The sequence below is a fragment of the Primulina huaijiensis genome, chromosome 1 (genome assembly GCF_012295235.1).
Source record: "Primulina huaijiensis isolate GDHJ02 chromosome 1, ASM1229523v2, whole genome shotgun sequence".
NCBI classification, from domain to species: Eukaryota; Viridiplantae; Streptophyta; class Magnoliopsida; order Lamiales; family Gesneriaceae; genus Primulina; species Primulina huaijiensis.
In genome coordinates, this window is record NC_133306.1 from 20,158,021 (window position 1) to 20,230,109 (window position 72,089).

The window sequence follows — 72,089 nt, forward strand, 5'->3', positions numbered from 1 at the left end:
AACCCTATGCCCCTTCGTCCCCAGCCTTCAACCAACCTGTCCAGCCCCTATGCCACCATCCTAGGACCATACTCAAGCCACTAACAAGCTACTGGACCAAGCCTACAGCCCATTCATGAGGACATCCCTTAACCCGTGACCTAAGCCTTGCGCGTCCCCTCAACTAACGTCCCATGCCCTAGCCCTTGCATCAGCCATCCCTTAGCTTATCTAGGACCATGGCTAGACCCCCTTAGGGCCCTTGAACACACCCGAAACATCAACTAGCAGCCGCTCCCTCCTAGGATCAAAAACGCAAACCCTAGTTCATTACACCCAAATTTTCGTTCAACATGTTACCCCTTCTTGTCCAGCCCTTAAACATGCATCTATGGACCCTTAAACTTGGTGAAAAATGTCTCTTCCCATAGCCCTATCATGGCATCCCCTTTGTATATCATAAACATGAATTTAAAAACATAAAATGAATTTTAAATGATTTCATTATTTAATTAACTTGAAATATATCATAATTAACATGAAAAAACTTTATAAACATTGAAATAATTGATTTGAAGTTTATGATTTTGCTTCTTTAAAACTACAAAAACACATTTAAATATATTTGAATCCAAATACCAGGTTAACAAACTTTTAGCGTGAACTATAAAATATTTTGATAATTAGATTTATATTTTGTAGGGATGGTGTCGAATTGGTAAAATGGGCAAAGATTTATATTTCACGGCAAATAATTAGTGGGGCGAAAAAAAAATAATAAAACAGTCAGAGGGGTAAAATAGTGATATTTAGAGGGTCTTCTGCTGACCAGCTTCCTCATTCGTCTTCTGCGGTTCTATTCTACACACAGAATCATTCATCTCAATTCTCAGAATCGAACAATGTCGTCTTCGATTTCTCAGATTTCATGTTTCTCATCTATTATTGGCAATCGCCGGTGTAAACTCGACAACGGACCTTACCACAGCCCCGCCAATTTCGGCGACGCAAAGGTACAGTTTGTGTTATTTTCCACCCTAAATTTCCTTAGATTCGGTGTTTTTGTGACTATGATATTAGTGCGAAATTTTTAAGGTTTCGGCGACTGTGATGTTGATTCTGTTGCTCTGTCGAGAATTTTGGGGGACTCAGTAAATGTTCTGTTTAGCTGCACTAAATGTCATTTCGAATTCAAGACTTCATTTTTTAATCTACGGGAATTCGGGGTTTCTAGAAAATGTAGGAATTGAAGGGAGAAGTTCCGATTGCGCTCTGTTTTTTGTTGGTTTGGTATATTAGGCATAGAACTGTGATGATGACTGTGTTTGCGAGTAGCTTCCGAAGTTAGTCAGGAGGATGCATGGTGGTGTCTTTTGGTTTTACTTACAGGTGTTATAGAGTCTGGGGATTCAAGCATACTTGTTTCGAGGAAATTCTTCTTGATCCTGTCGAAATTTTCCTTGATCCCCCATGATTTGTTCTCACCATTGGTAGCAATTTAAAGCCCAACAACATTCTTTCACTTTCAATCCCTTACACGTTATGAACTGATGCATCTTGTATTCCTCCATAAGTAAGGTTCATTCATATGATTTGGTTATATTTTCCTGTAAAGTGTTTGTCTTAAACCTGCAACGTGGTGGTTTTCTTCTTAACACAAATTATTGTTTGTTCAAATTCTGTTGAAGATAATTTAGGTGAAGATAAAAATGCCTTTGACATGTATAGGTGTGTGTCTTCACATTGAATTTTCATTATTTGGTAATGATAGTAGTTTTTCTCTTTGGGGAATGGAAAAGGAATAAATTGTTTCATTTTTGGATAGATTGTCCATTTATTGAATGTAATATGAAAAGGAATGAGCTTTGAATAGGAATGCCATACCAATTCAAGTGTGTTAATTGTGGGATATTTCTTTTTCCATTGGATTATTCAATATACCCCACCGTTGAGTTGAGCATTTGGAATTTCGGATTATGATATAATCACACTTGGGAAAGATTATTATGATTTCTTTTGGCAAAAAGAGTAACTATCCATGTAACACCTTTACCCAAGTCACTACTAAACATATTAATAAGAAAGCATAATTAAACTTGATAACAACAATTAAATTATGAAAATCAAATAACTTAATCATCTTATAATCCAAACGAAAACAGAACTAATATCTTAGTCTTAATGTTAATATAACCATATCGAATTCATAATCCTGCACGAGAATAAGAGAAACCAAATAAAAACATTCACTAGATCATCACCTAAAACCCAACTGCTCTAGTCACTACCCTGGCCGTCCGAACTGTCTCACGTAAGACCTGCCCTGTCGAATGAGGTGTCCAAGATGAAAATAAGGACGTGAGCGACAATCGCCCAATACGAGAATGTATGAGTATACAAACTGATATGATGCATGTGAATGCAATGTGCTCGGATATCAAGGATCAAGTCAAGAATTTCATGCTTAGTCTAGAGGGGCCTGATTGTATAGTCTCTGATCTGCTATAGGCATGTTTTGGGGGGTTTTTTTAAAATTAATTTAAAAAAAAATTAATTTAAAAAATAAGGTAGATAATGAGGTTTTGCAAAATTAAAGCAAAACGCCACCATCAATGGTTGCAGCGTCCGCCACTAGTAGCAACAGACCTGCAAAAAATTGCAGCGTCCAAGCTGCCAAAGGCACCGAACATTGTTTTTTACATTATTATTATTTTTTTATTGAATTTGGACACATATCTTATTAGTAAAATATGAAGATTACATGCAAAAAATGAGAGTTGAAACTCAAGTTCAATAATTTGAAAACTAAAGTTCAATAATTTGAAAAATAAAAAATAAGTGTATCAACATACATACACAACTTCTTTTAATTTTTTTTGAAAACTAAATCAACATATATTTAAATAAATAAAAGATTTTGTTTAAAAAAATAAAAAGAGCACAAATTCAAAAATTTTGCGTACAAAAGTTTGAGAATTTTCATATTCCAACTATTATTGTTATTTTTAATTAATCATATTCTAGTAATAATGAAATAAAAAATAATTTAATGGATACACATATAGTCTTCCTATTTTACTAATAAGATTTGTGTCCAAACTATGTTTCACATCTACTTTTCAATAAGTAAATGGATGCACACCTATTTTTCAAATTATTGAATTTGAGTTTCAACCCTCATTTTTGCATATAGTCTTCCTATTTTAATAATAAGATATGTGTCCAAATTCAATAAAAAATATTAATAATAATAAACATAAAATAAAAGCAGTGTCCCTGCACATGGAAACTTGGACGCTGTTATTAGTGGTGGACATTTTGCAGCGTCCGTTATTGATGGTGGCGTTTTGCCTTAATTTTACAATACCCACCATCTTCTTTATTTTTGAAATTACTTTTTAAAAAACCCGCATGTTTTGGCTCTTACACTCGTCATCAATACATGAACCTACAATTTTCATGGTCATCAGAGCCCGCATGTCCCATCGGACACTGTAGCTCTTGATAGTTAACCATCCACAATACAGGATATGGCTGAGCAGCCCACAAACGAGGTATATATCTCAAAAGATATCAAACCCAACGTAATATGTCATGCATAATACGTCAAAACAGTAAAACAGGTATTATGCAACAGATAAATATGCATAATATAAGTGTCTATACTACGTTTGGATATCTCGGTCATTACATTACGTACCTCACTAAAACTATCTGACATAAAATCTATTCGTCTGAAATTAGACAATACCAACATATTGAAATCACTATAAAACCAGATCCAGAATTATTAAAAATGCTTCAAAGTTATTCCTAATGATCATTAAATCATTATTTAAAGATTTAGGATTATACCTGTATTCGTTGTTAGCCCACTAATGACGTCTCGATCTGCGTGTCCCGGGTCACCAACCCCTCATTGAGCTGATACTAGTTCCGAAGCTTCCTGACTCTAAACTGCCCTAGAAACTTGTTAAATCCTAAGATATATGGTTAGAATTCGAGAGAGAAGTTGATGGACAAATGAAATCAGCTTGGGTGAGTAGCCTTACCGATATTAGAGCGTCTATATTTATAGGCTGCGTCTATAGGCTGCATCCGAACTAGTTCAGAAGATTCGAACCCAATCTTATCTGCCACGTGTCATAAACTCATTCGTCTAGTTGGATTTCTCGGGATAATGTAATATGAAGTAGATTAAGTTGTCCATTTTAAATTTGGTGGATCTCAACATGTTGATTATCAATTAATCAATTCTTTAATTAACAACTCTTTAATCATGTTTTAATTAGTACTTCATTCAAATAAGGATTCGGGCATTACAATCCAAGTGTTTTTTTTCATAACCTTGATGTTTGAAACATGGTTCAAGAATTTTTTTCGATTAATTTCATAGAAGGTAAAATGCAGATTCTTCAGGACACGTCTGGTGATGCATTAGAATCATCGTACATTTTTATAAAGAAATGAGTTCTTTGACATGGTAGTAATGACATGTTAACTACATCTGTAAAGCCTGTTCATGTTGATCCGCACTTAATTTTCATTCTAAAGAAAAATGCGAGGAGAGGTTTAAATCTGTTGAAAATCCACTGAATACCTGCTTAAGATCTTCCGGGATTGTAGATTGTTTTCGTAATTTTTTGGTATATCGTTCTATTTAAGATCTCTTGTTAATGATAACTAATTTGATTATACTCTTCTACGAACATGATGTTTTCTCTGTTTGAGAACAAAGCATAAGACATGTTGCTTTCTTTATTCGGTCATAAAATATGTGATGTATATTCGATGCCTAAATATGGAGGTGGCTAAAAAAATGATGAGGTGTCTGCTTTTTGCTCGAATTTCATGTTGAGTCCCAATGTCTTTATTTTCAGATTCCGACAATCAGTGAGATACATGGCACAAAAATATCCAGCTTGGGGAATGAAACTACACCAAGTTACCTAGAAGACACATCAACATCACATGAAAGAAACTCTTTAGATTCATATTCTGTTAAAAAGGATTTTCGGCTGAAGAAGTGACAAATGGGCACATACAAAATCAAGACGCCAGCGAACCAAAGACGGCAGCCAAGATTCACGACTTTTGTCTTGGAATTCCCTTCGGTAAGTATTTTTTCAATTTAAGGTTTTGTTTCTAGCAGTCAAATTTCTTCTTCTTTGACAAAAATTACTATGCACATTTCTATAATATAAAAATCATTAAAAATGGTTGCTGTTAATTTCCCAAAACAATTTTAATTCCCCAAAATAAAATCAAGTATCATCCCCTCATTTTCAATGCTTTTCCCAAAACACATTTCTATCAATTCAACCCTTTCCAATATAATCTTAAATTTGATTCAACTTTTCACCAATTCTCAGAAATTCTCTATTATTATACAGTATTTTAAGAAAATATATTATATTTTCATATCACTCTGAATATCATCCCATAATCAGCAATTGATACATAATTTAATAATATGTGCCCAACAAAATCTGCGCAAATTGATATGCACAATAAAAATTGTCTCTGGTCCACAGAAAATGATACTAAATGTACCTATTTATCTCCTAAAACTAGTTATCAAAAAAAATTTCCCTAACATTTACCCAAAACATAAAAATTAAAACCAAACATTGCAGTTGATATTGGAGTCGTGAAAATTTGTTTCAGTTTGGTAATTAGAATCTCTTAACCTCAGGCGGGTTGTTCTAAGCGGGGGACTTATAGGCTTTATTTTCACAAGAAACTCTGTTAATTTAAGCACCGGCGTGCTCTTTGGAGGTGCTCTACTGGCCCTCAGCATTTATAGTTTGAAGGTTTGGAGACAAGGAAAATCAAGCTTGCCATTTATACTCGGACAATCAGGTGATCACCATTTTCCTTTGTAAGGAATTATTATCATGATTTTCCCATGTTCGATGCAATTGTATTATATGTCTTCTTATTAATGGTTCGTTGATTACGATCCATCTGGTTACTAGTACAATGTGACCGGCATCTAAAGCATTTTCCACAATCTAACGTGGGATGCATGTGAACTAGGGTGTGCAAACAATTGGTTTGAGTTCAAGCTCATCAAACCTAAAATAAAGGAGTCAAGCTCTTTTTCGTGGATTTTCCAGTTTGTACTCTCGTTTCATAAATATGTTCACGAGCTCATATCACAAATTTGACTCATGGCTTTGGCCTCATAAATGTATTTATGAGCTTTATATGTAAAATAATTAATAATACTATTTTGGTATTATGATATGATTAAGTATATGTTAATAGTAACATTGATTTTTATACTATGAAAATATTAGAAACACTGAAATATTAGTTTTAGGACTTATAAGTTATGACTAACTCACAAGCTTTTGAGTTACTGAAGTTGAGCTCACACTCAACAACCTCAATCTCGCAAGCTCTAGCTTGAGCTTTAAAAAACTCAATCTTGATTGACTTCGTGTTAATCTAACTTGAATCAACATGCAACACTGATATTGTGTTTGGAATGTTTTTCGGTTCGGGAATGCACATTTGAGATGGAATGTGTAACAAAAAGTTAATAAGTTTTTTTTGGGTATTCTTATGTATTAATTTATCTTCCCTCTTTATCATTCTGCAGTACTCTTTATGGCTCTTTTTTGGAAGATTTTTCAGACATATGCATTGGTAATTCATTAGACTTTACATTATCATTTGTACTATGATTTCTATTACATTCCACAATTATCTTATAAATGTTGATTTTTGCAGACTCAAAAACTATTTCCAACGTGCTTGAATACTGTCATCAGGTACAACATGGTCTTATGATCGATCTTTTTCCACTTTTTATGTAATAATAATAAACTATTTTGTTTCTTTAACTCGCACTAGTGCTGCAATGCCGTGCTTCTATTTGTATGTGGTGATATCTGGAGGTAATCCTCCACCAAAGAAGCTCGAATCTTTGACTGCTGTTGAATCATCATAAACCATCAGTAGGTGTGCCATGACTCTGTTTTACTTGGAAAATTTTCTATTAATGCCTGAATAAAATCGATATTTGTTATTTCTAAAAATTTTTGTAGTTTGAATCTCAACTGAATTACATGTACAAGCAACTGAACTTTGACATTCAATGCTGTGCGTTCTTGTATAAACTAATTTATTAACTTGAGTTTTGGATTGTATACGTGAGAATTTAGTAACTGTTGTACCAAGTCACATGATGCAAATGTAATCAAGGTTCACATAGAATTTTACACATTCGGGTGTGACACACCCGTATCAGTTAGAACTCAATTAAGTATTCGTGATTGTCATACATATTAAAAACACACAAGAAAGGCATATAGACACAAGATTCAGGGAAGCTTTGCATTGCATCTACAAACAATTTAAGCTGGAGCCTCTGACGGATGTGCCTTATCGACAAAGCCCCAACCTTGGTGCACTTTTAGAAGCTCAAAGCATCTTTTAAGCACACTTTAAATGTAGGGATAGTAAATCCAAGATGGTTGACGGAATTATGATGAAAATCAAGGCTTGTTTTGGAAGAGAACCTGACGATCTCGTAGATGGTATGAGGCTCATTAAAGAGAATCTCACAATCTTTTAACACTAGACTTTTAAGAAAATTTATGTTTAACTATTTTTTTCAATGCACACTTATAAATACATAGAATCTTTCTCTGTATCAGCTACTAAAAGATCAAGATAAATTTTCCTATTAACTATTAAAGATAAACTCAAATTGTAACATAAATAGAAGATCGCTCTATCTATGGAATGATCTGATTATTCAAAAGAAGATAAGATAAAAATAAATCATATTTCTAAATAAAAGATCATAGCATAATAATTTATTGGGTTTTAACTTTCCATCTTGTTGTAGGCCCGTGACATTACTCCCCCTTGGCGATCATGGTTGTCCTCGACCATGAGGGAAGGGTACTGAAAATTTGTTCTGCTCTTATGTATTCGCTTATCCCAAAAAGCTTGGGGCAGTGGTTGAAAATCTTCAGGTGGTAGAGGTGGGAGTTGTAGACTGCAATCAATATTTCCTTTGACCTTTTTTAACCAAGAGAAATGAAACGTGGTGTGAATTTTTTAATTTTCCGGTAGTTCGAGCTTGTCTGCAATTTTACCCTCCCATTCAATGACCAATTCACCTTCCTGCACATTATTTATTAATTGTTGCAATCCTGTGGAGGTGGAAATCTAAGATTTTACTGCTTCTGAGAAACCCAATTGTGGCATGGTGGCATGGGGATTGTGTGCACGAAACATGCTTCCTCGTCATGCCGGTGGTCACTAATGTCCTCACCAATATTAGTGTGCATGTTTGATAGATAATTGCAATATTAGTGTGCATGTTTGATAGATAATTGAGCATATCCTCCAGATGATTAATTAGAGCTTGCTGTCTTTTTCAGTAGTTGTCATGTCCTCCCGATACAGCTTCATGAAAGCTTCAAATTGATGTTGTCGTGCCTGGAATTCCCCCATGATGACTGGCTCTGATACTTAATTTGTTATGATGGAATTGTGATAAAAATTGAAGCTCGTTTTGGGAGAGAACCTCATGATCTCCCATATGGTTTGAGGCTCGTTAAAGAGAACTTCACAATCTTTTAGGCGTTAGTTTTTAAAAAAATTTATGTTTAACCATTTATTTCCATAATCACTTATAAATACATAGAATCCTTCTGCCTATGACTACTAAAAGATCAAGATAAATTTCCAACTATTAAAGATAAACTCAAATCATAACATAAATAGAAATCGTCCTATCTATGGAATTATCCTATTATTCAAAAGAAGATAAGACTGATGGCAAAATAATTCATTGGGTTTGAACTTTCCATCTTGTTGTAGAAGATACTTCTGAGTCCCGTGGTTTTAATAACTTTTGTGTCATTCTTCCATATGGCGTCACAGTTGGAGAAACTTTAGGCTTGTGTGCTAAGTGCTCGACTCCTGTAGGCTGTAGTGGTTGCAAATAAGTCAAATCGATAACCAGTATTCTCTACCAGGCTTTAATCCATCTTTTCATGTCCATGTTTGTTTCTTTCCATGACCCCATCAAACCTGCGTGGATTCCAGTTCAAACCTGCGTGGATTCCAGTTCTGATGACGAGTTCAGAATTCAAATAAAAAAACTCTTCCCAGTGCTAATTTTTTTAAAACAATGAAGTCGTTTCTTTTGTTTTTTTCCAATATCTAGTGTGAAACATTCCTGTCTTCATCTGAATTTGTTAATGTAATTCATTATTTGCATATGAGTACTTATTCTAAATGTATTGTTCATGGATAGCTAATAATGGATGAGTTCTTGAGTTTTTGCCAACTTTAAATTTACTCGATGATGGTATTAAAATTTGATGGATTCACGTAATCTTATTATGTGGCGGTAAAGATTTAAGGTTTGTACTGTCAGAGAATTACCTGGGATACACAACTGTTACAAGATAGAGATAGTTAACGTCGTTGTAATATTCTTTAGACCTCAAAATGGAGCGTTCTGTTGTACTTTTAGAGTTCTTTCATGTTCTCCACTCGAAAGCTTTTGTCGAGAAAAGATGAAGCGACACTAATGGAGAAGAAGAATTCATTTGGATAAAAAAGTATATAGATAACATGCAGCCGAAGTGGCAAGAAAGGGACCCTTCAGCACCCAAGTCTAAGTATTTATTAGACATGTAAATATTATGTATTTTTTTTATTTTAAAGATTTTAATACATAATTAAAGTAGGAAGTTAGAAACATTAAGAAAGAAAGAAAAAAAAATATAGTAACATGTATCCAAAATGGTAATTTTATGAAATATGAAAGAGTAACACCATGAGACTAACCAAGACAGTCATTACACACACAATTTTGTTACGGTTAGTTCGATGCTATCTTTGGGTCCTAATTTAATGATTATAAGAAGAACGATATCATTTTTTGTAAGGATGTCAATTCGGGTGAGTTGGGTCAGGTTGAGCAATAGTACTATTCAAAAATTGCTCAACCCGAACCCAACTCGAACTCGAGCCAACCCGAAAACACTCAACCTGAACCCGATCAACCCGATTTCGATTAAAAAAAATTATTTTAAAAAGAAAATTAAATAAAATTCAAAGAAAAAAATATATTTTAATTTAAACACATAATAACAAAATATCCATCATATATATGATTTAAATTTGAAAGTCTAATTTTAAAAAAATAAAATATATTTACTAAATCAAATAAACATTTTTTTAGAAAAAAAAAATATTCAAAATAAATATTAAATTATGAAAATTTTTGATATGAATATATAATAAATATTTTTTCAGACATACAATATATAAAAATGTAGGCAATATTTATTAATTATATATTTTTTTTAAAAAAATTAAAATTTTCGGGTCAACTCCCAACCCGATCATTTTTTTCGAGTCAGTTATCGGATCCAACTCGATCTGACCCGAACCCGAAAATCTCAAACCCAAACCTGATTTTTTTCTGGTTGAATCTTGTCGGGTTGATGGGTCGTGTCTGATTTTGACACCCCTAATTTTTTGATTACATACCCTATGGGTAGATCCTATGAGAGAAGTTGCATTATTTTTTCCAGTGTTCTAAAAAGCGCGCTTAAGCGAGTCCTATGAGAGAAGTTGCATCATTTTTTCCAGTGTTCTAAAAAGCCCGCTTAAGCGATCTTGAAGCTCGGCAAAAACTCCTCGCTTCGGAGAAAGCGGAAAAAAGCAGTAATTGTAGTTTGACCGAATTAAGCGTAATTAAAACGTTTAATTAAGCATATTTAAGCACAATTAATCAAATCTATTTATTTTTTAATTTTTTAATTTTGAAGGTATGTCTTTTTATTTTAAAATAATAAATTAGGTTTATAATTTAGATGTTTATTTTTTAATTTTAATTATGATTAAGCGTGTCTGATAATGATTTGACAAATATTTAACATTTTTAATGTGGTCTAGTTGCAAAAACAAATAAAGATTGTAATTTTGAGATTTTTATGCTTCTATAAATATGAGAATTAATGCATCATACTTAAATTTATCATATTTATGTATTATTTTATCTATTTATTGGTTTGAGATAATTACAATTACACTAAAGATAAAAAAACGCTTTTTCACGCTTAAGCTTGTGCTAATCTCGCTTAAGCTTGAAAAGCTTGGAGCTCGACATCCGCGTTTCGGGGCGCTTCACGCTGTTTAGAACCTTGATTTTTTCATGTGACATAGTAAATTGAAAAACGTAGCATCGAATAAATGTATAGTCTTTAAAAATATCGTGGTATTAAAAATATATAAAGAAAATGATTTGATATTATTAAAAATGCATGGTAAAAATACAATTTGTTATGTACATACACACACAAAAGTGTCCCTTGGTGGACATATTAATTTTTTTGTGTTAAATAATATTTGTGTAAAATTTTTAGAGATTATACTAAAATTAAAAGGTTTAAAAATAAATTTTTTTATAATGTTTTTTTTATTGGTGATATGATAATTTAAACATTCGAACGTATAGATACAAAAAATTTTAAAAAATATTTTATTTATATATGATTTATATGAGCTACAAAATTTACTTAAATATGTTTTTAATATTTTTTTATTATTAAAAGTAGATTGAATATTTTCGTAATATCATGTGCATTTTTTTTGTTTCACCATGATCCAAACTAATTTTTCTGGAATGCTTATAAATTTTTCATAGGAGTATTTTCAATATTTCGATGGGAAAATAAAAATTTATATTATGGTGTGTATATATATATAGTACCATAGAATAGACTACACACCAAATGGATCGCTGGGGTACTCTTATTTAACATTTAGTATATAGATATGTTGCAAGAACCACTAAAACTTGAGACAGACGTGCGAGGGAACAGATGAACTTCAAGAATATAAAAAAAAATAATGGAAAAACAAAAATCACGTGAAACTCATATTTCTGACCTAAAAGCCATTTTCTAACTTCACATCATACATTGATCCAATATTAGATACTTTGCACATGTTCTTGTCGAACACATTATCGATCATGCATAATGTGGTCTCAGTACAACCAGCGATTATCATTAAACCAAACATATGGGATTCATATTTGATCTCGAGTGGGTCTCATGTGAGACCGTCTCACAGATTAAGTCTCACAGATCTTAATCTGTGAGACGGATCAACTCTACAAATATTCACAATAAAAAGTAATATTCTTAGCATAAAAAATAATACTTTTTCATGGATGATCCAAATAAGATATATGTCTCACAAAATACGATTCGTGAGATCGTCTCACACAAGTTTTTGCCTTTGATCTCATACATGAATTTTTTTTGCCTATAATAGTCATTGGATCTGTCACGAAGATAACGTCAACATAATAGATTTCAATGGACCGTATAACGTTATGTAACGGTCTTTTGCATACTCCATATTTTAAGATTATATACAAAACCAGACTCAATACTTTAATATTGAGAAACAACGTATATATGTGTAATTGGTGGATTGGCTTGGCCGATTGGGTATCTGCCTTCTCAAGCTGGTACTGTGGTCAGCTTGTCTTGATAATAAACTTCCGATTGATAGGTTCGTGTTAGGCTGCCATATTGGTAGTGAAAGAATTGTTTGAGATAAAAGTACTAAATAGATAGAGATCGTGTGAATCAAATATAGGTGTTGTCTGCAGTGTTGTAACACTTTAACATAACATGCAGCAGAATAATATAATTTATCACATAATTAAACTTTGATAAATAAAATAAGACATAATTAATCACGCACAAGTGTACACACTTGTGTGTTATATTACGACAAAAGATTCACCAGTAAAATTTATCAGTTTACAAAATCAATACTAGTAAATAAAGAAAAGCTAAATCCCTTAACAAAGTGAAGTGCATCCAAAACACTTATCAAACCTAATAACCAAAACTACGGATACAATGTTTGTGAAGTCAAACTCATCTTTGATAAATACCACTATAATCAGTACAGTGATTAGATGATGTGCATGAATGTCTTCAACACTCTATGATAACAATTCAATACACCTTGGCTCTGAACTCTTTATTAAATTATCGATGTACGCGTTTGATCTCATACGGCATCCTAAAATCTCTGCTTCATCAAATCGATCTCAACAACTATATTTGATTACTTATAAGTTTCTTTTGCCCTAGAGTTTATTTCTTGAATAGAATCCTATAAGATATAGAAACAAGAGTTTCATTAGAAAATAAACTCTTTTAAATAAATCTATCATATCTAGAATTTATCAAAGATCTCAATAGTCTAGAAAGAAAAAAAAATCTATATTTAATATGAACAATATTATCAAAAAGAAATATAATTAAGGAATAAATTATATTCTTTTTGATCTCCCTCTTTTTGTCTTTTTGGACAAAACATACAAAAATATTTATCAGCAGAACTCCATTGAGTTAGCACGCAACTCCCCCTAAGTCAGAGACTCATCTCCCCAATAGTTAAACACCATTTGAGTAGCTTCATCTCCAACTCCATCGATGAGCTCATCTGTATCTCCTTATTCTTCGCCGCCCACTTCTTCTTCCATTTTTGTTGTTGCTTCAACACTTGCACTTGCTGAACCTTCTCCTGCTCCTCTTTTTTGGCCAGAATGCACCGCCACCTCTAAAAGTCAGCGGTTCTCGGATATTTGAGCTTCATAATGAGCTATGAGCTCTTTCGCATTGCAGATTTACTTCAAGCCAAACTCAATTTGATCCTGTAGAATAGACGTAGATAGAATAATAAAACCATCAGTGTTCATGGTAGAAGAAGAGGTCGTGTTTCCAACATCAAGGACAACACCCATAGCAGACTAGGGAAGGTCCAACTTCCTATTCCCCTTAGAGTAAGTTGGGGCAATCTTCAACTTTTCACCAACATCAGAAGATCCTCATTAAAATTAAATGTAGTACTCCCAATACCAATTGAGAAAAGTTCGATGGCATGTGGTAAGGTAACCATTGTAGTATTTGTGGAGCTAGTCTAGTTTGAGATCGTAGTCTTGTGTACAACAGAGTAAAATGAAGTCTGATTTGCAGCAGATAGTCGCTTAGGATGGTCTGGAATTTTGTAATTAAAGATCCTATATTGATTTAAAGGGGCCACCGAACAACAGCATCTTTAGAATAAAACTTTGTGGAAAATAAGTTACTCAAGTCATAGTCTGCAGTATTGATGTTGTCCACGGTGTCGTCAACATCGTTCTCAACATCAGGAACAACATCGGCATAGTTACCTTCTTTGTCATCACTCTCATCATTCTAACTTTTAGCATCATCATTTTCATCATCTTCACCAGAATACTCGTCAGAATCAGAGTCATAACTAGAGGTAGACTCATCAGATTGTTCAGGGCGATTGTCGTTGAATTCCTTCAACATCTCTTCATTCGGCTCTTCAGCCTCCGAGGTTGATATCTTTAAGGCTTTTGCTTCTTTCAGGTGTAGAAGAAACTCGGCCAGTGACTCTTCATCTTCAGTAAGATCAGTCGGTTATTCAGAAATAATGGTTTCTTTCTCAGTCACAGTAGGGGGCGTGTTGTTTTCACCAGCAATAGGTCTTGGTCTGGCGACCAACTCAAAGTATTCATCATCAGAATCATCTCCAAATGAGAAGTTAGGATCCAAAAAATTGGCGGTGGACGATGATGCTCGGAACTTATTAGATTAGACAAAATCAGGGTCATTCTCTACTTTCTCTTTGATCTTCTAGGCTGTGGAGCAACAAGAAATACATGATTCAGCACTTCAAATTCTAGCGGATTCTCCATATCTATTTCATCACCTGGCAGCTCAGGGGCAATGGTTTCAATAGGGATTGGGTCCTCGGCGACTACAACCATTTGAAGAGATTCAACAGTAGGATGTTCTTTAGGCGGTATAGCCACACAGGGCGGAACACCTCTGTGTACCGCCATTTCTCTTTGAATTTCTTGAGGATCGTATCTGGTTCCACCCATCTGTGAGATATAATCAAAGATTACAGATGAAATTGCGATAAACACAACAAGAATTCGTGTAGAGAATAAGAACGAGGGCAGAGAGTTCGAATGGAGAGACGAGTTAATTAGCAGTAATAAAATTGTGCAGTTATATCAATCATTTAAATGATATGGCTTCCAACGGTAACAATTTTCCTGCCTAAAAATTTGCTCATCACCAATCAAGTTTTTCTCAATCAAAATCAGGAAGATTAGAGTTTCATTCAAATGCACGAGTTCAAATTTGATAATTCACTGACCAATATAAAATCACATAAACATTAACATGCATGTTATAATTATACCTAAAATATGATATATTAATGAAATTCCAAACATGTGATCAAATTGTGAGTATTTTATATGTGGTGTTGACAATATCTCCGAGCAACACTTCCAATTTCAAAAAAAAAAAATGATTTTCCTGCACACAGAGAGCTCATTCACACTTTATTTTTATCCAGAAATGGTAGCTCATTCACACTAGAATAACGGTCTTCATTTGACACCTTAGATATTTTTTTTTATTTTCTTTTGTTATGATTTATGTTTTTGATTTAGAAGAGATAATTCTCACACTAAAAGAACAGCCTTCTTGGACTATTTTAGGTAGATTTTTCAATTTTTTTATGATACAGAACAAAATCCTTTTTTTTTGTATTTTTTTCTTTTTTCTCAATCTTGTCAAGTCACTTTCACATTAGAGAAGATCATAGCGTATACAAAGATTTCTCAACTACTTTGTGATTTAGGGAGAGAACATCTCATGGCCAATTGTGTATATTGAAATAGAACTGAGAAATTGAAAGCATATCAGGAAATAGCCATCACAGTAAAAACATTTCACAAAACAGGATGAACGATTTAATGCAATATGTCTAACATATTATAAATTTATATACGTGTTGGTTGTTGTCTTAGATATTGCAACATCCAAGACAACATCAGTTAGTGATTATCATGACAGAAACTGAGAGACTTCCTAAGGTTAAAAAATATCTCAAAATCTATTGGTTTTGTGGAAATATTTGTCAGTTAATTATCAATTCTAACAAATTTCATTCGTATTATTTCTTTCTCAACCAAATCTCGAATAAAATGATGTCTAATGTCAATGCGTTTTGTGTGAGAGTGTTGTACTGGATTTTTTGAAATGTCAGTTGCACCTAAGTTCTCAAAGTAAACAGTCAAGGTCTCATTCTGGAAACTGTAGTCCTGTACCATTTGGTTCATCCACAAGAGTTGTGAACAGCACCTACCAGCTGTCACATATTCAGATTCAGGACTAAAAACAGATACACATTTTTGCTTCCTGTTGTACCATGACACCAAGTTATTACCTAGGTAAAAGCATCCACCACTAGTACTTTTTCTATCATCTACATCTTCAGACCCATCAGCATCACTAAACCCAACTAAATTGGTGTTAGTTTTATTTTACTATAATCGTTGATCTACAGTCCCTACAGTGTATCTCAAAATTCATTTTATAACATTTAAATGTATGATCTTAGTATTAGCTTTGATATCTAGCACATAGATTGACGTTGAACATTATATCATGACGACTCGCAGTTAAATAAAGCAGACTGTCAATGATGTTGCGATACATGATGTTGTCAACACCTTTGGTAACATCATACTTACATAGTTTTTTATTCGATCTCGTGGGAGTTTTCATATGTTTAGTGTGTTCATTAGAAAATTTCTTCACCAGATTCTTAGCATAATTGTTTTGACACAGAAAAATTTCATCATGCAGATGTTTAATTTGAAGTCTATAAAGAAACTAATTCTTCTACCATAATCATTTAAAATGTGTAAGACATGCATTCAACAAAATCATCAATATGTTTCTGAAAAGAACAACCGAAGATTATATCATCTACATAAATTTGACATATGAATATATCATCCTTTATCTTTTGAATAAAAAGAGTTTCATCGACATCATCTCGTTTGAAGATTTAAGCATATATTTGGCCAGCCTACCATAATATGTACGTGGTGCCTGTTTCAGTCCATAAAATATCTTCTTTAGCTTATAGACATGGTCTAAGTAGTGTGGATTTTCAAATCCTTTCGGTTGACTCACATGAGCTTCCCATTCAAAAATACATTTTCACATCTATTTGATAAACTTAATCCCTATATGACATGCAACGAAAAGCAACAGTCGAACTGACTCAATGTGAGCTACAAGAGTGAAGGTTTCATCAAAATCACCCCTTGAACTGTGTATACCATTAAGTAACCAACCGACCTTTATTTCTAACATCATTTCTTGGTTCATGAGTTTTGTTCTTAAAAATCCATTTAGTTCTAATCACATTAACATGTTCAGGTCTTGAAACTAAATCTCACACATCATTTCAGACAAATTGTTCAAGTTCATCTTGAATAGTATTTATCCAAAATTCATCCTTTAAAGCTTCATTAATGTTGTTTGGTTCAATGTGTAAAACAAAGCGTGAGTGTCTTACCTGACAGTATACATACTAACCCAATCATCTTTCGGTAATCAATTTTCTCTTTCCATCGAGTTTGCATGTATTCGTGCACAACTCCTATGATTTGAGATGAGGGGTGATCCTTATATATTTTGCTAGAAATGTCCTTCCAAATATTGTTCACACCATCATCATTATCCAGCGTTTCATTGCTTTGATCGTCATCCTCCAAATTCAGTCAGTCGTAGTGGAGGTGTTGTCCTAGGTGTGACAACATCGGACACGACATATGTATTGACTAGTGGCTCTGATGTTTCCAGGAGATCATCTACATCATCCTCGATCTTCTTTCCTGCCATATCTGCAAGATCATCAAACACAACATTAATTGATTCCATAGTCGTCTTATTTCTTAAATTAAACATTCGATATGTAAAACTATTAGTTGAATATCCAAGAAACAAACATTTATCGCTCTTAGAATTAAACTCGGCTAGGTGATATCGGTCATTTAACACATATCATACATAGCCAAAAAATGAAAGTATTAGGTTTGACATCTTTCTCGTGATGATCTCATAGGATATCATAGTCAAACCACTCCTTAAAAATACACAATTTGAAATATAACATGTTGTGTTTGAGGATCAGTTCAAAAACATTTTGAAATATTTTTGGAACTCGAAATGATCTGAGCCATCTCTTGAAAATTTCAGTTCCTTCGTTCGGCTATGTCGCTCTGTTGAGGGGTCTTTGGTGCAGAGAACTCATGTGTTATACCTTTTTTGTCACACAAAGATGCAAAATGTGAGTTCTCAAATTCATTACCATGGCTAGTTCTTATCTTACCAACACTCAAATTGTGGAGATTGGTATTCCTAGCAAGTAATTTCTAAAATACATTAAAAGTATCAGACTTTTCTCAAACGTGAAAAGTCGTCAACACAAACAAATGAATGCTTTTTACCTACCATGCTTTTCACTTCCATTGGACCCATAAGATCCATATGCAACAATTCAAGGCAGCGTGTTGTGTCAAAATGTTGCAACACTTGGTGTGGCACACTAGTTTGATTACCTTTCTGGCATTCTCCACACATATATGGTATTCCAGAAATTAGATTAGGCATATCTGGCACAACATCATATTTTCATAGATTCTTCAATATCTTGAAGTTTGAATGACCCAACTTTTTATGCCACAGATCTAGTTCACTTAGCTTCGTGTGTCTGCAAGCATGTTCATGTCCTAGTTGATAGCAGTTATCAGCAGATCTTGTACATGTCATAACATTAGCAATAGCATTTTCAAATATTTTTGTCAAAATTAACATGGAAGTCGTCATTATATAATTGAATAATACTTATTAGTTTTTTGTTAAGCCCCTCGACATGAAACACCTTGTGAAGCTTAGGGAGTCCATCCACTTTTAGTGTTTTTTTTCAAGCAATCCTTCCTTTTGAACCACCTCCATAAGTCATTCAACCACTGTTTAATTCAACATAATCACTGAGGTGTTACTTTGAACCTGTCATATAGCATGAGCACTCACTATCGAAATATCAAATACCTGCAATGTTAGTTTTTAAGGAGGTATAAACAATAGTCCTACAAATTTCATCCTTAGGTGCCCAAACCTTCTTCACTGAAGTTTTCTTGGCGACAATGTTGTGGTTGATGTTGGCGACACCTTGTGCAACATCATGTTAGTCTCCCAACTCATGTATTCATCCTTCAGCTTGAAACAACAAGGTTTGATATGACCAAGTTTAAAATAATAGTGACAAACAACATGACGTCTCATTTGCTCAGGCTTTTGTGTAGAATTTGCTTCTCTATTGAAAGACTTTTGGTCGTATGATTGAATTTTGGAGAGTTTGTAGTATCTTTACTCTCTTTCACAAAAATAATCATTTGTGGTCTTGAGTTGGAGGATTTTCTAAATTCAAACTCACTATTATTAAACCCCAGACCGACTTTATTTTCTTTTCCCATCATCAAAATGGAGTCAAGTTTGGTTGAGCTCGAATTGAACTTAACAAGTGTCTTTGTAGCCTTTTCAAGTTCAGCATTGGTCTTGAACAACTCCATGTCCTTCTTACTTAGTATCATTTCAAGTCTTGACAAACAACCTCTCAACTCTATATTCTCTTTCGAGAGAGTCGAGTTCAGTTTGTTCTTTTTGATCTAATCAGCATATAGTTCCTCATAAAGTTTATCTACACTTTCCAAAGTGACTTATTCTCCATCTACATTCTGAGTTTCCAGATCACTTGAATCGGTAGAGGTTGTCACATTGAGACAAATAGAACTTGATGAATTTGGAGAGGTGTTCCTACCAGATGTTTCAACATCAAAGGTAACACCCAGTAGATTAACTTGCATTGAGCTTTTCTCATGTAATAGTGCAAACAGATAATTTTGATTCTTTCCTTCACTAGATTCATGTTTTTTGTCAGAATTTTTATCACTTAGGGAGACATTTAATCATTTGTTTTTGCGAAGTCTTTTGGAACATTCATTAGCATAATGTCTGAAGCCTGAACACTCCCTGCATTAATCCGAGTTCAATCTTTTGACCTCCAATTGAATCTTTCCATCATTTATTGGTGTGAGACCCCGAGAATAAAATAGCTTTGATGGTTTTTTGGTAAATAAGTTGAAAAATAATGAATTAATTTTAAGGGCAAAATGATAATTAGTGTCATATCTTTTTCATATGAAGTCCAAATGATTTGAAATTTGGATATAACGTAGAAAACTCAAAGATAAAGAAGTTTCATATTTTGAGTTTTGGAAAATTTGATCGTTTGGCTGGTCCGAAAGGATATACCAATGTTAAAGAGTTAAATAGTATATATTATATTATTTTATTAATAATAATAAAATAATATATTAAAAAAAAATAAATATCAATCGAATGAATTCATTGAATTCATTCGAAAGTTTCAGGGGAGAAAGTTACAGTAGAAGAAAGAAGAGAGTGGAGAGAGGATTTTCGAATTTTCTTTTCGATCGTGCGTCTTATCAGTTTATCCAATCGACGAACCGACTTCAGTTCCGAGATCGTTGACACGGGGTCTTCGATTGAAGGTATAACTTTTGTAGTTTTGGTGATGTTTGAAATTCGTCGATTTTTGGAATAAATCCGAAAAATTGTTAAATCATACAGAAATTGAAAATTGTTGAATAGTTTATGATTTTAACGAAGTAGAGAAGATTATAGTGATGTTATTTCGAATTATTCATAATTTATTATAATTAAGAAATTTTAATCGTTGAATTGAGATTGAATAATTATTTGTCAGTTATTATTAATTCTGATAAATATATGCGATAGAATAACCGACAAGAAACTAAGTTTTGAAGTCGGGATTGAATTATGCTATAATTTGAATTTGATATGAATTTTAAAGTTTCACAAGATATTTGAAACTTCTATTGTTGATATTGAATGAAATTATTGATTGAAAAGAATGTGTTATTGATGTAGATAGAGTTTCTATACTGAAATCTTAAAGCTACATCGACTGGAAAGCAGAATTGAGGTATGTTGCGAGCGGGTAACATACGACAGGTATCTGTATTATATGATATATGTTTGATTGATTGGATTGAGATTACATGTCTATATGCCTTATTTGTTGAGTTTATGTGGCATACATGACATGTACGTTGAGTTATGATCCTTGGATACCTTGATATGATTTGATTTTGATTCTGGGGTTTGTGAACACGATGCTATGTTTGGCATTATATGGCCCTTAAAACATAGTTATCAGTGGCCCCGATGATTTGATTGAGATTTGGGATTTGATAGCTCTTTGTCGACGTTATCATATGAGTATCCCTGATCGAGGCCGGTGTGCCAGCTCGAGCATTGTTTGATAGCGATTCGATTGATTCTGGCATGTGCTCAGTGGATGGGCATTTGAACTGATACCTCCACGACATACATGCATTGCATATCATATATCATTGTTTAGATATCTGTGGTATATATTGTGGTTGCTTCAGACTGAGCTTTGCTCACCCCAGATGGGGCTGTTGTTGTCTTTGTATGTGGACAATGACAGGTACTCAAGGATATCAGGAGATCGGAGATGGTACTTCTGGAGGGAGTCATAGTTGATTTGAGGTTTCGTGGTCTTTCCCAGTATATATGTATATGTATCTATATACCGAGGTATGTCCCGAGGAGATGAGTTTGTTTGTATGTATTTGATCTGGATTATGTGTGGGCTTGTTTTATATTATAACATGTTAAGACGAGACTATATTATATACTATTTTTAGTATTATAATTAGAGTTGACATGTTTTGGGTTCATTGTAAAGAAAATTTAAACCCGTTTGCCGTTGTAATTAATTAACCCTAATCAAATTGCATTGTAATAACGATTAGGAGCTAAGGGCCCCACATAGAGTGTTATCAGAGCATAGCTGGGAATGCTCGATTGAGTCTTGTGTACACTTGAATAGGCACAAATGAATTGTGCGTTTGTGTTTGAATTATTTGTATTACTTACTCTTACTTGATTTGATTTGAGTAAGTATCTGATGAGATTGATGATATGAGATGGTGATGATGTGAAATTGATATGAAATGTGATATTCATCTTTTGATTTGTATATGGATCCCACAAATGAAACTGCGAGTAGTAGTACTGAAAGAATGGATGGACAATTCGAAGGGTTGTCCATGGATGTAGTAATGGCTCGATTCCAGGATCTGAAACCACCGAGGTTCTTTGGCACTGAGAGTGCAGGAAGAGCGGAGGCTTGGTTGAAGGATATCGAGCATCTGTTTAATATTGTTGAATACTCTAAGGCGCGGCGAATGAAACTTGCTCTCTACCAACTGAAAGACCGAGCAAAATCTTGGTGGGAAGCCGCTGAGATTGGACTGAAAGAGGCCGGGATTGAAGTCACATGTGATGTCTTCAAGGCCCAGTTTTTGGAGCAGTATTCCCCTCCTTCTTATTGTACTGCCCAAGAGAATGAATTTAATAGCTTGCAGCAGGGAACGATGACTGTTGCGGAATATGCTTCGAAGTTTTCTACTCTGTTGAAGTATGCACCTCACGTAGCTGGGAATGCGAAGGCAAAATATAACAGGTTTGTGAATGGATTGCATCCTGCTATATATACTTATGTTGTTTCTGGTTTGCCTACCAGCTACGCAAAGGCAGCGGAACGAGCCAAGGTAGCTGAGGCTGGACTCAAGCGAGGAGGTCCACAATTTACTCTTCCACCACCAGTGTCAGCTCAGCAGCCTGCATTGTGTCCAAGGGGTAAGAAGTTCAAGAAGACTGGTTCTGTTTCTTCGTCTTCTTCGAGTTCGAGTGGATCCCAGAGAGGGAGTCCTGTGATTGCTCCTTACTGTAGTCATTGTGGGGGTAAACATACTATCGAGCAGTGTCGAGGTATGTTTGGTACTTGTTATCAGTGTGGGCAGGAATGTCATTTCTCTCGAGTATGTCCGAACAAGGGTACGACTTCTTCTCAACCTCAGCCAGGATTTAGAGGTGGCCCTAGCATGATGAGACCTGCTGTTCCTGTTCCATCTTTTCAGCAGTCGAGTGCCCCACGATATCGAGGACCAGGTGGTCAGACTGCCCAGGTTCCTCCTCAAGTTCGAGTGTATGCTATGACTGAGGATCAGGCGAAAGAAGCTCCTGGTGGTGTGATTGCAGGTATCTGCATGCTTTGCGATTATCCTGCATGTGTTTTATTTGATACAGGAGCATCTCACTCATTCATATCTCATGCATTTGTTGCATCTCATGATATTATGAGTACTCTGTTGTATGATACATTGTCGATAGCCACGCTAGCAGGAAAGATTATTCTGTCTGAGGAGGTTGTGCATAATTGTGTATTGATATACGAGGATAATGTGATATTCTTGACTTTGATTGTCCTCCCAATGTACGACTTTGATTGTATTGTTGGCATGGATATCTTGACAACAAATCGAGCTACTGTTGATTGTTTTCGTGGAGTGGTTCGATTTCGACCGGTTGATGGACCCAAGTGGAATTTTTATGGCAAGGGTTCCCAAGCCAAAATTCCATTGGTATCCTCTTTGGAAATGTCTCGACTTTTGACTAGCGGAGATGAAGGTTATCTTATCTACGTTGTTGATGTCTCGAAAAAGGAGCCATCTTTATCTGATATTCCTGTTGCGAAAGAATTCCCGGATGTATTTCCCGATGAGATTCCGGATTGTCCTCCTCATCGAGAAGTTGAATTTAGTATTGATCTTATGCCGGGAACTGCGCCTATATCTAAAGCTCCTTATCGCATGTCACCTATTGAATTGAAAGAATTGAAAGAACAATTACAGGATCTTCTCGACAAGGGATATATTAGACCGAGTGTATCACCTTGGGGAGCTCCAGTCTTATTTGTTCGAAAGAAAGATGGTACTATGCGAATGTGTATCGATTATAGGCAATTGAATCGGGCTAATGTGAAAAACAAGTACCCACTTCCTCGTATTGATGATTTATTTGATCAGCTTCAGGGTACTTCTGTATACTCTAAGATCGATCTTCGATCTGGTTATCACCAAGTACGAGTTCGAGAAGAAGATGTGCCTAAGACTGCTTTTCGTACGAGGTATGGCCATTATGAGTTCTTGGTTATTCCTTTTGGTCTCACGAATGCTCCTGCTGTTTTTATGGATTTAATGAATCGTGTCTTTCAAGATTATCTTGACTGATTCGTTATTGTATTTATTGATGATATTCTTGTGTATTCGAAATCGAAAAAGGAGCATACTGAACATCTGAGACTTGTACTTCAAACTCTTCGCAATGACCATTTATATGCTAAATTGTCCAAATGCGAATTCTGGATGGATAAAGTGGTATTTTTAGGCCACGTCATCTCGAGACAGGGCATATCTGTTGATCCTGCTAAGGTCGAAGCTGTGTTGAATTGGCCGAGACCTACGAATGTTCCTGAGATCCGTAGCTTCATGGGTTTGGCTGGTTATTATCGTCGTTTTATTGAAGGATTTTCGAAAATAGCTAAACCTATTACTCAACTGACACAGAAGAATCAGCGATTCATTTGGTCAGATGAATGTGAAGCTAGTTTTCTTGAATTGAAGATGAGATTGACCACAGCACCTGTGCTTACTATTCCCTCAGATACCGGAGGATTTGTAGTATGTACAGATGCGTCTGGTAAAGGTTTGGGCTGTGTTCTGATGCAACATGGCAAAGTGATTGCTTATGCGTCTCGTCAATTGAAATCTCATGAAACACGTTATCCTGTTCATGATCTTGAATTGGCCGCCATTGTGTTTGCTTTGAAAATTTGGCGCCATTACTTGTATGGAGAAAAGTTTGTTATTTATTCGGAACATAAGAGTCTGAAGTATCTCTTTTCTCAATCTGATTTGAATATGAGGCAACGCAGATGGATGGATCTCCTGAAAGATTTTGATTGTGAGATTCAATATCACCCTGAATCGGTGAATGTTACTGCGGATGCCTTTAGTCGTAAGGTGCATGATTCTGTGTTAGCATCAGTTTGTGTCGCCAAAGTACACGAGGATATATGTACTTCTGGTTGGACTTTTCACTCGAATTGGAATTCTGTCACTGTCTCAGCATTGCAAATTGAGCCGAACTTGATATCTAAAATCCGAAAAGCCCAACGAAGCGATGCTCAGATTCAGAAGTCGAAAGAACTTGTATCTGCAGGACATCAGTCTGGATTTCAGATTTCTTATGATGGTTCTTTACGACTTAATGGTCGGCTGGTAGTTCCTGATAATTCTGATTTGAAATATGTCCTTCTTCGAGAAGCACATTGTAGCAAATACAGTATTCACCCTGGAGGTCGAAAGATGTATTTGACATTGAGACCCCAATTCTGGTGGAGACGTATGAAGAAGGACATTCTGAGTTTATTTCGAAATGCTTGGTTTGCCAGCAAGTGAAAGCCGAGAGAATGAAACCTGGAGGATTACTCCATAGTCTTGAAATCCCAAAGTGGAATTGGGAACATATTGCTATGGACTTTGTGACTCATCTACCTCGTTCGCCCAAGGGCTGCGATGCTATTTGGGTTATTATCGATCGGCTTTCGAAATCTGCACATTTCATTCCGTATGAGCGGACTTATCCTTATAAGAGAATGGCCCGTTTATACATTGAGAATGTTGTGAGACTGCATGGTGTGCCAGTCTCAATTGTATCTGATCGTGATCCCAGCTTTGCTTCTAAATTCTGGGGTAGTTTTCAGGAAACGATGGGTACGCGTTTGGCTATGAGTACTGCTTATCATCCACAAACTGATGGCCAAACTGAGCGTACGATTCAGACGTTAGAAGATATGTTACGTGCGATTGTGATGGATTTCAGAATTGGATGGCAAGATGCTTTACCATTGGTGGAATTTTCTTATAATAATAACTTTCAAACGAGCATTGGTATGACACCGTTTGAAGCCTTATACGGGAGACGATGTAGGTCACCGTTATTCTGGGATGAAATTGGTGAAAGACAATTGACTGGACCTGAAATGATACAGGAAATGAATGATAAGGTTCAGTTGATTCGACAGCGGATGAAAGCCGCTCAGGATCGTCAAACGAGTTATGCGAATAAACGAAGACGACCCTTGGAATTCCAGAAAGGTGATAAAGTGTTTTTGAAAATATCTCCCTTTAGAGGTACCGTTCGATTTGGCATGCGAGGGAAGTTATCTCCTCGATATGTTGGTCCATACGAGATTCTTGATAGAGTTGGGGATCTTGCTTATCGACTGGCATTGCCACCAGCATTATCTGCCATTCACGATGTATTTCATGTTTCTATGTTGAGAAAGTATGAACCAGATCCATCACATGTACTTGCACCTGATGAGGTTGAACTCGATCCATCTCTTTCTTATGTTGAGCAACCTGTTCGTATTATGGATCGAAAGGAGAAGATATTGTGCAACAAATCGATTCCGTTGGTTCGAGTACAATGGACATGACATGGTGAGGAGGAGTCAACGTGGGAATTGGAAAGCAAGATGCGAGAATCATATCCGCACTTGTTCGATTCTATTCCACCTGTTCCATTGTATTCAATGTATGATGATCCATTTACTGATTTTAGTTTTGATATATAATATAACTAGTGACATATTATATGTTTGCCAATGTTATGTATATAGAGATGTTTGAGATTTCGAGGACGAAATCTTTTAAGTTGGGGAGAAATGTGAGACCCCGAGAATAAAATAGCTTTGATGACATTTTGGTAAATAAGTTGAAAAATATTCAATTTATTTTGATGGCATTTTCGTAAATAAATTGAAAAATATTGAATTAATTTTAAGGGTAAAATGGTAATTAGTGTCATATCTTTTTCATATGAAGTCCAAATGATTTGAAATTTGGATATAACGTAGAAAACTCAAAGATAGAGAAGTTTCATGTTTTGAGTTTTGGAAAAATTTGATCGTTTGACTGGTCCGAAGGGATATACCAATGTTAAATAGTATATATTATATTATATTATATTATTTTATTAATATATTATAATATTTAAAAAAAAAAAGATAAATATCAATCGAATGAATTCAATGAATTCGTTCGAAAGTTTCAGGAGAGAAAGTTACAGTAGAAGAGAGAAGAGAGAAGAGAGTGGAGAGAGGGTTTTCGAATTTTCTTTTCGATCGTGCGTCTTATCGGTTTATCCAATCGACGAACCGACTTCAGTTCCGGGATCGTTGACACGAGGTCTTCGATTGGAGGTATAACTTTTGTAGTTTTGATGATGTTTGAAATTCGTCGATTTTTGGAATAAATCCGAAAAATTGTTAAATCATACAGAAATTGAAAATTGTTGAATAGTGTATGATTTTAACGAAGTAGAGAAGATTATAGTGATGTTATTTCGAATTATTCCTAATTTATTATAATTAAGAAATTTTAATCATTGAATTGGGATTGAAGAATTATTTGTCAGTTATTATTAATTCTGATAAATATATGCGGTGGAATAACCGACAAGAAACTAAGTTTTGAAGTCGGAATTGAATTATGCTATAATTTGAATTTGATATGAATTTTAAATTTTCAAAAGATATTTGAAACTTCTATTGTTGATATTGAATGAAATTATTGAATGAAAAGAATGTGTTATTGATGTAGATAGAGTTTCTATACTGAAATCTTAAAGCTACATCGACTGGAAAGAAGAATTGAGGTATGTTGCGAGCGGGTAACATACGACAGGTATCTGTATTATATGATATATGTTTGATTGATTGGATTGAGATTACATGTCTATATGCCTTATTTGTTGAGTTTATGTGGCATACATGACATGCACGTTGAGTTATAATCCTTGGATACCTTGTTATGATTTGATTTGATTCTGGGGTTTGTGAACACGATGCTATGTTTGGCATTATATGGCCCTTAAAACATAGTTATCAGTGGCCCCGATGATTTGATTGAGATTTGAGATTTGATAGCGCTTTGTCGACGTTATCATACGAGTATCCCTGATCGAGGCCGGTGTGCCAGCTCGAGCATTGATTTGATAGCGATTCGATTGATTCTGACATGTGCTCAGTGGATGAGCATTTGACCTGATACCTCCACGACATACATGCATTGCATATCATATATCATTGTTTAGATATCTGTGGTATATATTGTGGTTGCTTCAGACTGAGCTTTGCTCACCCCAGATAGAGCTGTTGTTGTCTTTGTATGTGGACAATGACAGGTACTCCAGGATATCAGGAGACCGGAGATGGTACTTCTGGAGGGAGTCATGGTTGATTTGAGGTTTCGTGGTCTTTCCCAGTATATATGTATATGTATCTATATACCGGGGTATGTCCCGAAGAGATGAGTTTGTTTGTATGTATTTGATCTGGATTATGTGTGGGCTTGTTTTATATTGTAACATGTTAAGACGAGACTATATTATATACTATTTTTAGTATTATAATTAGAGTTGACATGTTTTGGGCTCATTGTAAAGAAAATTTAAACTCGTTTTTCGCTGTAATTAATTAACCCTAATCAAATTGCATTGTAATAACGATTAGGAGCTAAGGACCCCACAATTGGTCAAGATTTCCCTTGAGTAGGTGCAATTCTTTGAGTTTTCTTGGGAGCAATAATGCTAAGAAGTTTAAGTTGCTAACCCGATATCGTCTTGAATCTGATCTTCTTTAGATAGTCTCCAAATTTCTTTATGATCAGTGAGAAAGAGTCTTTTCACATATCAGACTCGTTGAATTCCTGAGACAGTTGAAATAAATCATTGTAAGAATCATTTGAGATTTGAAATGCAATGGTCTTTCTTTTTTTCTCTCTTATGTAAATCCAGACTCATATCAAATGTTCTAAGAGAGCTTAAGAGATCATCCAAACCATGCTTGGTGGTATCTTTGGCTTCGTCGATTGTACATATCTTGATGTTAGATCGTTCTGGAAGTGATCCTAACACTTTACTGACTAGTCATTCATTATAAATCGGATCATCGAGACTAAAGGCTTCATTTGCAATATACGCAGTTGGCAATCATGAGTAGTAATAGACTCTGTTTCTTCCATTCTCAAATTTTCAAACTTGGTGGTTTGCATTCTCAATTTGGTTATTCGCTCACTTTCAGATTGTTTGCATTATTTTTGAAAGATTTCTCATGCATACTTGGCAGAGACACAATTAATTGTTAGACTGAACATATTTATATCAACTGACATGAACATGACATTGAGTTCCTTTGAGTTAAAATTCAAAATCTGGACTTCATCAATCGCCTATGCACTTTCTAGTTTAATCAAATTGTCACCATCTTTATCAACAGTTTTTGGTGGAGTCTAACCATCTATAACATGTTGTCATGCTATTTCTTCAATAGATTTTATGTAGACCCTCATCTTGACTTTCCAAGTAGCGTAGCCCATCCAAAACGGGTGGTCGAAGTGCGGTGTTGATAGTTGACACGTTCATAGTACTTTTTCCTCTTCAAACAAAAATAACCAGAATCTCACTTAGTAAAAGTCAAGTGTCGATTTCTATACCAATTGAAAGAGTTGTTTGACATAAAAACTTATCAAACACAACTACCAAAACTACGGATGCAACGTTTGTGAAGCCAAACCCCTCTTTGATAAACATCACTCTAATCAATACAATGATTAGATGTCGTAATGAATGTCTTCAGCACTCCATTGTAACACTTAATATGTCTTGGCTCCAAGTTCTTTATTAAATTACTGATGTCGTGTTTGATTTCCCGCGGCATCTTAAAATCTCTGCTTCATCAAATCGATCATAGTATCTATGTTTGATGATTTATAAGCTTCTTTTGCCTTAGAGTTTATTCATTAAATAAAATCCTACAGCATATGGAAACAAGATTTTCATTAGTACATATACTATTTTAAATAAATCTATCATTTCTAGAGTTTATCAAATATCTTAACAATCTAAAAAGACAAAATTATGTAATTCAATATCCACAATATTATCTAAAAAATATAATTAAAGAATAAATTATATTCCTTTTAAGTAGCACTAATGTTCAGACAAATCAATATTGTTTGGCTTGCTACATTGACATTGCAAACATCAGGTTAAGTTGCCCCCGGCGTTGTCCCTGCTTTTAGTCATTTTTGGTGATTCTCTTCTTTCATACAACTTGGTACTTGATATTGATAACTCTTTAATAACTTGTCATCCGATTTTCCAAAGTTAGACTCGCTATTCATTCTCAAGGGTTTAGGAAATGTCAAATCTCATTTAATGATTTTTATTCATCTTGGAATATGGTTCCAAGTAGAGTTGTAAACGAATCATGCATGTTCGCGAATTTTTCGAGTCAGTTTGATAAATATTTGATTCGTATTTGAATTATCGGACTCTAACACATTCGAACTTTTTTCGAGTCGAACTCGAGTCAAAATTATATAGTTCTACTTGAAAAAAGTTCGAATGTGTTAGAGTTCGATATATACTGAATTCTAGCCTTATATTTTTACTGAAATTCGACTCGATTCTATTCGTTTACGCCCTTAGTTCCAAGTTTTTCGTGTACAGCTCGTACGAATCTTTTCCAGATTATTAAACACATTTTGGGCTCTTTCTTGTTATTGCTGTAAACTCTTTCGTAGATTCCCTAAAGTGGCCGGTAAGTGTATTGAGTTTTGCATTGTGCTAGTTACCTGCTTACTTCTCCTGCAATTTCCAGTGTCAGGTTGAATCCTATTTTGGAGTATTTGGATTTCGATTTAGCCATGTGAACAATAATACTAGTTAACCTGCAAGAAAGCAAGGTCAGCATTCCAAATTTCCCATGGTGTAGTGTACTCTACTACCTAGTACCTTGTAAAGCTATAGCAAAAGAATCTAGCTAGTTTCATAAATCGGTGGAGCACTTGGTATGTTGGTGGCTTCGTCACAAGATTATGCGGGGTGGGACAAGGGCCAGTTACGTTCACGTGGGCTCACAATACTTATTATTTTGCGTACATTAGCATGCACTAAAGAATTCATACTTCAGGCATACATACTAGTTTGAATGATATTTTAATTCGTAAATCTTTACAATCACCATTTTTTTTGGTTGTTGCCATTCATAAATGAATTTGTAATTTTAACATTAATTAAAAGATTATTTGAGAAGATTATTGTAACGATCATGGGCCGTAAAGCTGGTCTAACAAGAAGAGACTCAGTTCATTCCTATACATCACTAGAGTCGTAGGTAGGTACAACATGGGTTATAGTCTATGTCCATACACCGTCATTCATAGAATATGTCACCCCTGGAAAGTGGTTTCTTCCATCTCTCCCAACACTTGAACTCAAGACCTCCAGACTTAAGTACCTAGATTCTTAAAGTGTTGGGTGCATAGGCATAACGGAATCTCATGTTGGGTCAACCTACGACTCGTGGTTGTCACAATTATTGAAAGTTTTTTCATGGAATATGTTTTTATACAAATTTTGTTCATCCTTGAAATCCAATATCAAGTTTGAACAAATAATTTAATCAACTACCTTTTTGTGAATATATATATATATATATATAGAAAATCCAACAAGTAAACAATTTTTCAAAGTGAGTACCTAACTTAGGATAAGTGATGGTAGAGTCTCAATCAAATTATTTTTTTTCCAATTAGAGATGAAAAAGTACCCAAAATGCAATGAGATTTTTACTTTAGGTGAGAACCTAAGGCTAAAGGCTACGAGTGTAGATAGGCTTTCCAAGATTTCAAAGTCTTCATAGAGTGTCCATTAAGTTATTAATCGTTAGAGATGGATCATGTGGTTGGGACAATTGTTTATTATAAAGAATGTGGGAAGGATAATAATTGGTGGAGTCGGAGTTCACTTTCTAGCTTAATTATGTCATACCTTGAAAAATTTATTGCTTTAGTTTTAATTTAGTTTTCATTTAATAACTTTGATTTTTTTTTTCCTTACTAAATCTATTGAATATTATTTATTTGATACTGATGTTCTCGTACGTTACTCATATGACGAGAAAAAAGTTATACTACACATATTAAGAGTAACAACGAGCTTTTTTTCTCTCATTCTAAAATATTAGGTGTTTTTTGTTTTACTTTCATCCTTATTTTTTATTAGATGAATTTTAATTAATATAGAACATAAAATTTATTCTCGTCACATGAACCAATTAAGACAACATCGATGTCAAATAAATTGGATTTAGGGATTTATGAGAAAAACATAGATTTTCCTCTTATCCTTATAGAAATAATTATTGTTGCAATAGCTATTCAAATTTTCCACCAAACATGATGGGCCAACCAGCAAAACACTTGTCCGGCACTATTTGAATAACCACAATAATTTGATACCACAAAGTTAAATTATTTTAATGAGACGATCTTATAAATTTTTATATATGAAATAGGTCAACCCTGCAGATATTCACAATAAAAAGTAATACTCTTAGCATAATAAGTAATATTTTTCATAGATGACCCAAATAAGAGATCCGCATCACAAATCTTTGAGATCGTCTCACTGTATTTTAACAAATATAATGAGTTTATATATATTATTAAAATCCATAAACAATGACTTTATTCATTGGCTACGTCTACACATTCCGCACCACCCAATCAAACCCACAAATTATATGTTGGCGTTATATGGTTGACATAATAAATCCATCGCTATTTNTTAATTAAATCACCAGTAATTACATCCATCAACCACGATGGGTCAAAATTATAAGCAGTTTTCACAATTATTGTATGACTCCATTTAGATATAATAATTTCAAATTATAGTATGATCATTTTTTACTTTTATCATTATGATATTACCGTTATTTGAATATAAATCGAATTAATTATATAAAAAAAATTATAGAAGCACACAATGCATATGCCTGATATCTTTTAAGCTTTTTGATGCACATTATTTTCAATATTTCAAGATAAATTAAATTTATAATTTATTACTTCCTAAAAGTATATCACTAAAAAAGTCATCCCCGCCATGACCAATTAGCTTATTTTATTAAAAATTAATTACGTTACATAATAACGTTTAAAAATCCAGATTTTACCAAAAAAATGGTTATAGGACTTAATTAAATACTCAAACCTAGTTTAAACAAATAGCATATGTAATTATTAATTCACTCGATCGCATTTACTTATCTTTATGAACCATTTTCTTATAATTATCATGGATTTTCTGGGATTAAAAATCCACCACATTGTTTTGATTACAAGAATACTTTTAGTATAGCACACATATTGAATATATTTTTTTAGGCAAAAACTTGTGTGAGACAGTCTCACGGGTCGTATTTGTGAGACGGATCTCTTATTTGGGTCATTCATGAAAAAGTATTACTTTTTATGCTAAGAGCATTACTTTTGATTGTGAATATGGGTAGGATTGACCCGTCTCACATATTAAGATCCGTGATATTGTCTCACATGAGACCCACACATTTTTTTGTTTGAATCACGTATTGAATATTTTTTGTTTGGTGCAATAATCATCAATGTTATGAGAGCGGTTCATCGCTATCATTAGTTATAATTTTTTATAAAACGACGAACGTTCGGCTCTAATTTTTAGATATCCTTTTAGTCTTACATTTTTTGCGTCAATTTTTGACGACTCCATAGTGTGGTTTTCTAACTAGACTATCCCTTTTTAGGGTTTGAAATTTAATTTCTTCCAGTAGTGGCGATGTCTTTGTCAAGATAAAAATAAATAAACAAATTACATAAATGAGACTAATATAACCATAGCAGTAATATTATAGTTCAAATTGCATTAACTATTTAAATGAGCCACCTACGTTGGTAAATATGGTGAGAAAATATTATCTTTCAAATATAAGTTATCTACATTTGTACATAGTTTTCACTAATATTAAATCGTTCGTCGTAATTTTTTAATACCATATAAAAGAAAAATTCGACCAAATATTACAAATGTGATTACAATACATATATACATGATGCATATAATTACGGTTCTTAACACCAACACCTCCTAATTTTGACTTTGTTAACATTCCCTACATATCCAGAGCTTATTTCATGCTCTCGTGCTCAAAATTTGTAAGTTCACGAGCGCAAGCGCGCTACAACCTAGTGTGATACCCTTGTCCCACATCTGAAAAATCAAAGATTTAAAATGAGTTTATAATGGCTTACAATGGACTTCTATAACAACTTGGGTTAATCATTTTCGTAAAGCGATGACGAATACGAAGTAGTTGCTATAAGGGCCCATCGTGCAGTCACGCAGGCGCGGACCCGGGCTCGGGACGTGACACCTAGCGTTATTTCATACTCGAGATTTCTTCGTTCGGGAACGTGACACATACTGCCCTATATCTATATGCTTAAGACTTTTGCTCGAGATAGACGTACGAGTACTACTAAACATAATTGTAATAAACTTTTTTAATCCCAATAAATTAGAAACAAATCATATCTTATCGAATTTAATTCAACAAAAATTATGTATAATCTTTTATTTAAAATAAACCAAATTTTTTGACACAACATGGTGGCACGCTGCATTGAACTTTATTAAATATCTGCATTTGCTCAGGCTTATCCTAGGCTATAGGCATATGTCGTCTGCCGCATATTCAGTTTGTGTCCGGAAAGTAGGTACAGCTCATATTTCAGAAACATGTGTGCCTCACTATATTCTCAAATGTTTGTATAATTTGGGACCGGTCCATCTCATTTTAAAACTTTTCCACAATCGAGTATATCGCTACATATTGTTACTTTAAAATGTGAAATTCTCACGTTATTTAAAGGTGACCATGTATCAAAATGTGTCGCATAACTGCATAACCAGTCCAATTTAATTGGAGAAACTTTGGTACTTAGATAGTTACAGATTGAGTATGTTTCTTGTGAGACGGTCTCACGAATCTTTATCTGTGAGACGGATCAACCCTACCGATATTCACAATAAAAAGTAATACTTTTAGCCTAAAAAGTAATACATTTTCATAGATGACCCAAATAAGATATCTGTCTCACAAAATACGACCCGTTAGACCGTCTCACACAAGTTTTTGCCTTACAGATTACCTTAAAAATCACGAGATAGATTTAACTTTCCGATTATTCACCAACAATTTTACAAAGAAATAAAAAGTTGCACATTAAATTTTAATACTTGGATGTAATTATGTAAGCATGCAAGGCATGGCCGGATGTCATTAAACGTTGGGATGAAACAGGCATATGACAAATAAATATAATTGTTGTCAGAAACAAAATTTATGTCGTAACCTGGAGTATTCAATAGAGATATTTTAACCAAAACTTGTGACACTGGGAAAAAACTATAAAGTAGAGAAGGCTAGAAAGGATCATCCACAGCATTGGAGTAAGCATGAAAAAACTTGGTTCTGGTGCTGGAATCCAACCCTCCAAAAGCCAAAATTAAGGATAACTAAGCCCTTTTTTCGGTGTTACCCACATTCATATTGTGATCTTCACATCCACAACTTTCCATTTGATCATCTGTCCTATCCCCCTGATATACAACCAGGCCCCCACTTCAGCATTGTCAAACAGATGTCGAAAGCAGAGAGGGCGATCACTTTTACCTGATTCGACATTATAATGCTTCAAACAGACTACACACAAAAGTAAAACTCCATTGATGTTTAGTAAATCTTGAACCGCAACTGCATACAAAACCACAGTTCTTGTACATAGTTTTCGATTCTCAAGTACAACACTAAATGAGAGAAATTATGTAGAAGTTGTGTAAATATTGAACGTCATCGCACAAAAAGTCATATGGTTGCGTTTTCCTCGGATCTCAAGCCAAATGCTAAAAATAAGTGAAACTCTGTTTTAGTGTAAATCATAAAACATTACTGAGTTAAAACTAGAGTTATCTCGGTTCTTGAGTTAAAACTGGGGACACTTTTTAAAAATAAACTCAGAGACATAAGCATTCAACTTTATTTACAAGAATTTAGACGTTTTACATTCCACGCATAGGAAGGTTACTTGATGATAAAACAATGCCACCAGATATGCCTTGTATAGTTTTCTATCCAAACATATAACACAATATCAATCCATGCAAATGATACAATTCTTCTAATCTGAATAGCTATCAAAGTCAAACAACAATTTTTCCAGTCAAAGAAAAAGTAAGTAAACAATATGCTTGATGGAGTTTGAAGCAACTGGACTAATAAAATATGATCAAACATGGACTTTTTTTGTGTCTGAAGTGCAGAATATTCGGGCCTTTACTTTTTCAAGAAAAAGCTAAAGAAAAAAAAATACCAGGCATATTTAGCCAAAAACTTACATCACAGAAGAGGCAAAAAGCTAAAACAGGATTCTCACTTTCTGTTTCAGTGATGCTCTGAGGCATCCAGTAGGGGCCATCTTAAAGTTTTCGATCTCCAGCGAACCTGAGTTTTTCATGGAGTATGACATTAGTTTGTACAATCAATGGAGGGTAGAAATTAGGGGTGAATGGAACTCATTGATTCCATAGTTAAAAAGGTAAGTACCTTGAGAACATAGAATATTTATCGTACAAAAGCATGCAGAATCGTATTTGGCCAAATTGAAGTTAAAAAGTAGTGAAACAATGGACTTACTACTGGGGTATAATGGTACCAATCTGTTTGCTCAAGAAAGCTAAAAAAGTATATGTGCATATTTTTCCCCCTAAGATTCAATTGTCACTCACCTCATATCCCATCTTCTCATCTCTTTTCGTATCCCAAATTTCTGGATCCGTATCTGCTCAAGCATGTCGCACATAACCCAACTGAAATGAATTTGCTTCGGTTTAATACTAGGTGTAGCATAGTATAAAATCAAAGCTGATCCTGTAAAGTGGTAGGTCTCCTTTTTCTTCTATATATACATCTCCATTAAGAAATTAAGGATGGCTAAGAAAAATCCTCAAGCGCTCATTTCTAAACAAAATATTCTACCATATCCACTTCAAAGCATTTCTTAACTGCTTAAACCACTCTTTAAAGTCTCTCCCATATTGTTCACTTCTTAGTTTATTATTCAAAATCTAATCTTCTCTTCGTTCCCCTTCAATTTGTAGAACTATGAGACATGTTCACTCTAAATATCATAACAGCTTCAAACAAAAAGTTCTAGTCTTCAGAGTTCTACTATTTTTCTTGCATGGCTTCGCAATCCATAGAGAGCACCCTTTTTCTAACCACAACTTTGTTTCCACTACTGAGTCTCCACACTTGGTCCCATCGATCATGCCATCTACAATAGGAATCCTGACATTTGATGGGCACTTAAGTTTTGAGAACATCGATCATGCAGCCAAGGACTTTGGCAATAGATACCATCTAATGCCATCTGCAGTTTTATACCCAAAATCCATTTCCGATATTTCCTCTATCATTAAATATATTTTTTGTATGGATAAAAGTTCACAACTTACAGTTGCAGCTAGAGGACGTGGTCACTCCCTAGAAGGCCAAGCACAGGCATATGGTGGTGTTGTTATTAACATGGAATCTCTACAGATGCCGGAAATGAGTTTTCACATTGGAAAATGTCCCTATGTCGATGTATCAGCTGGACAACTTTGGATTAGCATCCTCCATGCTAGTCTTGAAAAAGGATTGGCTCCGAAATCATGGACTGATTATCTTCATCTAACAGTTGGGGGCACTTTATCAAATGCTGGAATCAGTGGGCAAGCATTTCGGCACGGACCACAGATTAACAATGTCTACCAACTAGAAGTAGTAACAGGTTGGAGCTATACATGCAATGCACCATTTCTGGTGATAAAAAAGTGATACAAACAAATTTATGGTTTATGCGCAAGAGTATTTTGACAATTAAAAGTATTAATGCGGGCAAAAAAATTAAAAGGTGCTCATCTTACTCATTTTATGTAGGTAGGGGAGAAGTGTTAACTTGTTCAAAAAATAATAATACTGACCTCTTCCATGCTGTACTTGGAGGACTTGGACAATTCGGTATCATCACCAAAGCCAGAATCGCCCTTGAGCCAGCCCCCAAAATGGTACTATGCATAAAGGTCATTGCAGAAGTCACAATACATTTTATAGCCATCATTTCGTAATTTAAAAAATATCTCTTCTCATAGGTTAAATGGATCAGGGCACTTTATTCGGACTTTACTTTATTCATTCACGACCAGGAGCTTCTAATATCTGCTGAAGGATCTTTTGATTATATAGAAGGATTTGTCATTATAAATAGAACTGGTTTACTAAATAACTGGAGATCATCTTTCAATCCCAAAGATCCAGTCCAGGCCAACCAGTTCATTTCCGATGATAAAATTCTATTTTGCCTTGAAGTTGCAAAATACTTTAATCCGGATGAGACAGATCATATCGATAAGGCAAGAAATTTTATTTCATATTCAGTAGCACTTAAAATATGGTTAAAAGTTGCTTAGTCTTCTCTACTGTTCTTCAAAATGCAGGATATTGATACCCTTTTATCGGGGTTAAGTAACATCCCTTCCACTCTCTTCCTGTCAGAAGTTTCTTATGTAGATTTTTTAGACAGAGTTCATGTGTCTGAAATAAAACTCCAAGAAAAGGGTTTGTGGGATATGCCGCACCCATGGCTAAATCTTCTCATTCCAAGAAGCAAGATTCATAACTTCGCGCAAGAAGTTTTCGGCAACATTATTAATGACACCAGTAACGGTCCTGTACTGATCTATCCAATAGACAAATCGAGGTACCAATCTTAGAACACATAAACCTCTAAAATGAAAAATATATCTCCCAGTTCAATTTCACAATATGGGTTCCTCTGGTTTAATTTAAAATATTAAAAGTGAAGAGAAAACGTAAAACAACACAATATTTTCGAGGCTACTTTATAAAGGCTTGCACAATACCAGACATAATAGCCTAAGGGCTAAAATTCTTCTAACTTATGCTAATTAGATTACAATCACCACTTTCTAGTAACACATCAAAAAGACATCATAATTTCACTAAAATCACATCTTGTTCCAAAATATGTTCTTTGATTTCGAGCCTTTTCATTCTCGTAGGTGGAAAAAGGAAACATCTTTAATTACACCCGAGGAGGATGTTTTCTACCTAGTCGCGTTCCTATCTTCGGCAAGACCGTCTTCCACCGGAAAAGACGGTCTGGACCACATTTTGTCCCAAAACAACAAAATTCTAAAATTTTGTGAAAAGTCAGATCTTGGTATCAAACAGTACTTGCCTCATTATAGCTCTCAAGAAGAGTGGAAAGCTCACTTTGGCATTCACTGGGAAGCATTCTTCAGAAGGAAATTGACTTATGATCCCCTCGCAATTTTAGCTCCTGGACAAGGAATCTTTCAAAGAGTACATTCCTTTGACCAACAGCAACCTTAAAGATACATCAGTTTGTGTTATAGCTCAAGGCACATTGATAAAGCCTCATAAATGTAAATGACGTAGAACTTCAAATTATCAATCTCTGTTACGGCTCAACATATTCGCATTTCGCACTTATATTAACTACTGATCTCAGAGATAAAAGCAAAAATTCGCTTTTATGCTTTGTTAATCTTACTATAGACTATATTAAATTAAATTATAGTTAATGTTTAAAGAGCTATTCAAAGATAAGACGCATTGTTCTCAAAGGTAGGGCTGAATCAGCCGCAAGTCCATAAAGGAAATCAGAAATCATTGACAGACAGATCACTTGAACATTTAAAAAGGACTTTTAAGTAGAATGAAGCAGTACTATCTATCACAAACAACAAGTTATTCAGCATAAACTTGTGATTGCAAAATATTCATGTTGAATTATTAGTCCAGCCAAGACCAGGCCGAGCAGTATCTTTCTCTAAATCTTCATAGTCTTCAACATCACGAATATGGGCCTCAAAATCAGTGAAATCACGTGCAACTGGAAGGAAACTACTGATATCATCTGTAGCTCCAAATCCTCCAGCCCTTATAACTTCGTCAGCTGTGGGAGAAGCCTCCATGTATATTGCTTCACAAGAATCTCCAGGTGGCCGGGGTCACATGCTCCTCAACATTCTCATTGCCTTTATCATTGGTTTTACCAACTTCTGGAATGACTTCAAAAGAAGCATACGGTCCAGAATTTTTATCATCTAAATCTTCATATTCTTGGGCATCATGCATGCAAATGTGCCTCCATGTCGGTGAAATCACCTGCACATGAAATCCTACTGGTTGTGTCATTTGTAACTCCAAAGCCTTCAGTCAGCATAACGTTGTCGCCGGTAACAGGAGCTTCCATATTTTCTTTGACCAAAGCATCTCTTGTTGCAGGAGACAAACGCTCAGGTAGCTGCTCAGTCATATCCACCTTGCGACTGTCTTATGAGTACCTCCAAATATTTTTTAATTTCTCTTCCATGCTTAATAAAATCTCATTATCTCTATATTCAAAAAAATTTATAGAACATGTTGAAAATAAAAATAACGAAAAGGGGAGTGGTAGGATAATAAAACCATAAAATTTTTTCAGTTGCATCTAATAAAGCAATATATTTAGTAATAAGATCTCAATCAATTTCTTCAAGTTGAAAAGAAAACGCAACAATAAAATTATAAAACAGATTGAGCAAATTTTTATATAATAATGTTTGTATTAAACAAATGATAAAGAGAATTCCAACGACTTTCAATTATAGTAAGAAACATTTTATGTTTAACACGATTACTTTCACATAAATGTTTAAATTCTTTATCATATTTTTTTTGACGCATCAATTTACCACAAGATTTGTATTTTTCTGTCGAATTGCAACTATTATCAGAGAAACCATCTTTGACACATAAGTTAATTATATGACATACACATCTATCATGAAATAATTCACCATTTAACATCGGTTTGATAATGATATTTAATTTTCTTATCGCGATATTATTGTTTGATGCATGGTCTAATGTATGGGCATAATTATATTCTCAACATTATGATATCTACAAATATTTATGATATATCTAGCAATTGTATAACCAGTTTGTTTCATTTAAATATTCAAGAGCTAAAATTCTCTTTTTGCAAACACCATATATAACAATTTAATGACATGTAATTATAAGATAAGATTCATTTTAAACACTAAATTAAACATTGGTTGTCAACTAACCATGCACTTAATTTTTGAAAGATGATCAACTAATATTTTCTGTATTCTTTAATTATAAATTTCAAAATATTTTCTAAGTGTATAACTAGAAACATTAAGAAAACCTGATTGGATAGTGTTGGTATTTGATAAAATCATCATGTTCACAAATAAATAAAATGTAGTTCATATCTAATTACAAATCTAACAAGAGCTCTACAAGAAATTTTAGCAGTTATTACAAAATTTGATATAGTTCTAGGATTTACTTGTTGTTAGGTTGGTCCTCTATCACATGACTGTAAAGTTTGTTCGTCAAAATATTGTTTTCTAATCAAGTGTTTTCTTAACGTTCTGGTGCCACAATTAGAACCATCCGTTATATATTCATAAGAAGTTTTGCATACTTTACAAATTGCAACAAAATCATTGATACCTTGTTTTTGTGGATTTCAAGGTGATCCCAAAATTTACCTTGTTTTGTATGTCTAGACGCCCTACTCTCAGTCGTGGTGGTTGTCCCAATGGAACCAATTAAATCTCCAATGCCCCCGACGACGCCAGCCAAATGTTCTTCTCTGTTTCCGCCATCAAAATCGTCACCAACATAATTCTCGAAGTTCAAATTTTCTTAAAACTCCATAATCATGTTAACATTAGCACCACTTCTACGAGCACCACCACAATGGCTTGAAGAAGAGGCCATCACAAAAATTAGTAAATTATTTTAGAATACAAATAAAATAAATTATATGGCGGAAAAAAGATAAATAAAGTTGGAGAGACAATAGAATTGAAATAATTGAAGTAAACCATATAGAATTACAATAATTGTTAGAAGTTAGAATTTAGAAATAAGAGAATTGAAGTTGAGAGAATGATAGAATTTGTAACAAATGAATATCTATTTATATATATATATATATATATATAAAAGGATTAATATGTAATTAAAATAAATTACAATTTGGGGGCCAATCTGCAATTTAATTCAGCAGATTTGGCCAAAGAGCTGATAGACTCGTTGGGCCCAACATATATATACGCGGAACAACTTATAACATTTTTTAAATTTTTTTTAAAATAGTAAATGGATATCGTTACGCTTCCGGTTTAGATTTTGGTTACGGACCGATTTAAATTACGCGTGGAACCGGTCCAGTTCGGTCCCGGTTCATTTTTAAAGAACCAACCCAAACCACTTTCTAATTGGTTTGGGCTGATTTCGATTCCGGTTCGTAATAACAGGTTTTGAACTAGTTCTCAATGGCGTCGTTCCTGGTTGAACCACCTTGTTTAGCATGCCTAGTGAACGGCGTGAATCTCTCTCGGTGCTTCCTTTCTTCCAAAACCTAAACTCCAATGTAAAGCGTCAAAAGTCTCTTCCATGAATTTGGGTTTTTATATTTGATACTTCCATTGAAAAGCCTTTAAAAATACCAAAAAATAGTCCTATGATTGAAATCATGAAAATCGAGCTTGGAACATATATGATTCAAAATTTGGATTTTTCTTTAATTTTCGTGATTCTACATATTTTTCAGGATTTCAACCCACGCTCGGAGGCATGCTCGAGTAGGTTGATGCATGGGTTGTTAAGAAATTTTTTTCTTTAGCTTTGCCATAACCCGCACATAGTTGTATACTTACACGTGTTGGTATGTACTTTATACTATCGACCAACATTCAAATCCACGGTAGTGTGAGTTAGCGTGCGTTTTTCAGAAATTTTTAACTTCATATATCTTCAATTTACATTGACACACGCAGTAACGTGGGTCAGAGCGTACGTTTTTCGTAGTTTTTAAACTTCATAATCTTCAATGAATTCAATATCAACGAATAACCAGAAAATATGATACAAACAAGCCATATAAACACGAAAACGACGTAGAATGAAATGCAAAATGTTAATATTTTTTGTGCTTATAATGTACCAAAATGTTTTTTCACTCTATTTACTAATATAGCATTGTTGATATATGTTTATTCATGTAATTTAACAAAAAATAATGTGAGCCTTCTTAGACATGCATAAAACCATTATTCTAAAAAAATCACGCTTAATCATGTTTAAGCTTAAAGGCGCTGAAGCTTTATTTAACATGCGCTTTTAGTTTGACATTAATTGACAAGTTTTATTTACGTTTTCGAATGAAATTATTTAATTGAAAATATATAAATAAAATTATGTGAAATTACCACGATGCTTGGCGGGTTCTAGAATTTTTCGGTTCGGGGTGGAAGTTCATTGGGCAACCAAACGGGTTTACCCGGACACACCCCTTCCGATTCCAGGAAACCCGAAGGGCGCAAAAATTTTCAAACTTTCGACTCTCGAAGCCCTGAAATTCAGAGAAAAGATGTCGCCGCCGATCACAACAGCACAACCCGCTTTTGACGAAATGCCCAAGACAGATTGATAAACCAACCGGGATTCAATGTCTTGGGGACCTTTCGATTTTGCATCCGGTTCAAGCAATACAGCTGGATTTGATTGCTCGAAAATGGGATCCGAAATTACTAATCTTTCAGGTAGAATGAAACCGAGGCTGAAAAGGATGAGTAGAGAACAGATGGGAGCTTCTCGTTGTGTTCTAAATTCTTCGAAGATTGATTTGGGGTTAAATGGTTTTAATATGGAACTTAAAGCTGATGGTGAGTTGAGGAATGTGTTGGGGGGTTGTGATGAAAATTTGGGATCATCTGAGAGTGGAAGGAATGCTGAGATAAATGGAAAATCGAAACAATTTGGGAGTTCGGTGAATCAGGCATCCTATTTTGGTTCTAGTACGATTAGTTCAACATCTAATTCACACTCAAAAGGTGGAGAATTTCCTTTTGCCTCTGACAGAAGTAGCTCAAATTTGGGTGCTAGCTTGAAAAACGGTACTTCTATTTTTTGTGATACGAAGGCTGGCTGCCCTACGGTGAAAGTAGATGAGTCCCCTAAAATTTATGTTTTTGGTTCTGATAAGTTTGACTCCACTTCTTGTGTGGAGTTAGACCAACACTATGTAGAGAAAAATGGATGGCAACAGAGTGCTGAAGAGTTTGGCAAAGTTAGAAGTGCAAATTTTGTGTTTGGTGCTTGTGGGAATGAATCTGATCCGGGTAATTCTGGAAGTCAAAATCCTGGAAAACTATTGGTCAATGATGTAATCGATAAAGAAGTTCGAAATGTAGTACCTAATGTGATGGCTGAAATTAAATTGGGCTCTTATGGAGATTCCAAAAAGGTTTCCCCTCCTCGCGTCAGATTTTCTTCTAACTCTGTTGATGGTATTGGAAAAGATAATATAAAGTATATGTTTGGTTCATTTAGTGATTCCAAAATAAATATAGATTTCGAGAAAAATCCCACCTGTAATAATGGTTGTTCATCTGATGTTAAAGATGGGGGTATAGAAAATACAGGTTTTGATACTGAGTTTCAGAACGGTTGTCCCAATGGTGTTTTTACCTTTGGAGGTTTGAGAGGCAGGGATGTATTCAGCAGTGATGGAAGTACTAAGCTTGTTTATGAGATGAATCAATTGAACAGGGAAAAAGCTGAAGACTGCAAACGTTTTGTGGAGCACAACTACAAAATTGGACCGTGCAGAAATGGAAAATCTACTAGTAATTGTAATACAGACTGTGGTTTTGAGGAAGGCCACATTTTTAAATTAACCAATGAGATAAAGCGATTGAACATTGATAGTTCTGGAGCCGGCGCCGGCAAGACAACAAAATTCACAAGCGACATACTCGCCAATGAAAATAATGTGTTTGTGTTTGGAAGCAATCAGAAAATTTATGGTTTGATGAAAGAAAATCATCTGACAAATTTGAGTGAGAAGACTCCAGATCAGAGTCAGTTGTCTCATGATAATACTGAGTTAAATAAGACTTCATCTTTTTTCTCATCTGTTGAAATTGAAAGTTGTCAAAGTGGAGAATGTTTTCATGTCTCGACTATGAATAAAGATGAGAATGATGGGATTAACCTTACCAGAAAGTTAGCTGGATTGGATTCATCTGATATGGATTTGAAGTTCTCCTTTTCAAGTGTTGATCACATGGCCAGTAACTCAAATAGGAAATACATTTTAAGTAAAAAATTGAAGAAGGCAAATCGAAAGTTAAGAGAACGAACTGTGATGCAACAGTTATCTGGCAAGGATCACGAGAATAAAGTATACGTTTCCCAGCAAAATCAGGAATCCCCCAGGTGTGGTTCCCCTATGGATTTTTCTCCTTATCAAACTAGTGAATGCAGCAAAGCACCACCTGCAGCTACAGATTCAGGAGATAAAGGGGAACATGCTGAGATTAAAAAAGATTTTGTGGAGGATAATGAAAAGTCTCATGACGATGAGAGCAATTTAAATTTATCTACTTCATTACCTGCACAAGATGGTTTAACAGCAATAAGACATCAATACAAGAAAAAGTATAAACTGAAAGTTGGTTCAAATCATGCAGTCCAAGGCGAAATTTTTGACCAAGAAAATTCTCGGCCAGGCTCTGAAGGTACTGAGACTCATGACACTTGTCAGCACTGGAGAATAAGGTAAAGTTTTGTAGTAGTAATTTTCCCTCCGTTTGTGATAATTTTTTCATGCTTATTCTTTATTCTTCTCATATTAATTCTACGATAAATGCTTCCTCTGCCTGTTTAGTTGGGATTCAATTTTGTATTGATCATTATTGTGCACAGTAATTTATACTTAAGCAAATTGTTATAATCTCACCCAGGGGAAACCAGGCATACCAAGCTAGGAAATTTTCTAAAGCCGAGGAGTTTTACACGATGGGTATAAATTCTACCCCATGTACCAATAACCTTGAATGTTCCATGAAACCGCTATCGCTCTGCTACAGCAACCGTGCTGCCACAAGAATGACTCTAGGGAGGATGCGAGAAGCCATCTGTGATTGTACACAGGCTGCAGCCTTAGACTCGAACTTTTTTAAGGTTATCTTAAGGGCTGGGACGTAAGTAGCTTTCCTTTTAGTCTTTCTTTCTTGTTTTCAGTCTCAAGTCTTTTTAATAACTATGTTCAACCACTTTTCTCTCTCTCTTAATTTGTGTAACTGCTGATAGACCTTGTAATGTATTTTATTTTTTTGTAAATTGTAGTTGTTATTTGCTATTGGGTGAAGTTGAAGACGCAATTAATTGTTACCATAAATGCTTGGAATCAGGGACTAGTGTGTGCTTAGACAGGAGAGTTATAATTGAAGCTGCTGATGGCCTACAAAGTGCAAAGGTGGGACATTATTGTTATTCAGTATTTTGTTTACCTACTGTTCTGATGACGCGTTTGAGCATAATATTCAAGGTATTTATGCTTTCTTTTATCTAAGAAATTTTATAAAGGAAGCAGTTTAATGGTAGATTCTGTGTCTGTTTTGATTGTGTTTGGTTATCTTTGGCATCTAAAAAAAGAAAAAAGTTGGCATTTCCTGAATCATTTTTTATTGAAAAAATTTGTTGTTGGCAGAGAGTTTCCAACCTTATGCATGAGTCTGACAAACTCTTGAAAGAAGGATCTCATGATGCTGTAAATAGTGCTCTGAAGAACATTGCAGAGGCCTTGTCAACAAGCATTTACTCAGAGAAATTACTTGAGTTGAAAGGAAGGGCTCTGTGCTTTGTATGTACCAATTCAATATCTCGAAGTTTTGCATTTTGCTTGTTGAATCACAACCTGAATTTAAACTTAGAGGATCTCTAATTTTCAGTATTATTGTAACAGTTGCGGATGTATCATGAATTGATTAAACTGTGTGGGCAAACTCTTGAGATTGCGGAAAAGAACTTCACATCTGATCATCTGGATGATCGAAGCTGCAAAAGTTCTTATGTGAGGTTCTGGAGGTGGTATCTTCAGGCCAAGTCCCACTATCATCTGGGAAGGCTTGAGGTGGCTCTTGATTTGGTACAACAAGTAGAAAATATGCCCATCACCACCAAGTAAACCTGATTTGCCTTAAACACAGTGTTTGCATCCTCACTGTGAAAGTTTATTGAGACCTTGATATTTCAATGTGCAGGTCAGGAGACATAACTCAAGAATCTGCGAGTACATTAGCTTCATCTATACGTGAACTTTTACACCTGAAGGTATGGTACACCTACTAATTATATCTATGAACATGTTTTTTGACCTGTTCTGATGCACTTGGGTTTTGTTATTAATATTCTTGAAGTATTTGCTCCTTCCATGTTTCGTCGTAGAACTATCAACTTAGCTTTTGCTATTTACCTTGATGTTAGAGTTCTATTTTCTAATTTTTCAGATCAGCTAATGCACCTGCTCCACTACATTTGCATATTCTCTCTCTCTTTTGAGACGGATTTACCGAAATCTTGTAACTACCTAGTAATTTGTCATCTCTAACGGATTATGATCAATTTTTTTCTGGTCACTACAGAAATCTGGAAACGAAGCCTTTCAGTCTGGAAGGTATACAGAAGCTGTGGAGCATTACAATGCTGCTATATCGAAAAGTGTTGATTCACGCCCTTTTATGGCTATCTGCTTCTGCAATCGTGCCGCTGCATACCAATCAATTGGCCAGATTATTGATGCAATTGCAGATTGTAGCGTAGCCATTGCTCTGGATGAAAATTACCAAAAGGTTCGGCTACATACATAGCCAAAAAGCCACTAGAAATTTTTGGCATAAGATAAAGTTAGTTAACCGTGTCCATTTCTCACCTTTATGTTATCCATATTTTTTGGAGTCATGCTTTGAATCACTATCTTTTTTCGTAGAACACATGATACTTGTTTATTGGTACCAGTCGATTTTTTTCCTTGTGCTGTAGAAAATCCACTTTTTTTTGCATTTTGATTATATTTTGACCATCCTATGAATATACTCGAAGATGGATGGCCTTGAAAACATGATAAAATGCAACCCTTTTTGTGTCGTTTCATGTTATTTTAATGGCTCTCTCTTGCTGGCATGTTTACTTACATGAACTTTGCAGGCAATATCTAGGAGAGCCACTTTACATGAGACGATCAGAGACTACAAGCAGTCAACTTATGATCTGCTGAAACTGATCTCTCTTCTTGAAAGTCGATCACAAGAGAAGACTCGGCAGTCCCGTTCTCAAAATAGATCAGGTGGAAGCAACACAAAGGATTTAAGAAAAGCTCATCGACTACTTTCAAAAATTGAAGAGCAAGCAAAAAAGGAAATTCCTTTGAATTTTTACCTCATTTTGTAAGTTCAGTAACCATGTTACTTTTCCATTATCCTCATTGAGAATGTCGCCAATTAATCTAAATTCATACCTGCAGAGGAATCAAAGCATCTGATACAGAATCTGAGATTAAGAAAGCTTACAGAAAGGCAGCTCTCAGACATCATCCAGATAAGGTATTTGCCTTCTGTGCCTTCTCTTATTCAAGTTGGTTAACTTCTACTTGGTATTTGCTAACTTTGACGAAATTTGTGCTCACATAGGCTAGTCAGTTCTTGATCAAGAGTGATGTAGGAGACGATGGGACGTCGTGGAAGGATGTTGGTGAGAAAATCCACAGTGATGCTGACAAGCTATTTAAAATCATCGGAGAGGCATACAGTGTACTCTCAGATTCTTCCAAGGTGTTATATTCATGGATTTAAATTATATTATATTCTATATTATTGCAGGAAAAAAGTAAAAAATAAAACCAGAAACAGGGGAAATATATGTAATTTTCTTGATTATCGGGAGAAATCATCTGGCAATTCCAGATAGTCTCTATATTTCACTTACCTCCCAACCCCACCCCTAACAAAAAAAAAAGAGCGTATTCGTTACATTTATTTTGGAAGTATCATATGCACATGATCGTATTAAAATGCTCACAGGTGAGGCGCGGGACAAAAAAACCTTGGTTGAAAGAGTTAGTCGTATCATTAAATCATGATGCTGTTGGTTCCTTCCAAAAATCTAAAGATTGGGTTATGACATATACATATGGCCTACCATTCATATTTTTTTACTTTTTTTTTTGTTGCAGAGAGCCAAGTATGATAAGGAAGAGAAGATGAGGAATGTTTCGACGAATAGCAATAAAAGTAGCGATTCTGCAAGCCCCTCAACGTCCTACAGTTCCCCGTTTGGAAGAGGAAGCTGGTCTGGTGGACAAGCTGGTTATGAAACCTCATCTGAAAGACACAACGGACGGAGGTATCGGCATGACCGATGGCGGGACAACTATTAAATTGGTTTTTCATTTGAACTGTGTATAATATGTCAGCATCTAGAAAAAATACCCCCTAAATTTCGTGGTCGCTCTGTTCTGCTTCACTTGGAAGCTCTTTTTGGACATATACGAAACAATCAATTTGATGAAGGGTGTGTTCAAGAGTTATGTCACTATTAACACTGATATTATAATCTCTTGATTCTCTTGTATTATCACACACACACACACACACACACACACACATCTAAGACGTTGTTAAACCAGATTTTGGAGCATTTGAACCAGTGGCATGCTTGCTCCGATTTTCTTTGCATATGATATACAAGGAGATGCGTCTTGTTGTTGCCAGTTGTCTTTGCAGTCTTGTACAAATGGGATCTTGCTCATCTATATATTTTACTATTATTAAATTTGAGCATAATAGGCGCACATTATTTGATGTCATGATTTATTTTGATTTTTTTCTTCTTTTAATTAATCATTTCAAAATTACATTTTAATCATTCTCTCAATTATGATATAATCTCATTTAAATATAATTAATTCAAATTATTATATATAATCATTTCAAATTGATTATTCATTAATTTTTACAATTATAATATTACGCATATTTAAATCAAATTAACTATAAAAAAAGACTGCAACGAATGCCAAACATCATTAATTATATATAATACTGGAACCATTATATAAACAAAACAATGTTTTGATGTGATTTTTAGAATTCTCAGGACATCTATTTTTTTTACATGAAAATTTTAATTTATGTAACAAAAAATTGAACTCGCAAACAGCGCGTGGACGAGTTATTCATAAAACCCTAAATTTGACATGCAGTCCAATAATCAAACACTAAATCACTTAACACAAATTAATTGGGAATGCCTTGCTGAGTATGTTGTACAAATTAAGACAACGGCCAGATTCAAAATTACAGACCATGCAAAAGCAGTAAAGAGGCAACTTTTTAACAAAAGTGGAGGAAACCCTTTACCACGTAACCAGGTAGACTACAAATATTTCTGCGTAAAGTAAACAACAGAGTACCATTAACAAACTCACAAAAGAAAGGGAAACAACAAATATTAAAGGAAAAAAAAACGAAAATGAGACCAAAACAACACAAGATCACAGTGCAGAAGTTGAGTGTCTTGCCCTACGCAATGAGGAAAGGCAAAACAGTTAACATGAAGGCTTCGTATGTAAAAGTCACTGAACCAGTAAACGAGGTATCCTTCTCCTTGAATTTTTCAGTCAGCCCCTTGACAGTGAGACAGCACCTGGCCATGGAAAAATGGAAGTTTAAGGCATAAACTTAGTAAGCGTTGCTATTATATTCTTGGTATATGGTACGTAGAAAATGAATATGTAGATATATAAGTCATACTCGATGAAATTGTCATATTCAATGGCCTTGTTTTTGCCACCGCTTTTGTCAAACTTTGAAACCAGTAACTCCAGAACCGTCGGCGACACTGAGAATCCAAGACTAAGAAGTGCATCTCTCAATTCATTTGAGTCAATCCTGCCACTCCTGTCCCTATCAAATCTCTCAAAAATAGCCTAAACAAAAAGAGATCAGATAAAACACATTTTTAACTTAAAGGGAAGTATTTTTCAAATTGCAGAGATATAAAGGAGTTGAGACTAACCCTCCAACTCTGAAGACTGTAGAAGACTTGGGTAAATTCCTTTGGACCTGTTTCAAGACAGGACACCAAACCATTGACCAACGCTTTTCAGATTTATCGGAGAATTTATATTTAAAATACTCAACATCCATAAAGACGTACAATTGATACTGCAAAGATCTAGAATAACTATTGAACTGATAAATAAAATTGGATTATTTACAATAAGCAACTATATTCGACATTGAAATAAGTAAACACGAGAATCAAGGATAAGATGACTGATAAGATGACAATATAAATCTACAATCCAAATAAATGGGTAAAAGTATTAAGAGCACTCCAAATATATTTTAAAGATATCGACAACTTTCGATGCACTTGCAAGCATAGAAACATTAAGAGCACCGTCGGCCTTAAACAATTCACCTCATAACACATTGAAAAACTTGGACCTATCTGCAAGACAACCAAATTTTATGATGTTCAGTATTCTCACTTTTTCCTTGTACTAGGACTAAAGGATTGTGTCATCAGATTAAAGATATTAGACCATTGCGAATTGAAACGACACTCAGACGATCAAGTCCATCATGTCCACTGCCAAGACAAAGGCCCACTCACTCACCAATAAAAATCTATTGTATGTAGATAGATGGATATAAGCTGATGAAATGTGGCCTTACAAAAGTTCAAGGAAATGACTCCACAAAAGAGTATCGTTCATCTGCATGCACTAACTGCAAAGTGGAACTCCATTTCGAAGCTGCCCTGAATCCTGTTGATGCTGGCAGATGCCTAAAGATCTGACCACTTGGGCTGATGCCGTTGACGCTGGCAGAAGAGTAAAAAGCATCCAAAATGCTTCTTACACATGGGATCATCTGAAAATCTCTAAGCGCAAACTTCTTTTCTAAATGCTGTGGACATATCTGTAACCGGCAGATGGGTATAATTTCCATTACGTGTACTCAGCTCGCCGACTCTCTGGAGTTGCATCCTATTTAATCTCTTTCAATTTCATCAAACTCCTATCCGAATAACACTAACAAATAATATTTTAATGCATCTTCATTCTTAAGCTATTATTTGGACAATGGAAGAATATCTATCATTTTATTTTATTTTATCACGGAGATAAAACAATGACCTCTCAAGATATGATCTGAAGTCAACATCCCAGAATTAAAAATTTATTTTCATGCACAACACTCTAATGTCACAGTCAAATCCCAAAAAAGTCCGTCCTGACTGAAAATCCAAACAATTAAACAACCGACACCAGACACATGAACGTGTACGACACTTAGTTTTATTTTCAGCATCTCCTTTCATAGCAATCGTGGCGGATTCGAGCCTCCGACTTGATGAGATCGCAACCAACGAAAAAGAGAATAATTTTCAAGTTTTTATCACATGATTACGGACCAAAAGAGAGTACAATCACCTACCGATCTTTCTCGTGTTAGTGTTGGTGAAGAGATACATGAGAAGATGAACAGTCCTCAACCCAAAGCTCTGATTGTAGGTCGAAAGCGCACTCTGAAGCTCCTTATCATCGATAAACCCACTTCCATCCCGATCCGCCGCCTGGAAGCACGCGATCACGTTAGGGTCCGTCCCCGGAGGAAAAGCCGAGTGCGTCAACGCGGAGAAGGGGCTACCGTACAGCGAAGACGGAGGCGGCGTAGGATAACCGCCATAGGACTGCTGGGGAGCACCATAATTGTTACTGGGAGGAGCTGAAGGCGCTGAGTACGGAGAGGAAACGGGCGCGTAAGGAGATGACTGGTTGTGAGGTGGTGGACCTCCGGGTGGGGGATGGCCGTATGGGGCGGATGGATATGAATATGATTGAGACGGCGGCGGATGGCCGTAGGGGTAACCGGAGGGATTCTGGTTGGGATAGTTGGACATGATGATCACTTAGACACGTAAATGTAAATGAAATGTCGAATTATTTTGTGTCACTTTATATAGCAAAGGTTGCTTCGTTGGCCCTCGAATTGGACGATATCACGAATTTACCATTGGCTTATAAAATTGCTTGTTAAATATAATTTAATATCAATTTCTATATTATTGTTATTAATTTTATTGTTATTGTCCAATATATTAAATCTTTTTTTTTTTAAGGATTCCAATATATTAAATCTATTACTATATTTCTTCAAGTTATTATAAAATAAACGCGTGGCCCATTAATTAGAACATTAATTTTTATATTTCCAAATATATCTTTTGATTTTTCAATAATATGAGTTCTCATTAATTTAATGAGTAGGTCTCTCGTGAGACGGTCTCACGAATCTTAATCTATAAGACGGGTCAACCCTACCGATATTCACAATAAAAAGTGTAGCATAAAAAATAATACTTTTTCATGGATGACCCCAAATAATAGATATGTCTCACAAAATATGATCCGTGAGACCGTCTCACACAAATTTTTGCATTAATTTAAAATATTGCTTATTGCTAATGATAATTATTATTGGAGATTTAGTAGAATTCCAGGGGAATATTAATAAATTTATATATGGCCCCTTCAGCCATGTGTAAAACGGCTTGTCGATCTTAATTCTTATGGTTAACGTGGGTACTGGAAGTCAACGCGTATGTACTGGAAGTCAACGCGTATTATCTTCAAGTAAGCTCACCCAATTGGACAGCTTGCAAGATGGGACTTCTGACTCAACCATTGTACGAAATCATTAAAGATGTTTAAAACACAAAATGCTATGCTGCCCGGAAAACTCAATTCTCTAATTAAAAATAAGACCACGTACATATAAATTTCATTCAAGAGTTGGAGTGCACAACTCGATGACACAAGGCGGCTTCGAGTTGAACTCGACCCACTACCAGGGCCAGCACGAGTGCAGCACCTGCACCCTCACTCACAAATGGCTTGCGTCCGAACCCACCTCACCCCGAATCACGCACACAACACCCTCTTTTATTTTTATTTTTTATGCAGCCAAACACGAAGTACCCGTTTCACTCATAATTCTGGAGCATTTATANCAGAATCCTTAACCCACACATGAGCATATACATGTAGCCTTAACATGCATGGCTTGGAATTTCACAAATAAAGATTCGTGAGACCGTCTCACAAGAAACCTACTCAAATTTATTAAGATCAAAATCAAGATTGCGAACATGAAATGTTTCAACAATCTCCTCTTTTTGATAATCACAAAACTTGAGCAATTAAAGTAATTTTTTAAAATTTAAAATTTTAATATTTAACTGATTATCCCCTTCGTGAGAATCAAAAACATTTAAACCAATTAAAAAGAAACTTTCAGTTCGACGGATAAATTTAAAAACGAGTTGAAAATATTTTTCTGTTCGAGGGATACTTTTAAAGAAAAACTCCCTCTTAAGAACTGAATTAAAAACTCCCCCTTAAAAATATAATCATTTACGCGATTTAATGAAGTTTTAGCATCTTTTAACATTCAAGCAATTTAGGCAACCCATTAACTGAAAACATCAGTTCAGTTATATTCAAACCAACTGGATAAAACATGATGCTTATTTAATCAAATAAACGTCCCTTGTGTTATACATTTAAGCACACCAACAATGTAAGAGAAATACTACTACAATAACAAATATTAAACAACATTAAATATCAGTCAATTTATACATAATAGAACTGGATATACCAATAACTGGTTGCCTTATATGCTTTAAAATGCTGCTCGATCTTGAGTCTCTTTTTTCTAGAAGAGCAGCTAATTTGCCTTGGACTTGATCTCTGTGCTATCTAACTGGTCGAGCTGACTCAAACTGGACTCAACTGATGTTGAACTGCATTGATCATATACTCTGATTTGATATGGCAATGAAGCGATGCTATACTGCTGATGATTAAGCTCCACTTTAATCATCCAACATTTTATCTTAGCTGGGTTTCGTCTGTTGATCAGTTGAACTGGTAGGTTGGCAATTGAAATCTTGTCTACTGATCAGTTTAGCTGTTCTGCTGTCAGTTGAACTCAAAACCCTGCAAGTTGCTAAAACAACAAAATCTGGAGTCGAGAGAAGTGGCTACAATGTTAGTTGCAGATCCAACAATCTCCTCTCTTCCCACGGTAAGCTTATATAAAATTTTTAAGAGGATTTTGAAATCCATTTTAAATAACATTTTGAAATATATTTTAAAATATTGGCTTTCAAATATCATTCTTAGAACAACTAGCTTTTATACCAATTGAAGGATCGGTTCTGGCATCTGCGAAGGTGCTTCAAACACAATATTCTCCATGAGCTTCAATAGCTCGTGTTCTAAGAATGTAAACACCGATAAATTAAATCGAGTTTAGTGTTAAACCAAGCAGAAAATACTCGAAGTAATCCTTCGTTAAGAAAGCTGACAAATTTGAAAGCAATTTAACTTGTGTAAACTGATTAAGAGAATCAGTTCTTGCATATATCAGTTCAGTTATAGTGAGAACTGAACTAATAACTGCTCGAACTTATCAAATCAGTTTGAAAGCAAGAGTTAAACAGTTAAGTACACAAGATATGTTTATTGATGTTCGGAGACTTTAACTGCTCCTACGTCACCCCTTCTACCACATTGGGTAGGGTCCACTAGAAAACTTTGATTTATACAATATCTTGTACAAACTCACTCAGCTTAGGACTTATCCTACTCCATAACTGAACTCCTAGTCTAGATTGAAGGCAACACCTTTCAGGCAACACTTGTTTAACGTCTATGTGTTAAAGACTACATACACAAATTTAATGTCTTTGTGCAAGATTCACTCACTTATTCAATAAGCTTAACTCTCTGTATATGTGAGTGATTGTGTGTGCGTGTGTGAGAACTGATATATGAATACAACACGAAAGTGCTCTCACACACTGAGAGAAAAACCGCTCCTAAACTAAGCTCATAACACTTTGAAGTGTTATCCCAAATCTGGGCTGATTGCTTCTATAAGAAGATATGCATTATGCATGCTCTTCTTCTTTTCTCTTGATTTTCCGCACACTTATATTTTCATCCTTATAAATTGATGATCTTGGTCTGGTATTTATAGAGGCATTAAGACCGTACACCAAGACTCATCAGATATACTCGTTGCAATTTGAATTCATTCCTCGAAATGTGTCTGTACTTTCCGACAACCATTCTAGAATATTTTTTCTTTAAGCTCTGATACAACATCCATTATTGACCTTATAAGGGCGAGGTTCAAACGAGGAAAGGCTTACGGTGGATACCTAGGCACCCAGAGACGAGGAAGGGCGTAGTAATCGACGAAATGCTTCGGGGAGTTCAAAATAAGCATAGATCCGAGCCCAATGCAAAAAAACTGCACGTTGGGATCGGACAACAGCTTTTCCTTAATGCGCACAGTTGGATTACATTGAATAAGCTTGTCGTGTTCTGCAAACTGATTGATTCATAACTGATATTCCGAATTGGTCAGTTGAACTGATCTTGAATTAGTTTGGTGAAATCAGTTGGCTCGTCAGCTTTATGTTCAAAAATTTCTGTGCAAATTTAAGATTGAGAAATGCAATTATGCAAATACTCTAGTAGAGTCTTGTTTGAAGCTAAACAAATATCGTGAAAGAAAGAAGATTGACAACATATTTTACAAGCAAATTGTTGAAAGCTTAATGTATTTAACTACAACAAGGTCGGATATTATGTATTCTTTTAGTCTCATAAGCAGATACATGGAGAATCTTATAGATATGCATCTTTTAGCTGCCAAGTGGATTTTATGATACTTTCGACGAACACCAAAACTTGGTCTCTGCTTTAAGAAAGGAGAAAAATCAGATTTGATGGCTTTTGTGATAATGATTATGCACGAGATCAAGATGATAGAAAAAGAACTTCATGATATGTTTTTCTCTTAGATTCAGCGGCTGTTCCATGGATTTCGAAGAAACAATCAATTGTTACTTTATCAGCTACTGAAGCTAAATTTGTTGCAGCAACTTCATATGCATGTCAAGCTATTTGATTGAAAAATTCTTGAAGGGCTTAAATTCAAGAATCTTGATCATATTTCAATTTATTGTGATAATAGTTTAGCCATAAAACTATCAAACATTCAGTCCTACATGAAATGTAACGCCCCAGATTCGACGACTGTCCTCACTGTACCAAGACAAGTCTTTCCAGCGTGCTTATGTCCTCACTCACACGCACCCTAGGAAACTTCCCAGGGAGTCACCCATCCCAAAATTGCCCCAAGTCAAGCACGCTTAATTTTGGAGTTCTTATGTGATGAGCTACCGAAAAGAAAATGCACCTTCGTGGTATGAGTACTACATATCAAATCTTTTAAGCCCTCTTCAACTGTACAGTCCATTACATTGAACAGTCTCGGAATCCCTCTCCTTCCGGTATAAGATCGGTTCATTCATGTTCCCTCCGCCTAGAAGCCTGCCAGGAGCCGCTCATTGTCCGTGCAACCTCATGGCACCGGCGATCACCCCCCGCCCTCTTCGACCCCGGGCCTCACATTGGAAGAAGCAAGCATATTGATGTGAAATTTCATTTTTAAGAAGCCTCACAAAGAATGAAACAATTGATTTCATATATTGCAGAAGTGAAAATCAAGTAGCTGGCATGTTTACCATGTCCCTCAGACTGTCCGCATTTCAGAAACTAAGTGAACTACTTGTTATTAGCACACTACAGAAGAATTTTGAGGGAAAGTGCTCTTATTAAACCGATGTTGACCTTATCGGTTTAAGAGATGGATTATTGAATTGTTAAAGATTTGTCCAAGTCTTTAGTTATCTGTCTTGTCAAATGAAGCCTGTTAGTCATGATTTATTAATAACAAATTATTAAATAAAATAATTATCTTTGCATATTTATTATTTAATGGTTTTAATGATCAAATATTGTTGCAGTTTTTATGGTTATAACAAATAAGATAAACAAATAAAATTAAATTAAGATTTTTAAGCTATAATTTATAAATAAATTTTTATGATATAATTGATAAAATATTTTGTTTAATTTTCATTTCATTCTCTTTATTTTATAACTTCTAATTTTGAAATTTTACAAAGTTTAAAATTATAATTATGTTTTTTAATAAAATTATTACACTACATATAGAAAAATCATAAAATTTTATTGGCACATAGAATTTAAGTAATAATATTTTTTAATAAATAAAATTAAATTTTTATTAACTTTTTGACTAATTTTTTTTAAATTATTTTTTATATTTTTGATTAATCTTTAAGCTATCATATTTCTATCAAAATTATATTTAAACAATGGTAAATAATATTTTTAAATATTTTTCCTATGAAGATATTTATATATATTATCAATTCAAACACAAATTATTTCAAATTGAAGATGTTATTTATGTTAAATAATTATTATTTCAAACAAATAAATAAAAAATAATAAGTTATAATTAAGTTGCAAAATCCAAATGATTAGATGAATTTTTTTACAAAAAGTATACAAAAATCTTGCAAAAACTCTACAACAGTACTCCATAAAATTATATTTGCAAATACGTGGATTTCTATGGAAAGTTAATAAAAATCTATCAAATAAACATCTATCATTTTTAAAAAGTCACTAAAAGTTATTAAATCTTTGGATTGAATGCAACCCAATATGCTTGACATTTGATTTACTATATTATCTCGAATTGATATAATTTGGATTTGTCATATATTGAGTTTTTTACTATGATGTCTAGAGAATTTTTATAATTAGTGGTGCACAAGAAATTTCTAAATCGGTTTAATTGTTTACTAAAATATCATCTATAGTGAAAGTATCCAAAAAACGAAAATAGAAAAATAGAAATGTCATCCTTATAGTATTGCCTTAAAATCACATTCAAGCGTAAAAAGAAATTGGATAACATTTGACTGTCACGTCATTTAGTTGTCGAATTTGTTTTGAGTTAAAAATTCATCTTACGTACAATATTTATATCGTAGAGAACCACCGTATATTTCGTAATAACAAAGTTTGAGAATCCAGAGCCTTTTCAGCGAGGCAATGGGCTAACCCCGTTCGCTTTCCTCCCCATGTGCTTTAATGAAATGAAAACTGAAGAATCAAGCAAGGCTCGAATTTCCAAAGCTATTACTCCATCTGGACCAAGATCCTCTATTGATCCCGGCTAACAAAGAATCCGAATAAATATCGTATAGCCTCAAGTTCCGCACCTTTCACCGAACCAACATGCCTAATCAAACAAGCTTTTGCGCCAAGCACCTCACCAAAATGATTTCGGACCACAGTCCCCACACTAAATCTATTCATGCTGCCATCATATCCCGCCGCATCCACATCCATTAATCATGCGGTTCAGGTGTTTTCCATACCTGTGCGGAAGCAATCTGTCCCACCGAATGCTTATCACTACAAGTTGCTTTATATGCATCCAATAATACAACCCTCCAGTCCACATTAACCTTTGTTTGTCTTGTGTGATTCACGTGTCCTCTTACGTACTTCACCCCAAACAGCCCATGACAAAATCAAGAACAACTCCAATTCTTCCTTCTGCAATTCCTTCGATAAAAACAACATACAATCCATTAAAGAAGTGGATCGAAGCCTTTCTATGTGACCCCAAAAAACAGTATTTTTCCATACTACATTAACCACCGGGAAGAAAAATAAACAATGGCAAGTTGTGGCATAATGAAATTTTGCAAATTTGACGAATTCCGTAGGAGGGTACATGTCTTACCATTAGATTACCCGTTGGAGGGATGAAGTCAAGATAATCTTTCCATAAATTTTTACTTTCGGTGTGTCGGGTATACGACTGAAAGCTCGGTGGAGCCAAACAGTTTAATTCCAAAAAAATACCTGGATTTCACCGAATATAATCCATTCACATTTCCCACCCAAAATCTAACATCTTCACAGCCCATTCGATTCAAATTAATCACACAAATAGCCTCAGCTTCAACAGTATAGTAGAGAAGAATTGGCATACCTTGTTTTCATTCCAAGCACCCTTAGAGGTAATGAAGCAAACCACTTAAAATTGAGTATTTTATTTTTTAATTAATTTTTTCTATGTTGATAATATTAATATATTTAAATATGAAGTTTTGTCATTAATGAGACTTTTTATTGATATTTTCTTTGTTCAATAATATTATAATATTATTAATATTTATGATAAAATCTCTAGATATTATATTATTATTCAAAAGAGTTTATTTTTCAATAATATTCTTGGTTTTCTATTTGTGTAGGACTCTATATAAGAAATGAACTCTAGGACAAAAGAAATATATAAATAAGAGATCATGACAGCATGCAGCTCGTGGCGGCTTTGGTGGTTGGTGATTGTCGGGAATCGAAAGAAGAGAAAATAATTATATCAGTGACAATTTTGCGTGATCTACTCACGCAGTTTGTTGTATTGTCGTGAGGTTTTGGAGACACCCGAAGACAACACTCATGTAAAGTGTTGGTTGAAGAGTTATTTGTGGCTCCGGGTTTTGGTAATACAATCATTGCATCCGTGGTTTTTGTTTTTGTTTATTTGAGATGTAATTTATTTTCTTAACTTGTTAAGGAAGATAGTTTTTTGTAGTTTCACTAATATTGATTTTGTAAACTATTTACAATTTTCTAGTAAATATTTTGCTCTGAGTCACCTCACAAGTTTTATACTTGTGCATGATTTATTCTTTCTTATTTTAGCCACTAAAGTTTATTTGAGTGTTTAACTAATATATTTCGCTGCATATCGTGGATATGTGTTACAATATCTGCACACAGCACTTATATATGATGCACACAATCTCAAAATTTTATTTACTTTTATGTTAAACAAAGCAACTCTCACCACTTTCATGTTCGGATCTAGGATACTATAGAAGCTGCTCTTATTCATAGGAATACCTGGAATCCAAGAGTCATTTTTTGCCAAAATCTTGTGCCCATCACACAACCCCTTCTTCATAATTAATGTACAGCGATCTCCATATGTACGATGGTTTACAACCCCAGACCCCCATCTAAAATATCAGAGTGCTTAAAATATATTCCTTTCAGCACCTTAGCCATCAATGAATTTGGCTTTTGGATAATACGCCATTATTGTTTAGCCAACAAAGCTTTGTTCGAAGCCTCTAAATTTCGAAAACCCAACCCACCAGCGCTCTTAGGTCGACATAGATTAATCCATTTCGTCCAGTGTACAATTCGTTTGCCTTGAGAATTCTTCCACCAAATTTCGCACACACTTGCTCAATTTCCTGACATAGGGCTGTTGGTATTTGAAGCACGATATCACTTATGATGGAATGGCTTGCAACATTGCCTTTATGAAAACTTCACAACCCCCACAGAAAAGAACCTTGAGCTCCAGCCATGTATTTTATGTGAAACACGCTCTCTAATGTATGAAAATTGTGTCGGCACGACCAAAATGGGGCCAGTTAGGTGTATTCAATTTGATAATTGAGTTGTCAAATTTGACTATAAAAATCAGACGTAAGTTACGCATTTTAAACGCGGTTTCACACTGATAGAGGCTCTATAAATAGAGTTCCCCCTTTCATTTTGAAATCATCCCTTCTTCGAGTTTTCTCTCATCTTATAATATTCTATAATATTTGTGAGGTGTTTTGTTTTCCTGTATTAAGAGAGTGTGTGTTCTCTTTGGAAACACAGTGAGTGAGTTGTACACCACAAAATATTATAGTGGAAATTTTTTTCATCTTGCCCGTGGTTTTTACCTTAATAATTTTTAGGGATTTTCCACGTAAATCTCGGTGTCCAGTTCATTCTTTATTTTCGGGTTTTATTATCTCGAATTACTGCAAGTGGGACCAACAAGTGGTATCAGAGCCTTGGTTTAAAATTTCTTAAAAATTCTGAGTATGCTCTGTGGTTGCAGCCTAGGCTGATCTTCCACATCAGAAAAGATTTTTTGAGATTTTTTATTAAGGCGGGATTATTTTGTCCAGTCTACTAAAATTGTTGTAGACATAATGGCGGGAAGGTACGAGATAGCAAAGTTCAACGGAAGCAATTTTATGCTGTGGAAAATAAAGATACAAGCAGTTTTAAGAAAAGAGAATTGCTTGGCGGCTATTGGAGATAGACCGGTGGAGATTACGGATGATGGAAAGTGGAATGAGATGAATGACAATGCTGTTGCAAATTTACACTTAGCTATAGCAGACGAAGTATTGTCAAATATCTCTGAGATAAAAACAGCAAAAGTTATCTGGGATACTCTGACAAAGATGTACGAGGTCAAGTCGCTACACAACATGATTTTCCTAAAGAGAAGGCTTTATACTCTTCGGATGGCGGAATCTTCATCGATGACCGACCATATCAACACACTGAATACTCTGTTTGCCCAACTCACTTCCATGGGGCATAAAATAGGGGAAAATGAACGTGCGGAGCTTCTACTTCAAAGTCTTCCAGATTCATATGATCAACTTATCATCAACATTACCAATAATATTCTTATGGGCTTTCTAAGATTCGACGATGTCTTAACTGCGGTTCTCGGAGAAGAAAGCCGGCGCAAGAATAAGGAAGATAGGTTGGTAACATCGAAGCAGGCGGAGGCTTTACCGATGATAAGAGGAAGATTTATGGACCGTGACTCCAGTGGGAGCCAAAGACGAGGTAGATCAAAGTCAAGATGTAAGAAGAAAAATATTTACTACTTCGAATGTGGCGGTAAAGGGCACTTCAAGAAAGAATGTACGAGTATTGACAAAAGTTCTCAAGGAAATGTGGCTAGTACTTCAGGCAGTGGTGAAATATTATTCAGCGAAGCAGCAACTGTTGCAGAAGGCAGACACAAATTTTGTGACACATGGATTATGGATTCAGGAGCGACGTGGCACATGACGTCTCGGAGAGAATGGTTTGATCATTATGAACCAGTCTCAGGAGGATCTGTATTCATGGGAAATGATCATGCCTTGGAAATCGCTGGGGTTGGTACTATCAAAATAAAAATGTTTGATGACACTGTTCGCACCATACAGGAGGTACGACATGTGAAGGGATTGACGAAAAATCTTTTGTCCTTGGGGCAATTGGATGACATCGGGTGCAAAACTCGTATCGAGAATGGGATCATGAAAATTGTGAAGGGCGCGCTTGTGGTTATGAAGGCGGAAAAGGTTGCTGCAAATCTGTATGTACTTTTGGGAGAAACACACAAAGAGGCAGAACTAGTTGTTGCATCAATTGGTTCAGGAGAAGAATTAACAGTGTTATCGCATAGAAAGCTCGGGCATATGTCAGAACGAGGGTTGAAAATTCTCTCAGAACGGAAGATGCTGCCGGGACTTACAAAAGTGTCACTACCCTTTTGTGAGCACTGTGTTACCAGTAAACAACACAGATTAAAGTTTGACACTTCTACTGCTAGGAGCAAAAGCATATTGGAGCTGATTCATTCGGATGTTTGGCAAGCACCGGTTGTATCCCTAGGAGGAGCGAGATACTTTGTCTCGTTCATTGATGATTTCTCTAGGAGATGTTGGGTGTATCAAATCAAGAAGAAATCAGACGCTTTCCAGATCTTCAAAGATTTCAAAGCGCGGGTTGAACTTGATTCAGAAAAGAAAATCAAGTGTCTGAGGACTGACAATGGAGGAGAATATACCAGTGACGAGTTTGATACATACTGTCAACATGAGGGCATCAAAAGACAGTTCACGACGGCTTACACACCTCAACAGAATGGAGTGACGGAGCGAATGAACAGAACCTTGTTGGACATAACAAGAACTATGTTGAGGACTGCAGGTCTAGAAAAGTCATTTTGGGCAGAAGCAGTCAAAACCGCTTGTTATATTATCAATCGTTCTCCTTCTATGGCGATTGATCTGAAGACTCCGATGGAGATGTGGACTGGGAAGCCGACAGATTCTTCTCATTTGCATACATTTGGAAGTCCTGTGTACATTCTGTACAATGAGTAAGAAAGATCGAAGTTGGATTCGAAATCCAGAAAATATATCTTCTTGGGTTATGCTGATGGAGTAAAGGGGTTTCGCTTGTGGGATCCTACTGTTCACAAGTTTGTCATCAGCAGAGATGTTATCTTCGAAGAAGATAAAGTAAAGGAAAACAAAGGCACACCGAATTCAGAAACTACTATATTTCAGGTGGAAAATAAGACGGACGAAGGTCAAGTTTCTTGTGAAGCAGTACCAGAGCACGAAGAACAAGAACATGTTGAGTCTGAAGTTTCTAATATGAAGCAGTCAACTCGAGACAGAAGACCACCAGGTTGGCTTTCAGATTATGTCACTGAAAGCAATATTGCATATTGTCTATTATCAGAGGATGGTGAGCCATCGAGTTTTCATGAAACTACTCAAAGCTCGGATGTATCCTTGTGGATGATAGCAATGCAAGAAGATTTGGAGGCATTAGACATGAATAAAACTTGGGATCTTGTTACACTACCACGAGGAAGGAAAGCCATTGGAAACAGATGGGTCTATAAGATCAAGCGTGATGGCAATAACCAAGTGGAGCGGTATCGTGCTAGATTGGTGGTAAAAGGGTATGCTCAGAAAGAAGGCATTGACTTCAATGAGATATTTTCTCCTGTGGTTCGGCTTACAACAGTCAGAGTGGTGCTGACATTGTGTGCGTTGTTTGACCTACATCTAGAACAGCTAGATGTGAAAACGACGTTTTTTCATGGAGATCTTGAAGAAGAAATTTATATGCTCCAGCCAGAAGGTTTTGCGGAAAAAGGCAAAGAGAACTTAGTTTGCAGGTTGAACAAATATCTGTACGGTCTCAAACAGGCGCCGAGGTGTTGGTACAAGAGATTTGATTCCTATATCATGAGCCTTTGATACAACAGACTGAGTGCAGACCCTTGTACGTATTTCAAGAGGTCTGGTGATGGTTATATCATTTTGCTGTTGTATATGGACGACATGTTGGTAGCAGGCCCCAACAAAGATCATGTCCAAGGATTGAAGGCACAGTTGGTTAGGGAATTTGATATGAAGGACTTGAGACCAGCAAACAAGATTCTAGGGATGAAAGTTCACCGAGATAGAAGTAACAGAAAGATTTGGCTTTCCCAGAAAAATTATTTGATGAAAGTCTTGCAACGCTTCAACATGCAAGATAGTAAGCCAATTTCGACCCCTCTTCCTGTTAACTTCAAGTTATCCTCCAAGATGTGTCCTAGCAGTGAAGCAGAGAGGATGGAGATGTCTCGAGTACCATATGCATCAGCAGTGGGAAGTTTGATGTTCGCCATGATCTGTACAAGACCGGACATTGCTCAAGCAATGGAAGCAATTAGTCGGTATATGGCGAATCCTGGACGAGAGCATTGGAGCACTGTCAAGAGGATCCTTATATACATTAAGGGTACCTCGAATGCTGCATTATGTTATGGAGGATCAGATTTTACACTCAGGGTCTATGTCGATTCAGATTATGCAGGTGCTCCTGATAAGAGGAAATCTACTACTGGTTATGTGTTTATACGTGCAGGAGGAGCAGTAAGCTGGGTTTCAAAACTGCAGACAGTAGTGACGTTATCTACAACAGAGGCAGAATACATGGCAGCTACTCAAGGTTGCAAGGAGGCAATATGGATTAAAAGGTTATTGGAGGAGATCGGGCACAAACAAGAGAATGTTCCTTTGTTATGTGATAGTCAGAGTGCCTTGCACATCGCAAGGAATCCAGCCTTTCATTCCAGGACGAAACACATTGGAGTACAATTTCACTTTGTGCGGGAAGTAGTAGAAGAAGGAAGCGTGGATATGCAGAAGATCCATACGAAGGATAACATAGCTGATTTTCTGACCAAGCCAGTAAACACTGATAAGTTTGAGTGATGTAGATTCTCAAGTGGCCTAGCGGAAACGTAAGCAGCATGTAATGGCAAGATTGAAAGGATGTGTGGAGATGTGTTTGATTCTCAATCAAATCTTCAAGTGGGAGAAATGTCGGCAGGAACAAAATGGGGCTAGATAGGTGTATTCAATTTGATAATTGAGTTGTCAAATTTGACTATAAAAATCAGACGGAAGTTACGCGTTTTAAACGCGGTTTCACACTGACAGAGGCTCTATAAATAGAGCTCCCCCTTTCATTTTGAAATCATCCCTTCTTCGAGTTTTCTCTCATATTATAATATTCTATAATATTTGTGAGGTGTTTTGTTCTCATGTATTAAGAGAGTGTGTGTTCTCTTTGGAAACACAGTGAGTGAGTTGCCACAAAATATTATAGTGGAAATTCTTTTCATTTTACCCGTGGTTTTTACCACAATAATTTTTAGGGGTTTTCCACGTAAATCTCGGTGTCCATTTTATTCTTTATTTTCGGGTTTTATTATCTCGAATTACCGCAAGTGGGACCAACAAATTGTAAAATTTTATTGTGTAGAGAGAAAGTTGGTAGCCCTAGATATAACTCGTCTACCTTAACCACCTCAATAGATAATTCATATTTAATAACCTCAACTGTCTGCTGTGAAGTGCTCGGGCTGAAAGTTAGAGCTGAATTTTCATAATTTATTGTTTGTCCGAATGCCCTTTTGTGTATATGCAGACATTGTCTTCACCTTGAAGAAAACCGAACTATCGTCGGGGAAAAAGAGGAGAGAGATCATTGGGCTAGATTTTGCAATCTTTACCCTCTTAAACAGCATCCATTCTTTGATGAGAATAGAAGACAAACTGATATGAATCTGACCAGACGTTATTAGGGATGTAAATAAATCAAATCGTTTGCGAGCTATTAGGAGCTCGGTTCGATAAAAAGCTCGTTTTAGTTCGTTTGTTAATCATATCAAACCAAGTTCAAGCTCGAAGATTTCGAGCTCGAAAATTTAATCAAACCAAACTCAAACCTAAGGATATTCGGCTCGTGAGCTCGCAAACATATTTGTTAATATGCTCGCACGCTCGAGCTCGACTTGTTTAGGTGGCCCGTAAGCTCGAACTTGTTTAGGTGGCTCGTAAGCTCAAGCTTAGCTTATTTTTTGAGTTGATAAATAAAAAAATATTAGTACTAATGTCAATGGAAGAAATTGAACACAAGACCTAATTGGAAAAAAAATGAATTCACACCACTTAGCCACAATTACATTTTTAATATTACTTGTAGATCATTATACTAAAATGTTTTTTAGAACATAATAAATAAAATAAATTAACAGAAATACACCAACTTATTCTTTTTTTTCCTAAAAATTTACATCACCAAGTCATATACACGTTGAGTAAATTTACAAATTATTATACTAAAATATTATATTAAATTGAATATAATGAATTTATTTTGATTAAAAAAATAAAATCTAAATTCTAGGAATTTTTTATGAGCGTATGATGGTTAATTAAAATTTTAAATTGGTTTGGTTTGGATCGTTTTTTATTAGTCTATGAAGGTTAATTAAAAAAATTTCATGCTAAATTGATATGTCATTTGACATTAATTAATAATTTAAGTTAATTATATCAAATTTATTTCATAATGATGTGATGTCGTCGATCTACTATATTTAAATTCCTACTTCCAAAATACAAAGAGCGTAATAGTGAATAAGGTTGAATCCATAGAAACTATAGATTATTTTCTTTCGTGGAAATACGATTAAAAAAGAGATTTCTTTGATGAGAACTAAATAAAATGTTAAAACTTAAATTAGCAAGAACTAATAAATAATAAATCTAAACGATAATTAAACAACTAAAATTATATTATAATGAAATGAAGAATTCAATCTAACCAATTTTTGATTCAAAGAGATTCCAATATTCAATTATATCATTGGTCAACAAATTATTCATTCATGTGGTTCCAAGCAAATAATTTTAGAATTATAGAGATAACCACTAAAATTCTTGTATTATCCTATATGAGAAAAGAGAGATTATTCAAAAATTAAAAATCTAAAATCAAACATAGTCCTACTTTAGAAAGATACTGTCTATCTATAAGAAAATCAAAATTTTCCTTATCTCAATAATAAGAGTTCTCTACTATCCAAAATATCCAATGAATCAAATACCGCAATTAGGATTTCTGAAATATTGTATTTTTAGCATAAATTTCGAGCTCCTCTATGCAGTCACAAGACAGTCGCAAGACAGTCAAAAAGACGTGGCAATGCCTTGTTTCAAGACTTCTTCTGTTTTGATCCTTATTATTTTAAAGCTTCATACTGACAACTTCAAATGTGATAAGAATCACATTTTAGCTCAAATTTTCTCCAAGATCATAAAATTTCATCATACAACAAAATAACACAAAAGTATATAATTAAGCATGTAGGAATCCCAATTTATTTTTTAATATCTTATTTGAATGTCATCAAATTATATCATTACAAAGATCTATTCTGAAGTTGATGCAATTGAGCATATCGTTACAGTTCGTGAGACATTGCGTAACTTGTATAATGAATATGTTGAGGCTCACCAAAAAAATATTGGTGAAAAGGATGTTCAAGGTGATACTCAAAAAGAAATATCTAATTGTACAAGTATTGTTAGTGGAAAAACATGCCAACTATATTAAGAATGTTGATAGTGTAGAGCAAGTGAAGTCTGAGTTTGGAGTGTGTACTTTGAGGAAGGAGTTGTTTTTTGTGAAGATGATCAAGAATTTGATGCATTGTCATGGTGGAAGATGAATAACTTAAATTTTAGGATTTTGTCAAAGATAGCGTGTGATGTACTATCAATTCCAATAACTTATGTGGCTTCTGAATAACTTTCAGTGCATGTGGTAGAGTTATTGATCCATATCGTGCCAATCTGGGAGTAGGAACAACTCAAATGTTGCTTTGCGTGGAAGATTGGTTACTAGGGTGTCAAAATCAGACACGACCCACCAACCCGACACGATTCAACCCGAAAAAAATCAGGTTTGGATTTGGGGTTTTCGACTTCGGGTCAGATCGGGTTGGACCCGATAGCTAACCCGAAAAAAACGATCGGGTTGGGTTGGGTTCGGGTCAACCCGAGTTGACCCGAAAATTTTAATTTTTTTAAAACAATTATAATTAATAAATATTGTCTACATTTTTATATATTGTATTACTGAAAAAATATTTATTGTATATTTTATATCATAAATTTTCATAATGTAATATTTATTTTGAATATTTTTTATTTTTTAAATAATTGTTTATTTGATTTAGTGAATATACTTTATTTTTCTACAATTAAACTTCAAATTTAAATCATATATATGAGGGATATTTTGTTATTATGTGTTTAAATTAAAATATTATTGTTTTTTTTTAATTTTATTTAATTTTCTTTAAAAAAATTTCAAAATCGGGTTATACGGGTTGATCAGGTTGATTCGGGTTCAGGTTCGTGTTGAGAGTTTTCGGGTTGAGAAATTTTTGAATAGTACTATTGCTCAACCCGACCCACTCGAATTGACACCCCTATTGGTTACGTGCTCGTTACCAAATCAAGAGAAAAGAAAAAGTAAATCGATATCTAATTTAATTATGTATTTATTAATTATGTGTTATATATCTAATTTATTGTGTTTCAATAAATTTGGTTATTTATGTCTATCATATTGAATCTTTATACTTGTATGTAAAAGCAAAATTTGGGACTTAAAGAGATTCATTTGAATTAAAATACTTAGAATCAACTATCAAGAACTCTTATAAATTTTTATATCGTTAAATTGGTGAAGTTTATTTGTTTTTGAATTTAAATATATTGTTTTCTTCTTTATTAAATGGATAACTTATTTTAAAAAAATTATTATGGACTTTACAGTGTAGTTGACTAGTTGTTATTGAAGATGATTTTGTAATTCCTGGTTCTAATGGCTTCTCTAACGTCTTCTATACTTTCTCCACAGAATTAGTTGAAGTGTTAAATGGGTGAATTGTTACAATGTTATTTATATGAAGATATCATCGTATGACGAATATTTATTATCTGGATACTAAATATATTATTTTGTGATGTTCAATAATATACTGAATTTATGTTTTTTTAGTTATTATTTTTGTCTTTTTAGTTATTTATGAATGAATTTACACTTTTATGTCTGACTTTAAATTAGTTCATAGATATATTTAATTTTAACAAGCTCAAAATCGAGCTAAATTCTATGCTTTACGAGCTCTAATTTTTAACAAGCTCAAAATCGAGCTCAATTCAATGCTTTACGAGCTCGAAAACGAGCCGAGCTCAAGTCAGGTTTGTTAAACATGATAAACGAATTATTAATGAACCAAGTTCGACCTCGGCTTTATTAACATGATAAACGAGCTTTTAATGAGCCGAGCTCGAGCTTTTCCCGAGCTTAGTAACTTCAAGACAAATGCAGCTCGAGCTCGAGCTCGAGCCTCAAGCAATCTTAAACGAACCAAGCTCAAGCTTGATACTGTTTGGCTCGGTTTGGATCGTTTACATTCCTAGGCGTTACAAGCTAATTATTGGAAAAAAGTTCAACGAAGCTCCTCAAGGATTCATGGCGAGCTATCAAGAGCATGTCAATCAAGTTTGAGGCTATTATAATGTCATTCAAGTGTTGACGGACCAAGGAAAATGCCTCAAGGCCGAAGCAGATGCTTCCCAGTGGCCATTTTCGCCTGCCCCAGCGTGCCAGGCATAGGAAAGCGTGCCCCATCGGGGCAGGGCTTTTCTGCCGGCCCCATCGTGCCAAGCACACTCGAGTGGATAAAAAAGCCGCCCCAGTGTGCTCTTCTATGAGAACAAAACGCCTCATCTCCCACAAACACCCATCCCAGTGCGCTGCAGTGCAGAATTCAACATGGAAACCTAACTTACGGTTTTATTGTTTTACCTTAGTTTTATATAAAAACACCTTGTAAACAAATAGAAGGATTATTGAATGAATTTGTGAGTTTTTCTCCCAACAAGAAAGCTTCGGCTTTGGGCACGCTTTTGTGTGTTTTATCAAATCAAACTTATCAAAGTTTAATATTTTGTGGCGTTTGTCGATTGTTCTTCACTCGGATTGTCAAAGACGAATTCTTTGAAGGTTCGCTTGAGATCATTTTTTTTATTTGTGTTATTTGTTGCTAAAACACTTGTTTTCAAATATTAAAGTTAAGGGGTTAAAGAAATCATGTTGTTCATAGAATCGAGGGCGCGACTGGGTCTAGATCGTGTTTGCCTTTCTTGGGTAATCGGATTCGCATCATTTGGTATCAGAGAAATTTGGTTTCTTTTGATTCAGGTAAGTATCTCATTGTTATTATCAAATTTGTTTATTATTTTGTTCTGTTTTCATATCTGCTTGATTTTATCGTTCTTTGTCATTTCGTGAATCTTGTTATTCTCGAAATTCCCTGAGCCGTTCTTCATTTTTTCGAGTTGCACGAATCTTTGTTTTGCAAGTACAAAAAAAAGTACCGAAAATCGAAAATTTGTGCTATTATTTATCATTGAACAGAAGACAAACCTTGAGCACATAAAACAAATAGATAAAGGAAAGAAGATCACCTTGCCTTAGCCCCCATTTTGGTCTGATTTCGCCAAAAATGGATTTATTTATCCGAATTGAGAAAGATACCAAAGTAAAAAATCTCATAATTAAATTTACCTAGTTTTCCACGAACCCCAGTTAACCATGACAGCCCTCAGGAAGCTTCACTCAACACGATCATAAGCATGTCGAATTTTAACGCAGCAAAGCCACTTTTAGCTTTCCTATTGTTTCTTATCCAATTCATACATTCAAACCCCACTATCACATTGGCCCAAATCAAATGCCCTGAAATGAAAGCACTTTGATGTGCATGGAGCAAATGGACCAGAACATTCCTAAATATATTCATGATTGACCGAGCTACAATCTTGTAACACGTATTGCATAGACTAATAGGCCTATAATCTTTCAATGATGATGGCTCCTTCAATTTCGGAATAAGCCTAATCAATGTAGAGTTCCACTACAAGTTTGATGATTGAGAATCGAAAGAACTGCTTAGAAATATATGTGCCAATAACGGGCCAAAATTTTTGAGAAATTAAAGCAGTAAACCCATCCGGACCTGAAGCTTTTGATGGGTGCGTATAAAAATGGCTCTCCGAATTTCCTCCTCCATGAACAGCCTACAAAGTAACTCATTCATATGGATATCAACTACTGGCTCATAGATTGGTTTACTACCTCTATATCATGTAGGGATGGGAATGAAGGCGAAAAGAGATTAACAATATATGTAGCA

General features: G+C 34.9%; 4 protein-coding genes and 1 long non-coding RNA gene across 5 annotated transcripts; 3 read left to right on the plus strand and 2 right to left on the minus strand.

The window, feature by feature from the left end:
* Positions 1 to 4,383: 4,383 nt before the first annotated feature.
* Positions 4,384 to 7,210, plus strand: LOC140972342 (protein FATTY ACID EXPORT 1, chloroplastic-like). The gene is made up of 6 exons (XM_073434789.1): positions 4,384 to 4,427; positions 5,004 to 5,093; positions 5,675 to 5,841; positions 6,587 to 6,633; positions 6,718 to 6,758; positions 6,841 to 7,210. The coding sequence occupies exons 1-6, from the start codon at positions 4,384 to 4,386 to the stop codon at positions 6,935 to 6,937; spliced, it is 486 nt and encodes a 161-aa protein (XP_073290890.1). The 3' UTR covers positions 6,938 to 7,210.
* A 27,991-nt stretch (positions 7,211 to 35,201) lies between these two features.
* Positions 35,202 to 36,400, minus strand: LOC140983091 (uncharacterized). Its single transcript, XR_012176382.1, has 4 exons — positions 36,302 to 36,400; positions 35,913 to 35,996; positions 35,542 to 35,622; positions 35,202 to 35,468 (listed from the first exon to the last, which is right to left on the minus strand). It is a non-coding gene; the product is annotated as an uncharacterized lncRNA (long non-coding RNA).
* LOC140983080 (cytokinin dehydrogenase 9-like) lies at positions 35,462 to 40,292 on the plus strand. Its single transcript, XM_073449986.1, has 5 exons — positions 35,462 to 37,699; positions 37,849 to 37,976; positions 38,061 to 38,321; positions 38,406 to 38,668; positions 38,991 to 40,292. The coding sequence occupies exons 1-5, from the start codon at positions 37,030 to 37,032 to the stop codon at positions 39,322 to 39,324; spliced, it is 1,656 nt and encodes a 551-aa protein (XP_073306087.1). The 5' UTR covers positions 35,462 to 37,029; the 3' UTR covers positions 39,325 to 40,292.
* Positions 40,293 to 43,274: 2,982 nt separating this feature from the next.
* LOC140983095 (uncharacterized) lies at positions 43,275 to 49,412 on the plus strand. Its single transcript, XM_073450006.1, has 11 exons — positions 43,275 to 45,606; positions 45,792 to 46,031; positions 46,177 to 46,306; positions 46,541 to 46,693; positions 46,796 to 47,013; positions 47,094 to 47,163; positions 47,475 to 47,681; positions 48,037 to 48,275; positions 48,353 to 48,431; positions 48,519 to 48,659; positions 49,061 to 49,412. Exons 1-11 carry the CDS (start codon positions 43,493 to 43,495, stop codon positions 49,262 to 49,264), a joined length of 3,795 nt encoding a protein of 1,264 aa, XP_073306107.1. The 5' UTR covers positions 43,275 to 43,492; the 3' UTR covers positions 49,265 to 49,412.
* Positions 49,413 to 50,197: 785 nt separating this feature from the next.
* LOC140983101 (calcium-binding protein CBP-like) lies at positions 50,198 to 52,831 on the minus strand. Its single transcript, XM_073450019.1, has 4 exons — positions 52,335 to 52,831; positions 50,905 to 50,951; positions 50,640 to 50,815; positions 50,198 to 50,532 (listed from the first exon to the last, which is right to left on the minus strand). The coding sequence occupies exons 1-4, from the start codon at positions 52,798 to 52,800 to the stop codon at positions 50,409 to 50,411; spliced, it is 813 nt and encodes a 270-aa protein (XP_073306120.1). The 5' UTR covers positions 52,801 to 52,831; the 3' UTR covers positions 50,198 to 50,408.
* Between the last annotated feature and the right edge of the window lie 19,258 nt (positions 52,832 to 72,089).

Bases quoted from the DNA above. Each gene is read 5' to 3' on its own strand.
- LOC140983095 (XM_073450006.1), top strand. From the start codon at position 43,493: ATGTCTTGGGGACCTTTCGATTTTGCATCCGGTTCAAGCAATACAGCT. The intron at 45,607-45,791 runs GTAAAGTTTTGT...AATCTCACCCAG, and splicing joins TGTCAGCACTGGAGAATAAG to GGGAAACCAGGCATACCAAG. The intron at 48,660-49,060 runs GTGTTATATTCA...TTTTTGTTGCAG, and splicing joins TACTCTCAGATTCTTCCAAG to AGAGCCAAGTATGATAAGGA.
- LOC140983080 (XM_073449986.1), top strand. From the start codon at position 37,030: ATGAGACATGTTCACTCTAAATATCATAACAGCTTCAAACAAAAAGTT. The intron at 37,700-37,848 runs GTTGGAGCTATA...CATTTTATGTAG, and splicing joins CCAACTAGAAGTAGTAACAG to GTAGGGGAGAAGTGTTAACT. The intron at 37,977-38,060 runs GTACTATGCATA...CTCTTCTCATAG, and splicing joins TTGAGCCAGCCCCCAAAATG to GTTAAATGGATCAGGGCACT.
- LOC140972342 (XM_073434789.1), top strand. From the start codon at position 4,384: ATGCAGATTCTTCAGGACACGTCTGGTGATGCATTAGAATCATC. The intron at 5,094-5,674 runs GTAAGTATTTTT...TCTTAACCTCAG, and splicing joins TTGTCTTGGAATTCCCTTCG to GCGGGTTGTTCTAAGCGGGG. The intron at 6,634-6,717 runs GTAATTCATTAG...TGATTTTTGCAG, and splicing joins TTTTTCAGACATATGCATTG to ACTCAAAAACTATTTCCAAC.
- LOC140983101 (XM_073450019.1), bottom strand. From the start codon at position 52,800: ATGTCCAACTATCCCAACCAGAATCCCTCCGGTTACCCCTACGGCCAT. The intron at 50,952-52,334 runs GTAGGTGATTGT...GTCTTGAAACAG, and splicing joins CACTAACACGAGAAAGATCG to GTCCAAAGGAATTTACCCAA. The intron at 50,533-50,639 runs GTATGACTTATA...TTCCATGGCCAG, and splicing joins GAATATGACAATTTCATCGA to GTGCTGTCTCACTGTCAAGG.